Source organism: Phaseolus vulgaris, chromosome 2 (genome assembly GCF_051622355.1).
Source record: "Phaseolus vulgaris cultivar YP4 chromosome 2, ASM5162235v1, whole genome shotgun sequence".
NCBI lineage: Eukaryota > Viridiplantae > Streptophyta > Magnoliopsida > Fabales > Fabaceae > Phaseolus > Phaseolus vulgaris.
Genome location: NC_143499.1, coordinates 112,147 through 174,908, shown reverse-complemented (window position 1 = coordinate 174,908; position 62,762 = coordinate 112,147). Strand labels below are relative to the sequence as shown.

General features: G+C 36.4%; 4 protein-coding genes across 7 annotated transcripts; all 4 read left to right on the top strand.

Annotated features, from left to right (window-relative positions):
* Positions 1–3,836: 3,836 nt before the first annotated feature.
* Positions 3,837–12,555, top strand: LOC137809935 (polycomb group protein VERNALIZATION 2). 3 transcript variants are annotated; one of them, XM_068610996.2, is made up of 15 exons: positions 3,837–4,231; positions 4,397–4,548; positions 4,997–5,052; positions 5,866–5,930; positions 6,191–6,243; positions 6,762–6,815; positions 6,898–6,957; positions 7,601–7,647; positions 7,748–7,869; positions 8,488–8,770; positions 10,114–10,162; positions 11,198–11,281; positions 11,598–11,677; positions 11,838–11,927; positions 12,227–12,555. In XM_068610996.2, the coding sequence occupies exons 2-15, from the start codon at positions 4,423–4,425 to the stop codon at positions 12,345–12,347; spliced, it is 1,290 nt and encodes a 429-aa protein (XP_068467097.1). In that variant the 5' UTR covers positions 3,837–4,231; positions 4,397–4,422; the 3' UTR covers positions 12,348–12,555. The 3 variants fall into 3 exon arrangements, with proteins under 3 accessions (XP_068467097.1, XP_068467096.1, XP_090154104.1); XM_068610995.2 differs by having other exon boundaries at positions 4,022–4,231; positions 5,866–5,954; XM_090297978.1 differs by lacking the exon at positions 7,601–7,647 and having other exon boundaries at positions 4,087–4,231.
* Positions 12,556–17,469: 4,914 nt separating this feature from the next.
* On the top strand, positions 17,470–25,825 carry LOC137809936 (ATP-dependent caseinolytic protease/crotonase family protein). 2 transcript variants are annotated; one of them, XM_090297980.1, is made up of 6 exons: positions 17,470–17,608; positions 23,659–23,695; positions 23,792–24,015; positions 24,181–24,217; positions 24,343–24,554; positions 25,080–25,825. In XM_090297980.1, exons 3-6 carry the CDS (start codon positions 24,007–24,009, stop codon positions 25,713–25,715), a joined length of 894 nt encoding a protein of 297 aa, XP_090154106.1. In that variant the 5' UTR covers positions 17,470–17,608; positions 23,659–23,695; positions 23,792–24,006; the 3' UTR covers positions 25,716–25,825. The 2 variants fall into 2 exon arrangements, with proteins under 2 accessions (XP_090154106.1, XP_090154105.1); XM_090297979.1 differs by lacking the exon at positions 17,470–17,608 and adding an exon at positions 22,101–23,591.
* A 619-nt stretch (positions 25,826–26,444) lies between these two features.
* On the top strand, positions 26,445–29,494 carry LOC137809937 (ubiquitin carboxyl-terminal hydrolase 3). The gene is made up of 9 exons (XM_068610998.2): positions 26,445–26,598; positions 26,811–26,942; positions 27,025–27,063; positions 27,263–27,368; positions 27,454–27,512; positions 27,628–27,702; positions 28,231–28,279; positions 28,416–28,492; positions 29,091–29,494. The coding sequence occupies exons 1-9, from the start codon at positions 26,539–26,541 to the stop codon at positions 29,178–29,180; spliced, it is 687 nt and encodes a 228-aa protein (XP_068467099.2). The 5' UTR covers positions 26,445–26,538; the 3' UTR covers positions 29,181–29,494.
* Positions 29,495–31,280: 1,786 nt separating this feature from the next.
* On the top strand, positions 31,281–35,437 carry LOC137809934 (G-type lectin S-receptor-like serine/threonine-protein kinase LECRK3). Its single transcript, XM_090297975.1, has 2 exons — positions 31,281–32,227; positions 32,321–35,437. Exons 1-2 carry the CDS (start codon positions 31,371–31,373, stop codon positions 33,789–33,791), a joined length of 2,328 nt encoding a protein of 775 aa, XP_090154101.1. The 5' UTR covers positions 31,281–31,370; the 3' UTR covers positions 33,792–35,437.
* The last annotated feature ends 27,325 nt before the right edge of the window (positions 35,438–62,762 follow it).

Genomic DNA, 62,762 nt, shown 5'->3' with positions numbered 1-62,762 from the left:
AGAGAAAGAGAGTCAAACCTGATTTTTAAAAAATAATTGGGAATAATGAGAAAAATTATTATTTTTTTATTCTGAAGGATAATTATGACGGTGGAAAATGACATATTTTGAAAGATAATTGTGGTGGTTAGTTATTTTAAGTGATCACATGGGTAGATAAGTCATTAAATTTTTAAAAAATATTTTTTCAAGAAAAATAATTAAAACAAATAGAAATTAATCAAACATAAATAATATTCTATACAATATCTCATAATTTTGTGATTTTTTTTTTCAAAATGTCAATGCTGTTATTTTTTTCATATTATTCAAAATATTTATCTAAATAGAATGTTTTAGAATTTCGTATCATAAAAAAGTATATTAGAATTGTGTTTCTGGAAAATTCAATTTTTCACATTCATTTTGATTTTTTTTTTTAAATTTAAATGTTAAGAAACATATTTTTTAAGAAGTTATTTTTTGATAAATTTTGTATAAACTATTAAACTAATTAGTTATTATTAACTAAACAATTAATATATTATTATTATTAATAATAATTTTATGAATTTATTTATCTACTCTGTATTTATTATTGACTATATTTTATAATTTGAATCTGTGGATTTTTCTTGTCATCTTAATAAATAATATTTTAATATTCATTTTATATTTCAATTTCAATTATACCAATCCTGAAAAGATATGCTAATAGTTCAATAAATAAATACATATTTGCAACATTAACTTAAATCACTAATCTAAGTTATAACTTAAATTTTTTATTTTATTATCAAACAATTTTCTCGCCATTAAATCACAATGTTGTAAAAGAAAACATTTTTTCAACAATATTTTATACTTTCAAAAAATTAAATTTGTTTAAAAAAAATGAAAATTTATGTGGTTTCCATTAATCGAATTTTGTTGTTGAACACGTATCTGGGCTTTTCGTGGCATTGTTCACACTCACTAACCATATCCCTACACACCTTTTCACACTGTGCTTCTCTGTCCCCATTTGGCACCCATAATGGGGTTCCAGAGTAGCCCCACACGCCACAAATTAAAACATAGTGCGTCTTTATTAGTATCTTTTACAAAAAAATTTGCCCCTTTTCTACACAAGTTTAAAATTTATGTTTTGTATGATATAAAATATGAAATATATGAAACAACAGATCACAACTTATGCTACAACTCATTGTTAGCATACATGTATGTTTCCAATCAGTATGGTAGGTAATAAATTGGCGAGTGGGCACTTCTTCACTCACACTCACCAAGAGCACCGGATCAAGGAGGATTCTTCACTTTATTGTAGGCTAAACACAAAATATTAATAATTTGTATATAATCTAAAATACTATATATATTTTTAAGTAAGAAATTTAGGGAAACTAAAGTTCTCACATATAGTAAAGATGAGTAAAATAAATAATATATAAGTAAAATAATTTATTGCAATGTCGAGTTATAAGATTATGAGATCATGTAATGCACTATCAAGTATTGAAATGGCGAGATCACTTAGTGTATTGTTGAGTATTAAGATAATGAATCTAGTAGAATGTTATCAAGGATCGAGATGAGGATGTCCTATAATGTACTATCCAAAGTGTTTGAGATGTTCATGTCTTTTAGTGTACTACTCGAGTGTTCGAGATGTCGAGATCCAACTCGACATCATGACATCTTGGTAATATACAATAATCATATCGTAATAAGGATAAAAGACTTAATAATGCAATTAACAATAAATACATAATAAACAACCTATAAATAATTAATTAATAGTACTTTGAGCTAGTTAAATCTAACATAGTTATCCATGCAATATAGAGAATAAATGTTTTGTGGATGTTTCGTAATAAATGAAATACTTGTTTTAATTAATTAGGGTTACTCATATTTTCTGGGAAGAGAATACGTGTCCTGATAAGTTGACTAATTTAAAATTTATTCATAGAGTATCATTTCATTGGTATAATAGACTTTTATCTAGTTTGTTCTTAGAATTATTTATGAATAGGTAAAGTCTACATTTATATAGTTTTTGTTAACATATGAGTTTTGGTCTAGTCTTTCCATATATTTTATATATATATATATATTTTTAATAATAATATTTTATTTCATGTGATGACAGATGATTATTAAAACTTGAAGTGTCAACCTAGCTGGATATCAAAATGCATAGTGATAGCTAACATGAAAGTTTTTATATAAAAAAAATAAAATACCATCAATATAAATAAAATAAACACAAAAATAAAAATATTTTTTTTAACTATATACATAATACTCGAACCAATAACTAACTTCAATGTTAGAATATAATTGTAGCTAGTCTAACTGAAAATCCAAAAACCGAAGATACAAATAGAATACCCAGTACCAAAATCCCAAATACTTAAAAGCTTAAAAGAGTGTGCAAAGAAAAATCTGGACACTAGTGGAATTTTACTGAAACACTTATAAACGTTTTAAGATTTTGAGTTTTTCTCATTACCTTAACCTAATATTTCTTTACAAAATAAAAAATATATATTTTCTTAAAACAAAGCCCAACAGACTAATAATTACTTATACAACAAGTTTATAGGTTTGCAGAAAAAGATTTAAATGGTAGTTAGAGTTCTTGTATAGAAACATATAAGCAATAAATAACCTATTTCAAATATGACTATGAATATGTTTTAACAAATTTATCTCCAAAATCTTTTATGAAATAAATAATTTTTTTTAACCAGTTAAATTTAACTTATAAATAAATTAGAAGAAAAAGTTTAGAAAATTTAAATACTTGTTTGTAAATTAGATTATGAACAAGATTTTAATTTACAAATAAAATGATAATAATACTTCCTTTTTAATTCTTTTTCTTAAAAAACTTTATCGAGAACTAGTCTAAACAAACATACTCGAGTTTTGTGTTACTTAAGAGTATATAAAATTATCAGAGTAAAATAAATTATTTATCTTTTGTGAAATTTATAATGTTACATTTGTGTATACGCGTATATTTATATTTGGATCTTTGACATAAACAAATACCACCATACTAAATCAAGAAAACGCGTTTAGATTTAATTTTAAAAATTGTATCATTGAAACTGGTAACACTTAAAATATGATTAATATTAATTTCTTTTTTTATGGACAATGTTACTTATAATATAAACAATGCTTATATAAACAATGTTATATCATTTGTTTCACTGTAAGTAACATTATTTAATTTAAATTTATAAACAAACGTATTGATTGAATATCCAAATCTAATCTTGAGAGTGCATGACGTTTGTTATTAAATTTAAATATATTAAAATAAAATATTTGTAATAAATCTATTTTAAAAAAATTATATATATGTAAATAATAATGTGAATGAAATACATATATATATAATTTCTTTTATTATCTAATTTATATACATTATATTTTTTTACCTCTAAAAAAAATATTTTTTAAAATCAATTATTTTCTGACGGTTTTATTTAAATGAAACTATATTAAAATTATTAATTTGATCCTTAGACTAGGTATAAACATTAAGTTAAAAGAGGCTACCTATATTTTTAAGAAAATATATTGTGCAAAGAAAATATATTTAAAAAATAACAAGCTGCATTTTTGTTCTCTTTTGAAATTAAAGACAATTTGACCTGCTTGTAATAAAGAACACAATCATTCTATTATTATAGTCAATCTAACAGTGAGAATGTATAAAGTATTGGATTCTAACCTCATTATTATTTTTGTATATATAGAGAAAAGCATCATCATTAATAATTTTTCTAAAATTTTAAGTATGATCATAAATGAAGATAATTGTTGAAAGGAAATAAGAAGTGAAAATTGTATGTGTTATGTGGATGAGAGGCAGCAAAAGTGCTTAGATTTTAAGATTGCATCAAGAACAGTGTTTTTCCGCTTGAATCGAAGCAGGCACAGAGTATGAAAGTGTTGAACCTCAAAATAATAAGCTTCTTATCCTTTTGAAATAAATACAACTTTTGTCGTTTTGGGCTTAATCAGACCGTTTCATGAATGGTTTTTTTGGATTGTATAAAAGAAGTTGGGCTAGGAATTCGATGGGCCATTCGTTCCTGTTTTAGAAAGAAGTCTAGCCCTATTATCACCTTGCGCCGTGGACCGTGATAAGCTCCTCCCATCTCCTCCGCCAGATCTCATCATCGCCGCCGCTGAAGTTCTCCTTGGCATTCTGTTTCCGTCTCTTGTTCTCGTAATCTCTTTCTCTCTCTCTCTCTTTATTTCACTGTTGAACTATAGCAGTGATAACCTTTGTTACTGGTTTTGGTGTATTGGTTCGTTTGATTTAAGCGTTTGAGATTACAACGGTGTCTGTGTATCACTAATGTATGCATAAAGTGGATCTCCTCTTGTTCAGGTTGAAGCTCGATAAGGACGGTCAACATGTGCCGACAGAATTCTCTGGTGCACCATTCCGGTGAAGAAGAAATTGCGGCTGACGAGAGTCTTCTGGTTTATTGCAAGCCTGTTGAATTGTACAATATTCTCTACCGCCGCGGTCTTCAAAATGTAAAACAATTAAGGCATTTGTCTTCGCTGTATTGAATTTGTCCTGTGTTTTGATTTTGCCAATTTTTAAGTTGCACTTCGATTTTTCATTATTAGAATGTTCCATCAAGGCCAAAGTCGTTTACTAGCTTGTGCATGCGTGTGTGCCTATGTTTTCTTTTTTTATGTTTGGCTCGTTGGAAACTGCATTTTTCAAGCTACGGTTAAAAGTTTTTTAACAATGTTATGAGCTGGTTTTGCTCGGAATCCAATTGAATATCCTTAGGAGAAACCGATGTACAATTTGTATGATACTTCAGCACATAAAAGAGTCTTATATTTGTTGTTGGACATACCTCCTCCGTATTTGAAAGTTGTTATTGAATTAACTTAGATTCCAACATTTGTTTTCAGAATTTTTTTTTTCAAAGTTTGATTGGTTCTACTTCATAATTGATTTCTCTTGCAGCCTTCCTTTCTTAGCAGATGTTTGCGGTATAAAATAACAGCAAGGCAGAAAAGGAGGTAATTATTCCTTCCTATCACTGTATATATGTATAATTTTATCAAGGGTTTAATATCTTTTCGGTTCCTAAACCTTTTCAAATTTTTTCTTTTAGTGCCTAAACTAATTTTTTAGTTTGGTCCCTATACTTTTCCTCTGTTAATAGTTTTTAGTTACTACTATCAAGTGACTTAAACTCTATGATGGCAGTGTAGTGACTTGTCACGTCTTCAAAGAGTCTAATGAGATAGTCATGTGTATTTTTTTGGTAATTGTGAATGGTTAAAGCTTCCCTATACATTTTGACTATTAGCAAAGCTTGATTTTTTAGGGAAAATTTACAATTATTAGCCTGCACTAAAGGCATGCAGTGCCTGAACTAAAAGAGAATGTGCAACTCTAAGGGTAAGCACTTCCCTAAAGGGTCAGCACCTTGACCTGGAAGAGGCTGGCTCCTACCACTGGCCCTGCTTTTGTTGCCTTTGGCTTCACTAGCAAATGGTTATTACTCTATTGCTGACACAAGTTAATCTTTTAATTGTATTATATTTTTTTCTTTTCTGTGCAAGTCAACTTCAACAGTGTAGGGATTTAAATTTTTAAAGGTACAGGCTTTGTTTTCATTGTTTCGGCTGGTGGATTGGTGTCTAGTTTAATTTTAGCAATATACAGTTGTATCTTTATTAAAATTTACATTTAACAACTGGTTAGTTGTACAAATCTTCCTGAATAACAATTAATGTAATAAGGACTTCATATAAATTATGCTTTATCTCTTAGTTTTGCTGTGTTGGGTGCAATTGAAAATACTATATGTGCTTTCTGTTTTATAGGTTGAGAGCAGGAATTGTTATTTTCAATTATAGGGACCGCTACAACATGCTTCAAAAGACAGAAGGTACAGCATATTATACAACACAAGGTTCAACATTGCATCTTACTCTTGCTGTCCTATCCTTGTATTGTTTTGAGAAGAGCAATCAAACTAGTTGTCAACTTGTCATAATTTTTTTATGGCTAAAAGCTTTTGACTGCAGAATTGCATCTAGCTACAATTTGGAAGAATAAGATTTTTGACAATTCTGCATCTTTGATATATTTTACTTAAAAAAGAATTTTAACATCACTGAGGCATTTCCAATCTCTTTTTGAATACAGTGACTGAAGACTTTTCTTGCCCGTTTTGCTTGATGCAGTGTGGAAGCTTTAAGGTACGAACTGTGAGTTGTACTACATTGTGTTCTTTCCATTTATAATTTAATAATTAGGAGAATTATTGTCCCTCTTCTCTGTTTTAGAAGTTTGGTGAAAACTGTGAAGACCATCATTCTTGAAAAATATATTGAAGTTATTTGATGTAATGATTCTATTCTTTGAATGTTAAATGTAATATTGTTTTGAGGTGGTAAAAAAATTAATATGTACATATTGGTTGGATATACTTGGGGTCTTTAATATTTTTTGCATGTCTAAATGTGCTATTTTTTTCTGGATAACATTTTTCCAATTTAAGTTAAAATCTGCCATGGCAACTTAATGATGCTTTTTTTCCACACTTCTTTTGGCCATATATTATTGTGTTCAAAATTTTACAATAAAATTAAATGAACTTTTCAAAAAGTTTTGCATATTCATAGCTAATATAATTTCCCAGTTTCATAGTTATTGCTCAGTATTTATTTATAGTATTCTCCTTGGCAATTTTATCAATCTCAGTTTATATGTGCAGGGTTTGCGACTTCATCTATGTTCATCACATGATCTATTCAACTTTGAGTTCTGGGTTAGCAGTTGTAACTAAAGTTAGCTTTAACATACTGATCCTTCTGAATGGCTTTGAATTTGTTCTTTTTATAATTTTGTAGGTTACTGAAGATTACCAAGCAGTGAACGTCTCAGTAAAAATTGATATATTGAGATCCGAGGTCAGAACCTTGTTTAAATTTGATTTGTCGTAAATGGTTTATTTTTCTTAGTGATTGTAAATTGTTCACTAGATATTTTGTTGTTCCAATTATCAAAAGCGTCTCATTTGGTGCTATTAGCAACAACAACAAAAAAATGCTCTTTTAGATCTAGCCCAATGATAGAGTTGTTTGTCTCAAATAGAGTAAACTTGACTGAGGCCTTCACTTTCTGATGGATTCATAAAATGATTATCCTATTGAATGTTGTCTCTGTGATGATAGCCAAGAAAAGTGCTGTTGGATTCCTTAGCTTGATTGCAGCTGTTGAGTTTATCTTGGTTATCTTTTGTACTAATGGTGGATGTAAAATTGGTCTCGTATTTGAGTAACATGTATCTTTTGTAACTAATAATCTGACATTAATTAAGGATCTACATCTTATGTTATACTTTTTTCCCTTTGCAAATGGTGGCAGTTGCTCGGTGACCTAGCAGGCTAGCAATAATCTGATTTGCCTGATCTTATTCAACAGAACATTTTCTTGCGTGTTATCATTTTAATAAGATTTAGAGATAATTGTTTTTTGCTAGAATATTTGATTGAATTTTTTTCATTTGAAATGTATTATTTAGTTTCTTTACATTAATGTATCTGCATGCAGAATGTTGCTGATGGAATAATTCCACAATTGCAAACCTTCTTCTTCTGGTTGGTTTTGGATATTTATTTAAAGCAGTCACTAACCAATTCATATAATTGTGAGCAAGATTACGAAATTAAAATTATTCAATAACAAAAAATTGTACAGTTCAAGGCCTCAAAAACGTAGAAGGAAGGACTCTGTTCAAAATGAAAAGCGAAGCAATGTAAAATTCATGGAGTTGGATTCACCAGAAGACATACAGAATGGATTTATGCAAAAAGACAATGGTAGGAATTGTACTTTGATGCCTGCTGTGACTATAATTAGAAAAATATTTTGATATATATGCTATGATTTTTTTTATTTGTGTACAGCACGCAAAAACCACTAAAATGGAGATTTTTCCTTAGAACGTGCTAGAAGAGAAACTTCTTTTTTCTGTGAAAAATTGTAAAAAGAAAAGAAAATTGGAAGATGCAATAAATATTGGTCCTAAACTGTAAAACAGAGAGGACTGTTGTGCACTGTTGGTGGAATTTTACCAAAGAAAATAAATGTGTTAGAGGAAAATTGCCACTTTCTGTTTTGAACAAAAAGTTTTGGGGATTTAAAGTGTGTTTCACTGTTGCTGTTGGGATGACTCCTCGTCCTTTTGTTTGTTTCTGTACTTTTGCTATGTTCTCATTGTTCAGCTCACATGGACACAAATACTCTTGGAAGGCATGACTAAGTTGTTGCCTTATATTATTTAATTTTGAAGCACAAAGTGCTTTGGGTCATGAAAAACTCCTTGAATTTCCCTTTCAAAATTAAAAATTGCAGTTTGATGGATTATTTTTGCTGCAGTATATGGAGGAAATATTTGTTACTTATGTATAAGATTCTTTGGTTCATGTATTCTAAAGTTGTAGATATCCTATGCTGCAAAGGGGAGAATATGTCTAGAACATCTCGTAATGAGAATATACTGCCTATTGGAAGAAGTGACGGAGGGAAATTTGGTCCTGATCATCCCAGCACCATGGACGACCTGGAGCATGTTGAATCCAGTTTCAACATTTCAGGTGTTTCGATTGCCATGCCTCAATCTTCTGGAGACCCTGAATGTAGTAAATCAATATGTAAAAGTGATCCTGCTCTGCCTGCTAAATCAAAGAAACTAAGCGTGGATCGAACAGACTCAAGAAAGTATGTAAATAAAACCTTTCTCATTTTTTAATTTTAAGAATACAAGTTTCAGTTGTAAATGAAGGCATAACTATTTTTTATTTCATTATTATTGTTTTAAGTTATTTCAATTGTTTTTTAGTTGCTATCACGATAAATAAACGTTTCTATGTCAAGTCTGGTGTCATAAGCATGGTTATCAAACTCGCGAGTCAACTCGTTGACTCGTCCGAGTTTACGTGTCCACATGCCCTTACCGAGTTAACTCGGTAGTAGACTCGCTTTTTGAGTAAACTTGGTAGACTCGGAGTAAACTCGGTGAAATCGGAGTGAAATCGTGAGTCTGGTTTGAGTTGGCGAGTGCAACTGTTTTTTTTTTAACCCAAAACGGTGTCGTTCTGAATGGGTAAAATTAAATGAAGTAAACTACTCTTAGGGTTTCGCATTTTGTTTTCGTTTTGGTTTCACTTTGCGTCTTTTGTGGAGTGCGCGGAGGTGGTGCATCTTCTTCTGTGGAGTGCGGCGGTTGTGGCGATCGAGTGGAGTGGTCGGGCGGTGGTGGCAGTTAGGTCGTGGCGGTTCGTGAGGTGGTTGCAGTGGTCCTGGGTTTCAGGTCGACAGGGTCGTTCATCATAAAATGTTAGAGATGGGTAGTGTGAAATTAGGGTTTCATGGTTATGTAGTGTGATTTAGGGGATTAGGGTTATGTTTTTTTATTGGGCTGCAGAATACAAGATGGGCTCCAAAATGGATTTTGTTTTTATTTAATTGAGCTGCAGAATTATGTCTCTTTTTTAATTGGCAAAAGTTGTTGCAATTTTTTTTTTGGGGCAGAAATTGAATTTGGAGGAGCAAGTATATTTGTATGAACTACTTTATTTGAGATTTTGAAATTAATGGAGTTATTAACTATTATTATTATTAACTCTTACGAGTTTACGAGTCGAATCTACGAGTCGAGTTTACGAAGCTCTCACGAGTCTACGTAGACTTGCGAGTTTGACAACCATGGTCATAAGTATAGTTTATGGTAAGAGTGGTAATTTTTTAAACCTCTAGTTGTATTTTTTAAAGCTCTAAGAACAATTCGTAATTGATTTAAAATAATACTACTTGCGTGGATATTTGAGTTATAAAATATCTGTATTGTGTTTCTGTTACCCATGATTCAAATTTGTTAGTGTATTCAGACACATCATTACTGTTTAGGGTTTCTAAATAATTTTTTTTTAACTTTGCATCGCATGCTATTTGATTAATTTGAGAGGAGTGTTATACTCATGACCTTTCTTCCCTATATTTGTCATGAATGTCCCGATTTGAGCATTTAGATTCTGTTTTTTAATTCAAAATTGTTTATCCAGCCGAATGCTTCTGCAGAAGAGACTGTTCTTTCACTCACACAGAGTCCAGGTGATTAGTTATCTTAGATCTCTCAAATTTATTATTTGCATGTGCTGCATAATCTGTTTGATGCATGGATTTTTTATGTATAACTTAATTGCTTGAAGTGAATCACAGGCTTATGTGATTTTTTAATTGTAGAAACCTTTGGTTTTTATTTTAAACAGCTTTCTCTTTCATGCATAAATTTAGTACTAGTCTGCTAATCCTCATTTTATTTATTGCTTGCTGTTGGAAATTTGATTTTAAATAAACCAGAGTACATGGGTGTCGATGTTTATTAATAGTCTATTGTCTTATCTCCTAATTATGAGAGCTCATTTTCTCATATTCTAGAGACACTGATAGAATCTTCTGTTGAAATTGTAGAGATTTTTAGGTAGGGAAGGAGGAAAGGAAAACATGCTAGTAAATAATCGGAAATTGATATGTTTTGATGTATCCTAAATATATAGCCATCTGCCCTCATGTATTATTGAGAAATAAGTCATAAAATATGGAAAGTACTCTTAAAAGATCATGAAGATACTTAAATATTTAATATACAATAAAATTTTATGTTCATGAATTAATTCATTTTAAAACTGCGAAGATTTGTTTGAGGGATTTCCTATACTAATGCTTATTGAAGGTGGTTCTAGCCACAATTTGAATGCCTCATCAATTAGTCAATGGGCTGAGTTCACCAGCTAGGATTTCAAATTTAAATGCGTTACCCAACCGGAACATGATCACGTTTGAATGTGTTGGAATAATTTAACTATGTCAACCTAAAATGACTGGGTTGGTTTGAGCTCGATTGATTTCAAGGGTGACCTCAACCCAAACTGATTGGGTTGGTTTGACACTGATGTATAAACTTGAACAACAGATTGAACTTGATGGCAACTCTGTATTTGAGCCCTTCATCCAGCTTAATAAAATGTAGCATTATTCTATAATAAAGGAAATTGACTTTACTTCTGTTAGTGGACTTTCTCTTTTAATGCATATCATATTTGATTTTTCTAAGCACTGTCTAACTTTTGTGTGTGTTAAATGAAGCCTATGGCACTAGAACAAGTGTTGTCAGACCGTGATAGTGAAGATGAAGTTGATGACGACATTGCAGATCTTGAAGATAGAAGGGTAAGCTTGAGGCCTTTCAATTTTTTTTGTCTCTCAATTTGTCCACTTTTGTCTGTGTCCAAATGATACCTTTGAATTTGTTATTTCTGGGCCTTTTGTTAGAACAGGAACATGATTAAATTTAGTGTATTGCTTCGTTGCCATGTCAAATTTGACTGACTTAATGCTCTTTTCATGTTCTAGAAAATTCCTTGTTCAGTTTGGGCCTCCCTACTCTAGCTGCTCCTCTAAATCTTGTGTATTTACTATTGAATATTTACAGTGCAACAAACTGATATTAATCACGATAATTTATTGTTCAATTGTAATGTTGCAGATGCTTGATGATTTTGTGGATGTTTCCAAAGATGAAAAACAGCTCATGCATCTCTGGAACTCCTTCATGAGAAAGCAAAGGTGTTTAATGATGGCAGCCATATATTAATCTTTCTTTAGTTTTTTTTCCCCCTCATTAGTAACACCAGTTTGCTTGTTAGGTTTTTGCACGATAAAAAAAATCAACATTCTGTATTGTGTGTATGATTCTTGTTGGTTACTCATGTTTTTACTGTGGCAGGGTGCTGGCGGATGGTCATGTTCCGTGGGCCTGTGAGGCATTTTCCAAGCTTCATGGAAAAGAGCTAATCACATCTTCAACTTTATTCTGGTACTTCTATCCTCCATTGATATTTCTCTAATTTCATTTAGTTTTCCTACTAAAAGCAATAACGCCGAATGATTAACGAATTACCTGTCATTAATGTCCTTCATAGCATGGAAGTGACGAGTTTTTGACTGAATTCATCACTTAATTTAATTGTATAAAAAAACACAAGACATATTTTATCTTTCTTAGTGACATCAGATCAACCAGTCGTAGTAGTTTAGTTTGTAAACTTTTGCTTCAAACTTCAACTTATCTGTTTATTGTTTAGTTCTGTTTTTAGAAAATATCCTTTGATGCAGGTGTTGGAGGTTATTCATGATTAAACTTTGGAATCATGGTCTTCTTGATGCCTGCACAATGAACAACTGTAGCATAATATTAGATAGTTACAGAAACGATGGATTGGGTACTAGCAAATAGTAAAGAACGAAAGGAAACTCTGACTCAACTACAAGAATATACAGTCTTCCCTGCCTTGTATTTTGCTTGACTGCAGGTTCCCATTTTCGTCCTTGCATTATTTATTATGATTTTTTTAACTAATATTGGTCTGTACATTGTATCAATATTCCCAGTTTATTGATATTGGAATTTAGTTTATTCTCTATAAAATTACACTTCTGAATCGTATCTTGTCCCAGAAATATAATTTTTAATATAATAATAAAAATGTATAAAGTACCAAAGTTCTAATACATCATATTTAAATTTTAGCTGGATATTTAATTTTTTCTTTGTCAAGAGAAGACACCCGTGCCGGAAATTTGTAAATCACATTCTCATCAATTTTAGCAATTTAAAAATATCAAGATAATAGAAAGTATAATGTTACACGATGTTGTTAAAATCGCTTCGTGCGATCCTGGGGGCGAAGGAGTAACAACGAGGTGACGTGCACGACAGATTTGGAGATTATGAAATCGGAGGATTGTGTTCTGCTTCAATCCGATTGAGCAGTTACGATCCAAGTTAAAATGACCCATTTGTTTGATAAAATACCCAACTGATAACATGGATCCTTTTCTTCTGGGGTTCCATTTGCAAATTAAAACAGAACCAGACAGCTCCTGACAGGGCGTCTCACCATCATCATTCTTGTAGTCTGCCATCGGTGCCTTCATGACCATCGCATCTCGTCATCTTTGCCTCTCGCATCAATGTCTCCAATGCGGTCTTTGTCTTTGTTTCTTTATCTTTACTCTATTAGGTTCTACATTTTCTATTCTTGCTGTTATTTTGGAGTGTTTTGTTATGCTTACTTGTTTTATGTATTGAATTTTACAGTAAATTGTTTTTATTGTAAGTCAAGTTACAATCCTCAAATTTTGTTTTTTTTTTTTTTATCTTTTTGGTCAACGTTGCTTAGAGAGATGTCTCTCCTATAACTTGATAACCTTGTTTTGAAATGAACTCCATAATTTTTAATTAGGTACTCATGTTTCAAAAGCTTCTAATATGATTGTGTTCCTTTAGATTTTTGCGTAATGCATATTTTATACTAGTTAATGCTAATTTATTCATTAATTTCTATACTATTTTATGTTATCACCTACTTTTTGGCCATAATTATGGATATATTAAAGTTCTATAATTTTAGACAAATTTATGGATTCCTACTAGTAGTATTGGTTCAACCTCTCTAGAAACTGAATGTTGATCTAACATCACTTAGATTAATTGTCATAATTTTTATCTCTTTTAAAAATTTTATAATTCTTCATGTTTTTGCAATATCATTCATCATTCTTAGAAGATATTCATATCAAAACAATGAAAAAGATATATAAATGAAGATGCAAGCTAGTATTGCATAATTGGTAAGAGTGTTAAAATTATATGTAATTAGCACTTATTTAAAAAAACAATGTACTTAAAATTTAAAGAAATAGGTATTTTCAGGTTAAATAGGCAATTTTGTGTGATGTATGATGAGTTGATAAATGGATGCTTATGGTTTTACACAAAGGAGAATATACAAGATAAAAATGGAAAGTTAGAATCCTCCAACACTCGCTCAAATTCGTCTAAGCCAGAAGCCTTCCAGAGGATCTCGCTCCAGCTTTGATTTGAAATGTTAATTGCTATCAACATCTAATCGTAATGTTAAGGAGTTTTTATAAATATGTGAGGAATTAATATAAATGACTTTTATATAGACATCAACACTAATCAAAGAATAGAATATTACTATGCTTTTCAAAAATACAAAAGAGTAAGAATGATGCACCTCAATCCCAATTTTCACAATTGAATCAACAATTCTTTACTTTATTTTTATTTAATTTGCATGCAAACTATTGTCAATACCCAATCAAACCTAATTATTGTACATAGTCTTATACTTAGGAAATGTTACTGTTAGAATTTTAAATAATTGTTCAATATTCGTTCTTATGGACAAATTGTTACTTTTGACTTGGTACACTTGCCGTAAAAAAGTGTCACAAACGGACAATGAAGAATAATTGGTGGGGAAGAATAAAGGAGAAGGTATGTTAAGTATAAATATAAAATGGGGTAGTTTAGTCATTTCACAAACACTAGGGTGCGATTGAAATTTATAGGATATAAATTGAACTTTATAGAGGTACAAAATGCAGAGCTTCTAAAAATGGGATGGCAATTACTTCCTCCACCCAATCAATTGCTTCCTGCATCCAACGAAGTTTTTAAAATCCAACTAAGCTATAAACATGCCTACGGATGACAATACCCAAAACACATTATTGTGTTTATGGATGGAATTATCCGGAATCCATATTGGTGCTTATGAATGGATTTATCCAGAACCCAATATTGGTGCCTATGGATAAAAAAATCTAGAAGTCATAGAGCTACTTATGGATGGAAAAATCCAAAAGTCATAACTACCTAATACAAGTACGGATATTAATATAAGGAATTAATTCGCAAAACTTTCGGACGAAACCATTCACAGAACAATAACAAATACCAGATAAAAATATCCACAAGTCAAATATGACTTCCGCACAAAAATATCCGGAAGCCACAAATTATAATTCAACATAAATTTATCCAGAAGACACAAACTACAATTTCAAATAAAATATCCGGAAGCCACTTACCTTGTCTGGTTCCTTCTCTTACGTTCGCTCTTGGGTTCCTCTCAATTCAAGGGTTCTGATACGATGATGGAGCGGGGAAGGGGAATAACATAAAGAAAAGTAGAAAAATAAGTGTTGGGATAGAGATATATCAGAATAAAAACAACTTTTCTAGGATAAAAATAACATAACCATCAACATTCCTACTCTACTAGTCTAGTGGGGTATATAATACCCTTTGAAAAACTATTTGTCCTCATAAACAACTGTGTTGAAAATACTGAAAAGCTATAACAGAAAATTCTAACAGAAAAGGGGATCCAATCCCTACAAAAGACAAAAGAGATCCTTCTAGATATAATCCTTTAACCAAATGGGCCTAGATGTCCTTCTAATGGGCCTTGTGCTTGTGAATCACGTATCAATAGTCAACCCCTGCAGAGCAACCTTGTCCTCAAGGTTTTGGATGGATGAACTTGGCGGAGAAGTTGTGATGGAGGATACGGTGGTATAGGAACTAGGGGTGTGGGAGGTAAAAATTGGTGGTGTGGTTATTGATAGTGGGTGTTGGTGTTTGGGGGGGGGGGGTAAGATTGGGCCCCGCTGGATTTTTGATGGGTTTTTTTTGGGGAAAAAGTGTTGGGCTATTTGATGTGGGGGGTGGTTGGTGGACCACGGTAATTTTTGTGGTTTGGGGGTGGATGTGAGAGGGTGGGAATAAATTGGGAAAGTGTGTTGGGTGTGATGCGGGCTTTTGGGCCACGTTGGGGTGTGGTGTTGGCAAAGGGGATTGAGAGTGGGTTGTAGATTGGCATGGGAAACCCAAAGGGCAAGGTTTGGAATGAGATTGACTTTGTAACGTTGGAATTTGGTGTGTGCCAGCTACTTGTATTGAATGCGACACAGAGTCACGCGAAGTTGTTGCAGGGAGTTGGTGACGTGCCACAGTATGGGTCATTGATGGAGATGAAGTGACGTGCGCTAATGGTGTGGGTAGATGGTTAGGTGCATTTACTTGTGGAAGTAAATGGGTAGGTGAAGGTAGGTGCGGAAGTAAATGGGCACGTGAAGCAGAGGTGGGTGGTTGGTGAAGGGGTTTAATGAGGGTCATTGATGGAGGACACGTGGCTGGTGTAGGTGAGTTCAATGCACTGTTAGGTGAGTTTATGGGTGGAAGTGAAGTTTCACTTAGAGTTATTTTGTGGTTTGTGTTGGACGAGTGAGAAAGGGATGGGCTTCTTTCCGGGCTGTGAGGGTGGTGGGGTAGAGGGGGTTTTGGTCCATGATAAGGTTTGAAGAGAGAAATGTGAAATACTGGGTGAATCTTGGAATCCAGTGGGAGAGAGTTTTGTAATCGAGTATGGGCCATAAAATTTTCGGGTAAGCTAGTGGTGAGGGAAACCAGTGAGGGATGTTTGGCGGTAAGCCTGTCGACGGAGCAGTACTCAATCGCCGTCGGTAAACACGTGATGACGTCGTCCGACGTTTTCTGTTTTGGCCATGCGTTGTTGCGACAAGGCGAAATTGGTCTTCAACTGGTGCAGAATTTGCGTTCGCTCTTGAAGGGTGGTGTCCAGATTGGGTTCCGATGTGGTGCTCGATATATAATCCGGGATGGATGGTGGTGGTCTTCCATAGAGTGCTTGGAACGGGGTTGTTTTTATGGCCGAATGATAAGAAGAATTGTACCAAAACTCGGCTAGGTGCAAGTATTTGTACCAACTTCGCAGATTGTCACTGGTGAAACAGCGGAGGTATATTTCTAAACTTCTTTTGATAACCTCGGTCTGACCGTCGGTTTGAGGATGATAAGATGTACTGTATTTCAATTTTGTTCCTTGTAGGTGAAATAGCTCCTTCCAAAAGTTATTGAGAAAGAGCGGGTCTCGGTCTGATATTATGGATTTCGGAATACCATGTAACTTGCAAATCTCCATAGAAAAACGATTGGCTAGTTGAGAGGCGGTGAAGGACGTGGGGAGGGCTATGAAATGAGCTGATTTTGAAAGTCGATCACAAACCACCCAAATAAATGTATGGTCGAACGATGATGGTAAGTGAGTGATAAAATCAGTTGTTAGTTCATCCCAAATTCTAGTTGGAGGGGGTATGGGTTGTAATAATCCTAGGGGCTTTGTGTTGATGGGTTTATTCTGTTGACAGGGAAGACACTCTCCGATGAACGTTTTTGTGTCCATGTACATACCTGGCCAATAGAAAGAGGCAGTTAAACGAGTTGGAGTGGCTTTGAGACCGGGATGCCCTGCGAATGGGGTTGCATGAAACTCGTGAAGAATGGATGGGCGGAGATTGGTTGTTGATGGAATGTAAAGTCTCTGACCATGGTACAGTAAGTCCTTGTGAAAATTGAAATCTAAGTTGGGAATACCTATCCGTTTGTTTTTTTCTTGCTGTCCAGTTGCTGTCTGATAGTATTTCTTTAATTTTGTGATAATCTATGGTACTGGGGAGGAGATGGCTAAAAAAACTGAGGATGGTGGCCTGGAAAGAAAATTTGCAGCTTGGTTGTGACGTCCGGGTCGATAGAGGATATCAAAATTGTACCCAATAAGTCGTGAAGCCCATTTTTGTTGTTCCGGTGTATGACAAGCACTGGTAAGTAATCCCCTTAAACTTTGTTGGTTTGTGATAATTTGAAAGTGATTTCCAATAAGATAGTGTCTCCATTTCTTAACAGATTCAGTAATTGCTAGCATCTCTTTAACATAAACTGGATTGTTTTGTTTCTTTAGACAAAGCTTCTTACTGAAGAAGGCAATAGGGTGCCTAGCTTGAGATAAAACGGCTCCGATGGCGGAATTGGAAGCGTCCGTTTCCACTATAAAAGGGAGGATGAAGTCAGGGAGGTGCAAGAAGGGGGGTGTAGTTAGGATATTTTTGAACTGTGTAAAGGTTGTGTTGGCATTTTGATTCCATGTAAAAACTTTCAATTTGAGTAAATTCGTGAGTGGATAGGCAAGAGTGGCATAACCGCAGATGAATTTCCGGTAAAACCCCGTAATGGCCAAAAATGCACGCAGCATAGTGAATGATTTGGGCTCGGACCACTGTAGAATAGCTTGAATCTTTTCTGGATCTGGGGAAACCGTTCCCTGTTGAATGATATGGCCCAAATAGGCAACTGTAGGGGCTGCAAAATTGCATTTTGATTCCTTAACAAAAAACTAATGAGTCTGAAGTAATTGGAGAATAATGGTGAGAGGTTGAATGTGGTATGTCATGGATGTACTGTAGATTAAGATGTCATCAAAGAAAACTAGTAGAAAACGCCTTAGGTATGGTTGGAGGAGGTCATTCATTGCAGCTTGAAAGGTAGATGGAGCATTAGATAAGCCAAATGGCATAACTAAAAACTCATAATGACCATCAAAGGTCCAAAAAGCTGTCTTGTGGCAGTCTGTGGGGTGTACACGTATTTGGTGATAGCCAGCTTGTAGGTCAAGCTTAGTGAACACTAGTGCCTCAATTAATTCATCTAAGAGTTCCTCAATCGTAGGAATGAGAAATCTTTTTTTTTATGAGTATGACTGTGGAGGAGAAATGGCTGGTACTTGGGCGGATGATGCCCTCATACAACATTTCTTGAATGAGAGAAGTCATAGTGTGTTTGTGGGTGTGGGGGTAGCGGTAGGGTTTGATATTTATGGGGGTAAAGTTTGGGATCAAGGGAATGTGATTGTTGTAGGGGCAGTGGGGAGGTAAACCGTGAGGAGGTGAGAAAACTGAATGGTATGTGTGGAGGATGTTTTGAATCTTGGGGTGTATATTTTGTGGGGAAGGGTTGGAGCCTGGTAAGGGATCCGGTTGGAAAGTGAGCAAATGAAGTGATGTTATGGCTTTGGTATGTAGGAGGTGACAAATATTGGTGACAGAAGCGTGTGTGTCTAAGAGTTTGTTGGTTCCAACTAGGGTTATGATGGTGCCTTGGTGATGGAAAGACAGTTGTAGTGTAGAGAAATCTGCTTGTAAGGGTCCAAGACAACGTAACCAGTCCATTCCTAGGACTACATCCGCGCCTTCAATTGGAATGAGGTAGATGGAAAAATAATGATTATGTATAGAAACAGGAACTGTTGGGTTGAGATGTGTGCAATGAATTTTCTCGCCGTTTCCAACCATGATGGAAAAAGGTTTAATAGGAAGGGTGCAAAGGTTGAGGTGATGGGCTAGGCGAGGTTGGAGGATATTGTGTGAACTCCCGGTGTCTATTAAAATGGTAACGGGTGTATGATGAATAAATCCCTGAAGTTTGAAGGTGTGGGCCGAAGGGGTTCCAGACAAGGCCTGGAGAGATAGGTTGACTGGATTAGGGTCCTCAGAGTCAGAGATAGTATCGAAGGCAGGGAAGGTGTCTGGGTGTGCTTCTAGTGTAGGTTCTTCAGTAAGTAGCAATAAGAAACGTTTTGTGATACACTTGTGACCAGGGAAATTTTTTTCATCACAGTTGTAGCATAAATCGGCTGCTCTTCGTTCTTGTAACTGGGTGGATGATAATTTTTTTATGGGTAGAGAGGTGGGTGTAGTGGTTTCTATTTGGGTTGGAAAGGGGGACGTGGTGGTGGTAAAAGATGGGGGGATGGTTGATGAGAATCAAATAAAGGAGGCTTTTATTAATGGAGGAAGAGGACATCCACCCTCACATTTGAAGTTCTTCCTTCTAGTCTTCTCAAAATTAAAAGAAGACATAAAATAAAGATGAGGCCCAAGCCCAAGCCCAAGAAGGCCAAAGCCCAAAGAGCCCAAGTCCATCCCATGAGGGGCAAGGCCAAGCTTTGAAATACTCTTGTATAGTTTTAGGAGGTGTGGTTATTAAATAAAGGTGTGTGAAAATGTAAAATAAAGTCACATTGTCCATGTGACTTAGGAGAGTGGTGTAGGTATAGTTTTTGGGAGGTGTCATAGTAGAAAAAGGTCACACCTCCCATGTGACTTGTTTTTGGTGGGAATTTCAAATGAGTTTATTTGAAATTTCCCACCTATTTTTCAGCACCTTAGGCTATAAATAGAGGTGCTTCCTTTGTAAAATTCAGATTTGAATTTTATCTAAAGAAACTATACTCAAAATTGGAGTGAGCATTTGGAGAGCTTTGAGCTTCTTCTCTAGTCTTATCTTGAAGGACCATGGTTTCCTCAAGTGGCGGCTTCCACACTCATCTAGGAGCATCCATTCTTCTAGTGGCGTGATCATCCAACCATTCCTCCATCTTCATGAGCATTCTCTTCTCCTTCCTTTCTTCTTCTTCAATTTGTTCTTATTGCCTTGAGTTTTGAGTTGTTTTTGTTTCGGTTCCTTTAATTTTCCAGCACCTATTTTCTGTTTAGTTTTTAAATTCTGTTCGGTTCTTTTGTTTTGAAGTTCAATTCTGTTCGGTTTGTTCTTTTCCTTCTCCTTTGTTGATTCAATTTGACAATATTTGGTTCATCCAAATGAGTTTGGGATTTGGTACTTGTTTTGGTGAGTTCTTGATCTTAGAACTATGATCCAACTTCTAAGAAAGTGCCTCTACATTTTCCAGCTCAAGGTGATTCCTCAAAGTGTCAAGAATCTTGTTCTATGTGGCTATTGGAATCACATCAATGGTAGTGGAAGGATGGGGTTACGGTAATATTTCCTTGAATCATGGATTTTAGATTCCAAGAGCTTCGCAAGGCCCATGGCTTAGATGATTGAGGTAGGTTGAACAACAAGCTCTCTTCTGATTTCTGGGATCAAACCTGAAATAAAACAATTGAGGATCATCTCAGGTGTGAGGCCCAAGACTCGATTGCACAATCTTTCAAAAGATTTTTGGTACTCAGTGATTGTGCTATTTTGGTGGAGTTTGAACAACTCGGCTTGATGGTTGGCATAGGTTGAGGGACCGAACCGGAGCTCTAAGGCACGACTGAAAGATAGCCAGTCACTTAATTGATGATTTTGGTACATCCATTTAAACCAACTAAGAGCATCTCCACGCATATAGAAAGCGACCATGTGTAAGCGAGATTCCTAAGTGATATTGTAAAATTGGAAAAACTGGTTAGCCTGGAAAAGCCAATCTAGCGAATCAGATCCATCAAAGAAAGATAATTGGATTTTTGGGGGGCGGGGTAGGGTAGGAAGCGTGGTATGTGGCGTAATGGATGGGGGAACAACAGACGTTATTGTGGCAAAGATGGAGGATGTAGTTTGTGAAGTTAGGGGTGGGGGTGAGACAGGGGTTATGTGTGGAATAGAGAAGGTAGTAGTAGAACTGGTTGTTTCTTTGGGGGAAGGTAACGGTGGGGTATAGACGTTAAGATGGTATGGAGGGTGTGATTGACAACCTCTTGTTTGGATTCCCAATCTTTTTGACGAGATTCTATGGTGTGGTTTAAGGCATTATAACGTGTTTCATGATGGTCATGGTTTTGCTGGATTTGGGTTTGGAGATGGGCTAGTTTGTCTAAAATGGTTTGCAGGGTTTCCTCTAAATCTTTGATTGATTTGGGAGCCATGGAGGTAGGCTCAATGAAAGCACCAAATTGATACGACGATGGAGCATGGAAGGGGAAGAACACAAAGAAAACTAGAAAAATAAGTGTTGGGATAGAGATATATCAGAATAAAAACAACTTTTATAGGATAAAAATAACATAACCAACAACATGCTTACTTTACTAGTGTAGTGGGGTATATAATACCCTTTGAAAAACTATTTGTCCTCATAAACAACTGTGTTGAAAATACTGAAAAGCTATAACAGAAAATTCTAACAGAAAAGGGGATCCAATCCCTACAAAAGACAAAAGAGATCCTTCTAGATATAATCCTTTAACCAAATGGGCCTAGATGTCCTTCTAATGGGCCTTGTGCTTGTGAGTCCCGTATCAGGCTCCTTCAGAGGAAAAGTTCGAAGTCCTTGGCCGTGACGACTACTGCTTTGTTGACGAAATCAAACGGGACGAAGGTGGTTGACGGTGTGGGTTCACTGCGAAAACGTAGAGGAAGACTTGGGTGCAAATCTCTCACTTCGGCTGCGGGTTGGGTGCATTGCATTGAGTGCACATCTCTCACTTAACTTAATGTCAAATTCATTAAGGACAATTTAATCTTTTCCTATCCACAATCGGGTGCAGGGAGAATCAAGCCAATAGGATGAGTCGGGTCCAAAACATAAAAGAAGTGGTCCAAAAATATTATATTGGGTAGTTATCTACTGATGCAATCAAGTTTTTTTTTATTAACCCATATCAATAAGGTTTTTTATTAACCCATTATCCACTTTATTTTTTTATTAAAGAAATAATAATTATCAAATTATATGTAATTATTGTATGCAATATTGTACGATATTGTACCAATTATATGCAATTAATTTAATAATGATAAAATCTCATGATTAATATCCTACCTAATTAGATTGTAATTTGGGAGAGAAACTCTCATCATATATTTTCTATACATGAAGTGATGTAATATACCAATAAGAGAATAAGAAACATATATTCTTCTTACCATTTTTTTATCATTTTCTTATATGGTATCAGAGTCATTTCGAGCCTATCCTAGTATTTGTTGGGTTTATCAGGTCACTTAGGTCATTATGGGACCACCTATAACATATATCTCCACGCATAAGTTGGTAGCCTCGGCGTGAGGGTGTGTTGGAAATCCCACATCGACTAGAGATGAGGACATTTCATTGTATATAAGTGAATGCAAACCTCAATCTCATGAGCCGGTTTTATGGGGTTGACCTATTTATACTACAACTTAATGTGCTTATAAGAAATCAAGTCACGACGTATATATCATTTAAACAAATGAATCAAAATGATAGTCTTAAAGAAAAAGTTAAAGTAAAACCATAATAAAAAATTATAATAAAAAGAATAATGGAGAATTATTCTTAATAGATTAAATGAGTCGATTTTTCTTTGATTCACGATTAAAAAAATATAATTTTTTTACCCTAATCTAACTTGAACCTGAATCAGACTTACAAATTTAAATCCATTTTAACACTTCTAAATTTCATATAGAATAATAAAAATATTGTTAAAGGAGTTGATGGTGAATTTAATTTTTTTTTATAAATAATTGGGTAAAAGCAGAAGTTTGGAAGTTGTTATTAAATTTTAAAATCAACCTTTTACTTTGAAATAAACACAAAAGTTTCTTAATTAAATTAGTCGGTACTCAGGTGTGAGAAAACTTTTTTTTTTTCTCTATATTCCATCATTCATCGATTTAGTTGTTAGCACTATTTTTAACTAAAAAAACTATGCTATCAATAAAAAATATTATTCAAATAACGCATTTTACATAAAAAATTATCAAGAGACTCTTCATTAATATTTCCGTAATTAAAGATTCGAAAACATATACTATTTTTAGAACAGGGAAGAAGATGAATAGAATAAAGAGATTCAGCATAATAGTCTGAAAAAAAATGGCGCTGAGTGGCGCCAAAACTTAAAAATTTAACAAATACCGTAAAAATTTTGGAACGAAAAATTGGCATTGCTTGCTATACTTTCTTGTCGTGTATGATCGTAGCTTCATGGACGCATTTTGATGGATTCGATTCCAAGCTTTGAAGGTCTCAATTCCAAGGTATCAACCAAATTTTCCTTCTTTCCCCTATCTCAAACCGTTTCTTCATTTTCTTTCTTCTTTTCAGCTTCCCAGTTCACGGTTCTCGCTTTCATTCCCTTCTGGTTCGTATCAATTACTTCTCAAAACTTATCAATTACCTGTTAATGTTAAAAGGGTATCTCCTTCTGATTTCTGGGTTTTCTGGGTATGCATGTCAGAGCCCCCTGATGTTGGGAATTGGTTCTCTAGCTATGAGTATCAATCTCCCGATCCGGATTCGAATTTCAGTGTTGAAGATTCTGCTTTCTCGGAAAACGAATCTCAGGGAGCCGGTGCAAAAGAAGTAGAAGCAAAGGTTAGAATTCGAGGTCTACGGGCTGATGGGGACAAGGTAGTTAAAGAAGAAGAAGATCTTCATAACGAAGACCAGTGCATGAACAAGGTGAACCTTCTACTCTTTTTTATTTTTTAATTGATGGCAGAAAGAAATCCAGGTTATTCGTATTTATGGTTTTCATTTAGGGCTTTTGAAGTTAGACTTTCAGATGTTAAGCTAAGAGATGGAGATTTTAGAATTTTACATCTGTTTTTTTTTTGTTTCTTACAGAATCTTGGACCATTCAGTTCATGTTCACTCCTTTCTGGTTTGTTCTTTGCCCTGCTTCTTGTAGGATTTCTTTTGTAGAATGTAGCTATGATTTGGTTTGCAGTCGTGCATATTCAATTATTTCAGCTTTGTGTGTGTGCCGTTTTCTATTTTCTGATTCAGAGCCTCCAGACATCAGAAACTGGTTCTCCAGCTATGTTTACGAGTCACCTGAGTCTGATACATGTAGTCTTTTAAGAGACGAAGTTTCTGAAGAAAATCAGCGCGGGAAGACGTTGGATTTTGTAGTCGTGAAAGCAGATGGAAGCAGGTCTGCAAATGGCCACCCGAAAGGATGTGTTGAGCACAATAACTCCTTTGATAAAAACACAAAGGTAAAAGCAAAAGCAGCCTTAATACGGGTGCCCAGCACTCCTTTTTTATTCTATTAAAACCTTTCATTTTTTTAATTACCCTTATATATCACATGTTTACTTGAAGAAATTGCATATGGTTGTGGTTTCTGATATGTGAGACTGAATGAAAGTATGCCAATAAGCATTTGTTCTGAATTGCACTTAGAGTGTTTCACTACTTAATGAATAGATATTGTTTATTTAGTGACAGTTTAAGCACTTCAAGAAAACATATTCTAATACGTAGCTGTTTACCTTGTGCCTATGGAATTGGACTGTGCAATGAAAATTGAACCATTAGTATACATGTGACTCATTCCATTTTTGTTGGATGAAGTCTATATAAATTAGAAGAATTTTAACGACAACTGTAAGAACATGGATATTTTTTTTTGGTAGTGAAATGAAGTTTGGTTAATATATGGCTCTAAATACATGAATGTGAACTGTATTATCCTCCAAGTCACCAATCCTCACTGGTTTTCTTTGCGGTTGAAATCATAGGGTGATCACAGTGCTGAAGTGAAGAAAAATTCAACTACAGTTGACACTTATCCGACAAAGATTTTGCAGCTATGCATGCAAGATGAAACACTGCAACATAATCTTGCTCCAACCAAGCACAAGGGGACATTGGACCTGAATCACAGAAGTCCCGGTTACGATCGAGAGGAACATCTAATGCCACTGGATACTGATAGAAGTGCAACGAGTCCTCCAAAGCTGCTACATAAGAAGGATACCCAAATAACAAAAACAAAAACTGATATCCAACATGATTACAAGCTTGACTTGAGTGCAAGTGCTACTAAAATCTTCTCAACAAGAAGTGCATCCTGTACAAGCAATAAAGAAAATGATGGCTTTGTGACAACAAGGAAGAAGATTTGCAATAGGGCTAATGATGAACCTTCGTGGAAGAAACCTGAAAAAATATTATTAGAGCGGTCAACAAGTACAGTATCGATTCCATTGCAATGTGGTGTTACAAAGAGAAAGGCATTAACAGAATCAACAAATGTTCAACAGTATAATGACATGGGGATAACAGGGAAATGGCAATGCCCACAGAAACGTAAACCTGATGTTGGGCCTGTTATGAAACAACTTAGGCTCGAGCGTTGGGTTCGTAGATTTTGAGACCTGAGAGAACATTTGATTGTGTTATGAATGATTTTCATTCTGTTATCATACTTTACTATTGAATTAAACCATCTTCAATTATAATAGTAAGATAATAAGTTTAATCACATATTTCTTTAACTATTTATTTCTTTTAATATCAGAATAATATTTTCTCAATAGTATAAATTTAATATTTTTATAATAGAATTTATAGTAGAGTGATGATATTTTTTTTGGATATTATGTATATATTAATTATTTTTTGCAATTTTTTATTTATGTTTTAATTGTGATGTTTTAAAATAAAAATAGAAATATTATTTTATTAAAAATATAAAGGAAATGAGTGTTAGTTTATTACATAAATAGGAAAATCAGCGTCCTTTAAATTTTAAAGCTAGAAAAATTGTGAATATTTTTAATACAGCCTCAAGAGATGCAAATGTGATTTGCTCTTATTAGTATAAAACTCTTTCCAGAAGGAATCATATATGTTTTGAAAATTTTATTTTGAAAAATTCATTTCAAAATGTATTTAATATATTCTGAAAAATTTATTACGAAATTTTTTCTTTTTGAAATCCTGAAAATTTCAAAAGTTTATTTTGGAAACTTTTCATGAAAATTAATTTGGAAACCACTTGGTTAATTTTAAAAATTATGGAGGTGCATGCTACCCTTGATCAATTTATTTAATTAGCTAATCTATATATAAAACGAAATGGGCTAAAATCTTATTTTGAGAAAGCTGTGGGCCTTCTGGGCCCACTAAAAACTATAAAAGAAAGGCAGTGTTGTGAAGGTAGTGCAGGTGGAGCAGGAAGAAGAAGCGAAAGCAATGGCTTGTTCTGCTAAAAGGTGGCTTCCGCTCGAAGCAAACCCTGATGTCATGAATCAGGTTCTCTCCATGGATCCTCCCATTGCGTTTTATTATTTGTGCTATTGTTTTTTTTTTTTTTTTTTCGTTTAATGCGATTGGAATAGTAACAACTTTTAATTTTAATCAAGAATCTTTTTCAGGATTTTAGAATTGAATACTTTTGTCTTCTCATTCTTCTTCGAATTAATGACATTCATAGTTAAGCGTATAATGATTTAGGTGATTTGCAGTTCCTTTGGGGGCTTGGGCTTGGAGAGGACGAGGCAGAATGCTGTGATGTTTATGGCTTAGATGAAGAGCTTCTGCAAATGGTTCCAAACCCCGTTCTCGCCGTGCTTTTTCTTTATCCCCTAACCACCCAGGTTTTTGTCCTTTTTCTTCTATTTCAACTCGTCATTTTCCATGTCTGTCACTTATATTCTACCGATTTTGTCAAATTATTAGAGTGAGGAAGAAAGGTTGCAGCAAGAAAATGAAAAAAAGGTTAGTGGATTTCACACTGTTATAATCTTTTCTGCATTTTTCCCTTTTCTCTGAATTGCCTGTTTTGTTTGACAACATGTGTTTTTCGGTCTCATTACTCAGTGAACAGTAGCCTAGTGAAGTTTTATTTTGGTTAGCATATAGCATAATGTCATTGAACATTAGTTAGTGAACTGCCTGCTGTGGTGTTCCGGTGCAGGAATATAGCAGTAGAGTGTACTTTATGAAGCAAACCGTTGGTAATGCTTGTGGGACAATTGGACTGCTTCACGCTCTTGGCAACTTGACTTCTGAAGTCAAGCTCGGTGAGTTGTCACCGGTTAATTCTCGCTCTGTTGAGATTTTTGATATACTGGATCATTATTTACCAGTTAGTATTGCTTTTGCCAGTTGAGGGGTCTTTCTTTGATAACTTCTTTAAATCTACTGCAAGCATGGATCCACAGCAGGTTATTCCTCCTCACCTTACCTTTTTTCCCTCTTAGTATGTTCGCACATGCAAGTTTAGACACTGTTGATCAGCTTAAAAGAAATACCCATTTTACATTTTGTAATTTATATCAGCGTGCCAAATTTCTGGAGGATGACAGAGAAATGGAAGTGGCTCATTCAGTGGCAGCATATGCTGGTGATACAGAGGTAATTTATTGATCGAAGCAACACTGTATTGGGAATTATGTGATATATTTGTGGAACTGGTATAGTTCCATGGTTCAGTTATCATATATTGTAAATTTAATCATATCTATTTGGATTAGTTTTGTTCTTGTTAGCATCTTTAATCTTTGGGTGTCATACATGAAGCATACTTAGTGGCTTTAGATAACATTTATCTTAAATCTTGTCATTATTCTTGTTATTATGTAAGCGTGTATTTGTTTTTGAAAAATGATAAATGTTTGCAAAAGTAAAGCATACTGATGGCCTCTCAACTTCACTGGAATACTAATTTGTTAGTATATGTCAACATGTTTGAGTCAAACCCTACTTCCTTCTCCAATTTATGTACCTTGAAGTTGTATGACTTGCATGCTCACGAGGATTTACTGGGAAAATAGGGTGGAAGAAGGAATTAATATATTTAATTTGACTCTATTTGCCAGGAAATATTTTATTCAGCTTCTCACTTTACCACTGATTTTTCCGTTTCAAATATTTGTAATGCAGGCATCAGACAACGCAGTTGCACATTTCATATGCTTTGCCTGTGTTGATGGTAAATTTTCTATACCATTGATTGTGTATATCACAGTTGTGTTTCTTTTTTCTTTCCATTCTCCTTTCCCCTGCATTTTTTTTTTGCATTTGATCAGGGATTGATTTTTTTCATGATGCTGTAAAAATTCATGCAGATGAGCTTTATGAGCTTGATGGAAGAAAATCGTGGCCAATATCTCATGGTCCATCTTCTCGAAGTACTTTGTTGAGGGTAAATAATATCTTTGCATTTTAAGGCCATCTCATCTTTCTGCTTGTGTACTGGAAATAATCTGTTTGTTTTGTAAATGCAAACAGAGAAAGTGTGTCTTTATCTTGTTGTCAAATGACCAGATTTATATAGTAAAGCAGCTTGGGCAATATTTATAAGCCGAACTTCCAGATTTTAGCATCTGTTTCATAGAGGATGCTTTTAAATCTATTTGGTAAATGATCCGTTTCATAGAGGATGCTTTTGAATCTATTTGGTAAATGACGCTAGTGACCCTGCTTTAATCATCTAAGCAATGAAAATTGTCTTCCCATTCCATTCCACCAGAGGGTGCTACCATTCTCAGTCCCCATTTTGCATGCATTGTGCACCTGCTATAAGACTTTTGCTTCAGGCGAGTGCATTTTTCCTGTCAAATTTGGTGGGATTGTATTTAGTCTTTGATGATGGTTTTTTCAACCCTGTGTATCTTAATCATTTCATCACGTTGATTTGCTGGGTTTGCTGACCTTCATATTATATATATATCTTCCTTTATTACAAAGTGTGTTACCCGATTTACAATTTTAAAATTACTAATATATTCAAATTACGACAGGATGCAGCTAAGGTAATACAGAGCATGATCCAGAAAAATCCGGAGTCCCTCAACTTCAATGTCATGGCCTTGTACAAGAAATCCGGGTAGATATTTTAAGGCTATTGATTTAGGCTTGTTGGGGTTATTATGTTTAGATTTTACTTTACACTACAGATCAATAGGAAGCGAGTTTTTTTTCACAATGAAACAATGTAAATAAAAAATTAAAAGGCAATCCATGATTTGAAGCGTTGTTGAAAACTTCGCATTAAGCAATACTCATTTCTGGATTGCATCTGTAAAGATCGCAGCCACTACCTGGTTGTAGGGATGTCATGGTAGTCTATAGAACAAAATTGCTGCCAGTTCAACTCATTCTTCTGTGAATCTGTATGACATAATAGAAGTGCATGTTTTTAACATTTGTTCTGCCAAGTAAATATGCGTTTAAATTAGACAACATTAAGTTGAAAATTGATTTTTTAAAGTTTAAATCTGTTTAGTAAAGAAACATTGTGAACGAGTAAAAAATAAATCTTTTTACATAATTACATCACATTGAATTAAGATGTTCGGTGAACATTAAATTAATCTTTTTATCAGTTTAGGTTAGGCTCTGGGAGTGCTGGAAATTTATGTGCTGAGATTGCTCTGTGCGTAATATAATTTGAAATATAACATCTTGAACAATATAGATCAATAATTGTATTACAAGGCTTTGGGTTTCACCTTTTTTTTTCTTTCATTTTAACATTTTTACTCAATTTTTCTTTATCAAATCACTTCCACTTTCTTTTTTCTTTCCCCCTATCATTTTTCAAGTAAGAAACACTGTTAAAGAGACGTTGGAATTGGAGACTCGAGTATTGTGCCATGTTTATTACAAATCCTTTGTTAGAAATATGGAAAAAATAAGACATAAAATGTGGAATAAAATAAGTGATACGACGAATTAAAAAATATTTTTACGAATTTAATATGACTTTCTCCATTTTAGCCCCAAATATGTAATAAAATCAGATAAAATTAGTTGGAAACTTGGGATATATTTTGTTTATATTTGAACAAGAAATTAATACATGAAATCGTTGATGGATCCCTTTTGCTTTATTCTTTTCTTCAGCTATCAAAAATATATAATACGTAGCCTGATAAAAATATTTTTATAATTGATATTTAATTTATTAATTTCGTTTTATTTTTCTTTAATCTATTTTATTTAACATTTTTATTCTCCAGCTTTTACGTTAGCATACATTGTTCGTCCAATCACCCCTTTTTCACGTTCGCACTCGTTAAGTTTTATTTGTGGATTTTATTTTAAATCTCATAAATTCATTTAAAGTCTGTAATAGTTGTGAGTATTATTGTGGAAAGCTATTCAGGGTCAATTATAAGATGCTCATCATAGAAAAAAAATACAAGATACTCAATTATTACTAGTATTTTTAATAAAAATTTAAAATTACTACACTGATATTGCTTTACATTGTGTCCTTTAAAAAATAATTTTTGATTTAAATTTTTATAATATTATTTAAAATATGAAATAAATAATGTTAGAACGATCGGTTAAAAACTAGAAATGTAAATTTTAATGACAAGGGTTTAAAATCCTGCAACAAGAGAAGCGACCAAAGTAATACAAAACATTATTCTCAGTTATTGCATCTCTTCCACTAGAGGGTTTGGCATGCAGAGAAAATACAGAGTCCTGCATAGCAAATGACCCAGGAAGCATAACAGAGCCTCTTCCACTCACTCCAGTTTAAAATAACTGATAGTAAGACAACATTCAAGCCTTATACGGGACTCGTTTCAGTTGGTGATAGTTATTAAGAATTTGACTCTAAGTCATTCGACCATATAAAACCAAGATAAGATTTATAACGACTTATTTATACACTCTTTTACTTCGAGACCCCTAATTACTATCTCACACTATATATTTATGGGTGTATGAGTGGTATAAACATAACAAATTCTTTGTTAGGATAGGTTATATCATATTAAAGATAGTTTAAATCTAGTGGATGTGGATGTGTAACCATAGTCAATATACATAAGAATGCTTTTCCACTCCTAAATAAATACTCTCACCTAACAAAGATTTTAAACAACCCCACTTCTTAATACATGAAACTTTTTCCTATATGAAAAGTCATTCCCTTGTAGGGCCCTTCATCACCTTATCCTCGTCTTCCAAGTATTTCCTTCCCAGCTGGAAGAGTGTCTCACGAGGCTGTATTCTTAGAAGTCATTGCAAAATAACTACACACTAACATCTTAATTCAATCCATGGCTTCCTTTACCCTCCTTATACCAACACTTATCTCTCTTCAATTTTATCTTCTTTCCTTAGCTTTTGCAAACGTTAATATTGATTCCACACTTTCCACCGCAGACAATGGTGTGTGGCGTTCACCTTCCGCTCATTTTGCCTTTGGGTTTCGCCCATTCAATAATGATACAGATCCCAAAACCAAGCTCTTCATGGTTGCCATATGGTACGACATGATACCCGACAAGACCGTTGTTTGGAGTGCAAAAACAGACAACAAACTTGCGACAGCACCAACGGGATCACAGGTTCGGATCACATCAGCGGGGCTAACTCTAGCAGGTCCCAAAGGAGATTCCATATGGACATCAAACTTGGAAGGTATAATTGTCTCCGTAGGATCTATGCTTGATACTGGCAACTTTGTTCTACTCAATCAGAACTCTGAAAAGTTGTGGCAAAGTTTTGAGAACCCCACAGACACCTTGTTGCCTAATCAATCTCTCCAACCCGGAGGCACGCTAACTTCTCGATTGACAGACACCAATTACTCAAGTGGAAGGTTCCAACTTTATTTCGAGGATGGTAATGTGTTACTGAGTACTCTTGCATGGCCTTCTCCACTGAAATACAACTCGTATTATGTGCTGGATGCCTCTGGTGCTGCTTCAACATTAGTGTTCAATGAGTCTGGGGATATCTATGCAAAGACCACAAATGGGACTACAATCCAACCTCAAGGTTCGCAATGGAATAGCACGGATCTCGATCCTGAGGTGAATTACTACAGAGCAACGCTTGACTTCAGTGGAGTTTTCACGCAGTATTATCATCCACGGAACAGCACTGCTCAACCAGGGTGGAAAATCATGAGGTATGTTCCTGACAACATTTGCAATGAAATATTTTATCAGTATGGTAGCGGTTCCTGTGGCTATAATAGCTACTGCTCCATGGAAAAAAATAGGCCTACCTGCAAATGTCCTTATGGGTATTCGCTGTTGGATCCAAGTAATCAATTTGGTGGATGCCAACCCAATTTCACCCTCGCTTGTGGAGCCGATGTTCAAACACCGCCAGAGGAACTATATGAAATGCATGCCGCTCGAGATTTTAATTTTCCTTTGGGGGATTATGAAAGGATACAACCTTACTCTAGACAGGACTGCCGGCAATTTTGCTTGCAGGATTGCATGTGTGCTATGGCCATTTCAGGAGGCGACACTTGTTGGCTGAAGAGATTTCCCCTTGGTAACGGTAGACAACAACCAATCAGTGATCAACATTTTGTCTATATCAAAACAAGAGTTATTCGCAACTTTTATCCAGGTGCAAACATGGAACTTCCCCTGTCTCCGGATTCAAAGAAAGAATATAAAGCTAAGTTGTTTCTTTTGGGACCACTTATTGGTTCTCTTGTCCTTAACAGTATTCTCCTAGCTACAGTTGCTTTGTTTTTTCTCATGAAGCCAAAAGTGAAAAGAGTTCCCATAACTTCTTCTAGTCCTTTGGAAACAAATTTGCATTCGTTTACTTATGAAACATTGGAAAAGGCCACATGGAATTTTAAGGAGGAAATAGGCAGAGGTTCTTATGGCATTGTTTACAAAGGGCAACTAGAAGCAGGTTCTTGTCATCTGGTTGCTGTGAAGAGATTGGACAGATTGGCACAAGAACGAGAGAAGGAATTTAGGACTGAATTGAGTTCCATTGGTAGAACCTGTCACAAAAATCTGGTCAGGTTGATTGGATTTTGTGACGAGGGAATGAATAGAATATTGGTGTATGAGTTCATGAGCAATGGTACTCTTGCAGACATCCTGTTTGGACAATCCAACCCCAAATGGAATGTAAGGGTTGGATTTGCTCTGGGGATTGCAAGAGGGTTGGTGTACTTGCACGAAGAGTGTGACACTCCCATTATTCATTGTGATATAAAACCTCAAAATATACTGATAGATGAGTATTTGAATCCAAAGATATCTGACTTTGGGCTGGCCAAGTTGTTGTTGTCTGACCAAAGTAGAACCACCACTATGATCCGAGGAACTCGAGGATATGTGGCTCCTGAATGGTTCAAGAATGTTGCTGTGACGGTTAAAGTGGATGTTTACAGCTTTGGGGTAATGTTGTTGGAAATAATTTGCAGCAGAAGAAGTGTGTTGATGATGGAGTCAGGGGAAGAAGAGAAGGCATTGCTGACAGATTGGGCTTGTGATTGCTTTATGGAAGGGAAAATAGATGTTCTGGTGGAGAACGATGAAGAGGCCTTATCTGACTATGTGAGGCTACAAAAATGGGTAAAAATAGCAATATGGTGCATTCATGAGCAACCTGAAATGAGACCAACAATGGGGATGGTCATGCAAATGCTAGAAGGCTTTGTTGAAGTCCCTAACCCACCATCTCCTTTCTCATACGTTCCATGCCTTAACTAAACAAATTGTAGGGGAAAAGGTGGTCCCATGGCTATTTCTATTCTATGAATCAGGAGAGCATCAGGTTGATATTATGACATCTTGCTCCATTATACAACTTTTTATTAATGATATAATAAAGAATATTTTTGTCATTTCATATAAAATTTAAAATTTTAAGTATAGAAATACGGTTGTATCAATTCCTCCTGTACGATTTTTAAGCACTATACATGCATGTTTATTTTGTATTTTCTTTTGTTTTTATGTACGTCATTCAAGATGTCATAGTCTGAAATATATGGAGGAAGCATTCTTATTCTTAGCACCTAGAGTTTCAGTATTCCCCGAGCCTGTAAATATACCTACTACAAAGAGTCTCATAGTGTGCATTTTGTAAAAAAAATTCAAAATCAAGTTATCAATTAGTTTACAAGATTAACACAATTTATATATATTTTCCATAATATAAGCACTCATCTTCAATCACGATATCTTTGTTAAAATAATATTAAATAAAGAGTAATGATATACACACCACTCATTTTCATCAAACATCCAAATATTATCTATGTTTAACTCTTTTTTTGTTTGTTTATTCTTTTATAACGAGTGGTGGGATTGAGTTGGGTGTATTATAAAACCATTTCTGAAGGTGGAATAAGTCCACTCTGGTCTATACTTAGCTCAAGTAAAAGCTATGAAGTTGGATGGAGGACTATAGGGATATTTGATTCTTCTTCTAGCACTGATTCATTTTGCATGGGATTATCCACATGCAATGGATCAAAGTGCTTCCCACAAAGCTCAAGCAGAAGTCAAGGTTGGCCAACTTCTTCTCTGTAGAAGCTTATACCTTGGGGGGTGTTGACGTCATCTTGGGAATGTCGTGGTTGGAGACTGTTGGAGACGCCACCATTGATTGGCGTCGAAAGATAGAGTGTTTCGAAGATAAAGGTGAGGTCGTTACTCTAAAGGGCAGCACCTCCATGGCTTTTCAATCACACCAGCTCCACAAGGAGTGCTTCATAAAATGGTCGTTGATGAAGATCATATTACCTCGAGGGAGAGAGATCTTTCACTAGATTTATGTGAAGTTTTGACCACGCATGAGGTTGTCTTCCAACCGTACCAAGAGCTTCTGCATGAGCGATCCACCTTGGTTAAGAAGGATGACTCTTGGAGGATGTGCATGGATTTTTTGCCCTAAACAAAGTGATTGTATTGGATAATATTCTCCTCCAGTACCTTTCGGGTGATACCCAGTGGACTCAACTCGTTCTGCAGAATGATTTCTCCTTTGGAAGTTAACCTATCGAGGAAGCCACTTTAGATTCTTCAACAACCATTCGTTCCAAGTTTCCATGTGATATGTTTGTGGAACTGGTATAGTATCATAGTTCAGTCATCGTTTATCCTATCAGTTTGGATTAGTTATGTTCTTGTTGTTAGCATCTTTAATCTTTAGGTGTACATGGTGCATACTTAGTGGCTTTAACATTTATCTTTAATCTTGTTATTATGCAACCTTGTATTTGTTTTGTACAATGGTAAATGTCTGCAAACGTAACGCATACCGATGGCCTCTAAACTTCACAGGGACACTAATTTGCGAGTACATGTCAACATGTTCGAGTAAAACTACTTCCTTCTCAATTTTATCTACCTTAATGTCGTATGACTTGCATACAATGTTCACGAGGATTTTTCTGGGAAAATAGGGTAGAAGAAGTTCCTTTTTAAATGGGAAGAAGGAATTAAAATATTTAATGACTCAATATTTGAAAATTATATCTTATTTAACTTCACATGATCTGACCACTGATTTCTCTGTTTCAAACATTGGTAATGCAGGCATCAAACCATGGATAAGCGGGTTTTTTTATTTATTATTATAGAGCAATTTCACAAGTTATTTACTGTGATTAAAATTTAAAAAAATATTAAAATAGATAATTCGTGTTGTGTTGAAGTGTTACAACTTCAATTGAAATGAAATTTGATTATACACGATTTCTTCCTAATAAAGAGAGTGGTACATTGAGCATGACTTATTCATTTGGTTAATCTTTTAAAATTTTACCTATTTGAGTAATTAATAAGTAAAATTGTAAATGGTAGAATTCCCTACAGAGGCCGCATTTAATATGCTTTGCCTGAGTTGATGGTAAATTTTGTATAGAATTGATTCTGTCTATCACCGTCATTTTATTTCTATTCTCCTTTCTTTTGCATTTAGTTTTTGGTTTTTATCAGGGATTAACTTTTTGCATGATGCTGTAATAACTCATGCAGTTGACAAAGTGTTTGTTTATATTGTTTTCAAATGACCAGATTTCTGTAGCAATAGTTTAATAGATGAAGCTTTTGAATTTATTTGGTAAATGACGGTATAGTGAGTCTGCTTTAACAATGAACCTCTTCCTCTAATTGTCTTCACATTCTTTTCCACCACAGGGTGCTACCATCCTTAGATAAAAATTTAAAAGGCAATATTCCATGGTTTGAAGTTGTGTAGAATACTTTGCACATATTACTAAGCAATACTCATTTCTGGATTGCAACTGATTGTTCTCTGAATCTGTATGACATATAAAAGAAAACCTAAAAAAAATGATGGTTTTTAAAACTAACTTAGGGTGTGGAGAATCTATTATGTTTGGAAAAAAACGCTAGTGTTAGGGAAGTTTTATCTGAATTTGAGTGTTTTGATTACGACGGTAGGTCTGAAGAATGGAGAGTTGAGAAGAAGACTGTTTAGTTCGCGGTGGAAGGGGAATAGATCTTGAAAGGCGGCGAATTAATTCTGATGCAAAGAGTCAGAACGATGCTTTGGAACCGAGGAAAGAGGGTATAATCATAAAGAAAAATGGGACGCGTAAGACTAACAGTTACCTGAAAGGAATTAATCGCAGAACGACTTTCGAAGGGACATGGCCAAATGATCTAATTTGTAGTGGGTCGGTTCAGGCCCAATTGAGACCAAAAAGTTGGGTAGGAGAAACTCTAGGGCTTGGCCCAAATGACGACGTGACGAAACACGCTGGGAACGTGGCGGTCGGTGGCGCGACATGTTTGGTGGGTCTCGGTAGGAATGTAACTAGAGGGACGACGACAATGTAACCAGAGGGGACGACAACGACGTAACCAGAGGGGATGACGACGAGGTGGTGGGAAGCGGTTTGGGAGTCGATTCTTTCGCGAGCTTCCCTGTGATGCCAACAGAAGGGTGTGACGGCGACAAGGGAGCTGCAATAGGCTACGACGCTGCAAGTTCTGGGCAAGTATGTGTGGGGTTCAAGGTGAGACAACAATCACTGCGGAGAAGATGAGCATTTTAGGGTCTATGTGGAAAGGCGAGAAGGCAGTTATCGGCGGGTCTACTGCAGTTTTTTTCCTCCTAGGGTGAAGGTCAGCGGGTCAGATTCCTTCTTTTCCAGTTGCCCAGTGGGGAGGATGTTGGCCAACATTGGTGAAATGGATGGAATTACGTACCCATTAAGAGATGGAAGTGTACCAGTGATTGAGAGGGTATCTAAGTCCGCTTCATCAAGCGAGCTAAGGTTAGAGATCTTCATCTCGAACAGTGCCGTTAGAAATGGTAATAATTTGGTGTGGATGAAAAATGATTACAGAGAAGCCATGAAAATGTGGAACATTGGTAAGGAGATGTGTTTCACTTTCTTAGGGAAGAATAAGTCGTTTTAAACATGCTTCGTTCTTTGGAAGATTGGAACAACAAGAGTAGACTGGTGGAGATTTGTGTTTCTGATGACGAGTCTAATTAGTATGAATATAAGTGGGTTAGGAGAAAACATTAAAATAAAATATTTACGTGATTTGATTCGAAGCGAGGAGGTTGGAATGGTTTGCTTACATGAGACAAAGTGCTCTGAGTTTGGTAAGGAGAGTTGCTACCATTTGTGGGGTTATAACGAAATCGATTGGGTCGAAATCGAAGCCATTAATTATGCAGGAGGAATTATCACCACGTGAGAAGAAATTGTTTCAATTTGACAAGCTCTTTCAAGGGGAGATTTTTTTTCAGTTGTCAAAGGTGTTTGGAAGGTAGGAGTAGGGGTACAAGTTATGATAGTGAACGTGTATAGTTTTGGTTCGTTGAAAGATAGAAAGGAGGTTTGGGAAGAGATATGTGAAATCAGGAAGAGTCAACAGAACAGAGTGTGGTGTGTCATTGGTATCTGATTATAGTAGAGAAATTGCTCGGTTTAACGAATTCATCAAAAAGTTCGAGTTGTCGGATATTTCGATGGTTGGAAGAAAGATTACTTGGTACAAGCTGAAAGGGTCAGTTAAAAGTAGAATAGATAGAATCCTGGTTTCTAGGGAATGGTTGGATGTTTGGCCGAACAATAAACAATTCGTTTTCAACAGGTCAATATTTGATCATTGTGTCCTAGTGCTTAGAGTTTCGTCGATGGATTGGGGGTCAAAACCCTTTAGGAGTTTGGATGTGTGGCAAAGAGATGGAAGGTTTTTAGCTTTCGTTCATAGTAAATGGCAGAATTATGAGGTGTACGACGAAGGATTGCTCGTATTAAAAGAAAAACTAAAAAAGTTAAAACTAGATATGAAAATTTGGAATAGAGAGGTCTTCGGGAATGTTAATCAAACAGGGGAAATTTTACAAAAGAAAATACAAGAGGTAGATGCAAGAGATGATGAGGACAATTTAGATGAGTCTGGGAGGGAGGAGAGGAGAATCCTGTTAGTCGAACAAAGTCAGAATTTCTTCAAACAGGAAGCGATTATGCGTAAAAAAGCATGTACAAAGTGGTTAAAACAAGGAGATCTAAATACTAAATTCTTCCATTCGTTTGTGAAGTGGAGGAGAATGAGAAACGGGATCAACAAGGTAGAAGTGAACGATCAGTGGTGTGATGATAAGGAGAAGGTTAAGGCTAAGGTTAAAGAGTTCTTTAAAGCCATATTTGATGGGATGTCTAAGTCTCAAGTTAAGTTGGACAATGTTCGTTTCAACTCCATTTCTGATGAAGATAATGCGTTGCTGGTCAGAGTTGTTTTTGATGAGGAAGTTAAGGATGTAGTTTGGAGATGTGATAGTTTGAAGAGCCCTGGTTTAGACGGTTTCAATTTTAGCTTCATTAAATTTTGTTGGGAGTGCCTTAAGGATGATTTCGTTTTGGCAGTAAAAGATCTTTTGGTCAATGGAAAGTGGCCTAGGGGGTCAAATGCTTCGTTTATTTGTCTGATCCCTAAGACAAATAATCTGCAACAACTTAGAGATTTCAGACCCATCTCGCTGGTAGGGTGCGTGTATAAAATCATCTCAAAGATTTTGTCTATTAGGGTGAAAAAGGTGATTAATAAAGTCATCGATGCTAGGAAATATGTTTTCTTGAAGGAATGGGGCTTATGGATGGTGTTCTAGTGGCCAATGAAGTCTTAGATGAGATGAAAAGGAAGAAGAAAAGTTGTGTTTTCTTCAAGGTGGACTACGAAAAGGCTTATGACTACGTGAGGTGAGATTTCATTTATTATATGTTAGGCAGACTTGGTTTCTACTAAAAGTGGATCTCCTGAATTAAAGCTTATTTGAAATCAGCATTAATGTTAGTTCTCATAAATGGGAGCCCTACTAAGGAGTTTATTCCAAAAAAGGGCTTGAGACAATGAGACCCTCTTGCACCGTTCTTGTTTCTTATAATGACTGAAGGTTTAACTGGGGTGTCTAGGACCAAAATTGAGAAAGACTTGGTGGATTGGAGATTGACAAAAAATTGATTAAGGTAAACATGCTTCAGTATGCAGACGACACCTTGTTCTTCAGTAAAGCAAGTATTAAAAGCGTGTATCATATAAAGGTCATTCTGAATTATTTTGAGTTGGCTTCTGGTCTTAAGATGAATTTTCTCAAGAGTAGAATTCGCGGGATATGGGTAGATCAGAATGAGATTCTCCATTTCGCGATTATTTTAAATTGCAATGTGATGAAATCTCCTTTCAAATACTTGGGGATGCGTGTAGGGGGTGTCATAAGAGGGGAGTGTTTTGGGATGAAGTGGTTAGTAGAATAAAGAGCAGATTAGGCAAGTGAAAGGGTAGATTCATCTTGATGGCTGAGAGGATCCGTCTGATTAAATTTGTCTTGTCGTCTATCCTACTATTTTATCTCTCTTTGTTCAGATTGCCATCTATTGTGATTAAGAAAATAGTTAGTCTGCAGAGGAATTTTTTGTGGGGATGGGAGTCTGAAGGGAGGAAGATTGCATGGGCTGCTTGGGATAAGGTTTGCTTGTCCAGGGATGCGAACAGTCTTGGCATTATAAATGTTAGGTAGTTCAATATGGGTTTGTTGGGAAAATAGATTTGAAATGGTGGGTTATGGAGGGAGGTTATTGAGTCTAAGTATGGGAGTTGGAGAAGTCTGAAAGATCAGAGGGTCAGGAACAACAAAGCCTCTTTGTGGTGGAGAGATTTGGAAATCAGAGGAGTGGGGAGGGAAGTTTGAAGACTGTTATAATTGGGAGGTTGGAAAAGGGAGAGATATTATGTTATGGGAAGACGACTGGGTCGGATTTGGAGTCTTGAAAAATATATTACCGAGGTTGTTTTCTCTATTTGATAATAAGGAGGGAAAGTTAAGCGACTGCGGAGTTTGGGCAATAATGTTTGACAGTGGAACTTAACTTGGAGAAGAGGGCTTTTTTCTTGGGAAGAATCTCAGGTATGCCAGTTGTTTGAGGTGATATCCTGTAAGAGCCTCGCCTTGGAGACTAAGGACAAATGGGTTTGGAAGGGTTTTGAGTTTGCAGAGTTTTCCATCAAGTCTGCTTATGGTTTATTAAGGGGAGAGGAAGTAAAGGATTTTCGAGGATGTTAAACTTTTTCTGGAGGATTAAGGCTCTTCGTTCAGCTTATGTTTGAAAACAAGATTGCTACCAAGGTCAACCTGGAGAGACGAGGGGTTCAGGTTGAGAGCAATCTTTGTTGTTTGTGTAGGGTGTCAGAGGAGTCGACAAGTCATCTGTTCTTTGGTTGCAAAGTCGCTTGGCTAGCTTGGAATATTGGTTACGCTTGGTTAGGAGTGAGTTCGGTAAATCTTCTCTCACCTGGGTCACATTTCGAACAGTTTAAAATTCTTGATGCGACCACTTCAGTTAATATTGTTTTGGGTAATGTTTGGATTGTGTTGGTAAGCGAGATTTAGTGATGGAGATCAAGCTCAAGAGGACATGGAGGCCAATCAACAAGATCAAGAAGAGGTGGAGGCACAAATGGAGGACGCCCATGGAGGTCAAAGTCCACCTCAAAGGATTACAAGAAGCATGTTCAAAGCTTTGGGAGCTAGAGGACATTTATTTTCTCTTTTTGTAATTTCTTTAGTTGGAGGTGCTTAGAGGGAAACATTAGAAACCTCTTTTGTTTTAGCATCTTTTAGGCTTTAGTTAGGAGCTTTAGGAGGGGGGGTGTATTAGTAGATAGGTGTAGGAGTAAATAAGGAGGTGCCAAAGTGAGAGAAGGGATCACACCTTCCTCATGCTTTGTTTTAGGCGCAAATTCTAGAAGCTTTTTAGGAGGGAGTTTTTGAATTTGTGTAGCTTACTTTTCAGCACCTTAGGCTATAAATAGAGGTGCTCTCTTTGTAAAATTCAGATTGGAATTAATCTAAGAAAACTCTACTCAAATTTTGAGTGACCTTTGGAGAGCTTTTGGAGCCTTCTTCTCTAGTCTTATCTTGATGGATCAATGGAGTCCTCAAGTGGCGGCATCACTCTCATCTAGGAGCATTCCACACTTCTAGTGGCGAGATCATCCATCCTCCTTCCATCTTCATGAGCATTCTCTTCTCCTTCCTTTCTTCTTCTTCAATTGTTCATGTTGCTTTGTGTTCTTGAGTTTTTCAGTTTTGGTTTTTCTATTTTCCAGCACTTTGTTCTGTTTTGTTCTTAATTCTGTTCGGTTCATATGAATTGTTGTTTAATTTTGTTCGGTCATTCCAGTTTTCATTCCTTTGTTGATTCAATTTGACAATATTTGGTTCATCCAAATGAGTTTGGGATTTGGTACTAGTTTTTGGTGAGTTCTTGTCTTAGAACAATGATCCAACTCTAAGAAAAGTGCCTCTATATTTTCCAGCTCAAGGTGATTCCTAAAAATGTCAAGAATCTTGTTCTATGTGGCTATTGGAATCACATCATGTGGTATCATGAGTCTTAGGTTTATTCTTGTTTAATTGTTGAGTTGTGTGCACTTTATTTCAAGAGCTCTTTTAATTTTCTTGCAATTTAAGTTTCTGTTTTAGAATTTTACTTGAGTATTCTTGCTGTTTTTTTCTTTTACACCAAGTGCTTGTGAAAAGGTTTATGGCACTCATTCTTCTTATGAGTATGGTTGCTCTTTTGGAATGGCATTATCCTTCCTAGAGTTTACCTTAAGCTTCCTTTCACTTGTTGTTAAAATTTGTGTTGTGTCTTTTAATTTTGTAATCATGTCAAGTTTTGTCTTAGTCATGTTATTCCATAATTGTCATTACTTCTAGTAGTACTTTTATTGTTTTTGATTGTTTCTTGCTTTAGTGTCATATAATTTTCTGAATTGATGTTGATCCTTTGTGCATTTTCTTTTTAGAATTGAGTTCATACTTGTATTCTAGACCTATACAAGTTCCAATACATCATTTTCTATTATGTCTTTGCTAGTTCATCATCCTGTTTTTTATTCCTATTAGGATTCCTCTGTTTCTGAAAAAGTGCTTACTGTTTTTCCTTATTGCAATTGATTTACTTACTGGAAAATTCTGAAATCCTGGATTTGAGATATTCAAAGTGTTAGAAATGAATAGAAAAAAGAATCATTCAAAAATACGAAGTACACAAAAAATGATAAATAAAATAAAAAAAGTGTACATTTCTGCCGAAAAAAATACGGTAATCTGGCAGCGATTTTGAAAACTTTATTTCTCTCAATTGGCTTACTGTTTTTAATTGATTCCAGTGCCATTATTGAGTTAACATCTTGAAGTTTCTGTGGTTTAAATTTCATAATCCAGTTCGCTCTACATCATTCCAGTTAAATCAGTGAATATCAAGCACAATTTGCATTAAAAAAAAAATTTCCAGTAGCTAAAATTTTTGTTTTCTTCATCTACTCTAGTGCTTTTCCTTAAGTATTCTTTTGTGTGCCTACTTTTCTCATTGAGTTCTTTTTTTTCTTGATTGTCTTTCATTCTTACTCTTTGAGTTTGTCTTACATATAGTATTCCTTTTGCAATTACCTTTCCTTGCTTATACCTTTTCTTGTTTGTCTTTATTGTTTCATTGGTTTTGTGGTGGTTGCTCTTGAGATTGGTGTGCTTGCTTTGACATATTTCATTTGAGGATTCCAAGGCCTCAAGATCAGATTGGTGCAAGAACATTATTTCTTTGAGAGTGATCTCTTTTTTCAGCCTCATTTCACTTAGGCAGTTTCATTGCCAAGCTCACTGTTTTTGCTAATTTTTTTAACTTGTTTGCTGTTTTGTGTGTTTGCTGTTTTTAATTACAAATGGCTGGATTTTCAAGTGATGCATCCTACAAGCAGAATTCTCCTTCCAAAGCTTCAATTCTTGGTGAATTACATGAAGCTCAAAGAACAATTAGACGGTTGGAGGAGAAAATGCAAAAGATGGAGGTCCAACAAGCTAGACCATCTCCTTCTATCCATGATGGACATCATTCTCATAGACCATCTTCAAGAGCTTCTTCAAATGATGTTGGCCGTGAAGATGAGCATAGGAGAAGGAGACCTCCACCCCAAGTCCATGGACAAAGACATCATCACCAAGGGGAAAGAATTCACTACGGCAATGGCTTCTATCATGATGCAAAGTCCAAGCTTCCTTCGGTCAAGTTACCTTGTTTTAATGGTTCTAGTGATCCAAATGTATATTTAGATTGGGAGGCTAAGTGTGAACAAATTTTTGAGATCCATGAGATCCAAGATGAGCATAAGCTCAAGCTAGCCACCCTAGAGTTTAGTGATTATGCCATGAAATGGTGGCATGGAATTGTAAAGGACATTATCTATCACAAGGGTCCTCCCGTGGACTCTTGGAACTCTTTAAAGGATCATATGCGCGCTAGGTTTGTGCCCCCACATTTTAGGAAAGACCTTATGTTGAGACTCCAACGGTTTCAACAAGGCACGCTAAATGTGGATGAATATTATAAGGAGCTTGAGACGCTTGTGCTTAAAATTGAATTAGAAGAAAGTGAAGAAGCCATGGTTGCTAGGTTTGTGAGCGGTCTTAGGAAGGATATTCAAGACATTGTTGAGTTACAAGAGTATTCATCATTGGGCTCTTTAGTTCATCTTGCAATGAAGGTGGAAGCCCAACTTGCTAAGAAAAACTCTTTTAAAAATGCTTCCAATGATGGATACTACTCCAAGTCTTGGAGAAACAAAACTTCTTTTTCTAAACATCCTTCCAAAGATTCTTCTTTCAAACCCAAGGAATCTAAGCCATCAACTTCTAGACCTAAGTCTCCCACTAGAACATCTAATACTAAATGCTTTAAATGTATGGGTTATGGTCATATTGCTGCAAATTGTCCTTCCAAACGAAGTATGTACATGCATGAGGGCATTGTAGTTAGTGAGCATGATTCGGATTCTCCTAAGCATTCATTGCATTCTCATGCATCTAGTGAGGAAGAGAGTGAATGTCCACTTGAAGGGGACTTGTTAGTTGTGAGAAGACTTCTTGGACAAGTTTCACAACCTTTTGATGAAAGTCAAAGGGAAAATATTTTCCATACAAGATGTCTTATTCAAAACAACATTTGTTCCTTGATAGTGGATGGGGGTAGTTGTGCAAATGTGGCTAGTACAAGAGTAGTAGATAAGCTTGGATTGCCTACTATCTCTCATACAAAGCCCTACAAATTACAATGGCTTAGTGAAGTAGGAGAAATAATTGTTAATAAACAAGTCCTCATCCATTTCTCCATTGGAAAATACAAAGATGAGGTATTATGTGATGTTGTGCCCATGGAAGCCACTCATGTTCTTTTGGGAAGGCCTTGGCAATTTGATAGAAAAGTTTTACATGATGGCTTTACCAACAAACTATCTTTTGAATTCCATGGTCACAAGGTTACTTTAAAATCTCTCTCTCCAAGAGAAGTCCATGAGGACCAAGTTATCATGAAGAAAAAGAGGGAGAGTGAAAAAGATAAAAAAGATAAGAGTTCTAAGCCTACACTCCTTGTGTCTAGGCGTGAAATTGAAAGGGAAATAGTGGCTCATCATCCTCTTTTTTTAGCCATCCCTAGAACTCTTAGAGTAGAATCACTTGTTGATAGTTCTCATTGCTTGGAAAATTTGGTAGAAGAGTTCCAAGATGTGTTTCAAGATCCTCCAAATGGACTTCCACCTTTGAGAGGGATTGAGCACCAAATTGATTTGATACCGGGCTCTTCTTTACCAAATCGTCCAGCATATAGGACCAATCCAAGTGAAACCAAGGAAATTCGCCAACAAGTTGAGGCTTTGATTGAGAAAGGGTGGGTGCAAGATAGCATGAGTCCTTGTGCTATGCCTATCATCTTAGTGCCAAAAAAGGATGGCACATGGCGAATGTGTTCGGATTGTAGGGCCATAAATAACATAACCATTAAGTATAGGCATCCCATACCTAGACTAGATGATTTGTTGGATGAATTACATGGTTCTAAAATCTTTTCAAAGATTGATCTTAAAAGCGGCTACAATCAAATCCGTATCAAACCGGGTGATGAATGGAAGACGGCTTTTAAGACCAACTTTGGTTTATATGAGTGGTTAGTTATGCCTTTTGGTTTAACTAATGCACCAAGTACCTTCATGCGCCTCATGCATCATGTTCTTAGACCTTTCATTGGTAAGTTTGTTGTGGTTTACTTTGATGACATTCTCATTTATAGCTTATCTTTGAATGACCATAGGTTGCATGTTAGGCAAGTTTTGGAAACCCTTAGGAAGGAACATTTGTATGCTAACCTTGCTAAATGTATGTTTGCTCTTGATCATATAGAATTCCTAGGGTTTGTTGTGAGTTGTAAAGGGGTCCATGTGGACAAAACAAAGGTGGTGGCCATTCAAAATTGGCCTACACCGATTTCTTTGAATGAGGTCCGAAGTTTTCATGGGCTTGCTTCTTTCTATAGAAGATTTGTCCCAAACTTTGGTACCATTGCCGCACCACTCAATGACATAGTGAAAAAGGATGTGGTCTTTCATTGGGGAGAAGCACAACAAAATGCTTTTGATACTTTGAAAGAAAAATTGACTAATGCTCCCATCTTGGCCCTTCCTAATTTCACTAAGACATTTGAGATTGAGTGTGATGCTTCAAGCATAGGTATTGGGGCTGTTCTCCTTCAAGAGGGCCACCCCATAGCCTATTTTAGTGAGAAATTGAAGGGAAGTCATCTCAACTATTCCACCTATGATAAGGAATTATATGCACTTGTTAGGGCTTTGTTTACTTGGCAACACTATCTTTTTCCCAAAGAGTTTGTGATACACAGTGATCATGAATCTCTTAAATATTTGAAAAGCCAAAACAAACTTAACAAGAGGCATGCTAAGTGGGTGGAATTCATTGAGCAATTTCCTTATGTGATCAAACACAAGCAAGGCAAAATAAATATTGTGGCGGATGCTCTTTCTAGAAGATACACCTTGCTAAATCTTTTAACCTCTCAATATCTTGGTTTTGATCACATTAAGGAACTTTATCATGATGACCTTGATTTTTCTCTCATCTATCAAGAGTGTCTTAAGGGAGGACACAAAGACTTTTTTATTCAAGATAGCTTTCTTTTTAAAGGAAAACGTCTTTGTGTTCCTCAATGCTCTATTAGATTATCTCTTGTTAGAGAAGCTCATGAGGGGGGTTTAATGGGACATTTTGGGGTTGCTAAAACTTTGGATGTGTTGCATGAACATTTCTTTTGGCCACATATGCATAAACATGTTCATAGTTTGTGTGATAAATGCATAGCTTGCCGCAAAGCTAAGTCTAAAATGCATTCCCATGGTCTTTATACTCCTCTTCCTATCCCTTCAATGCCTTGGGTAGATATATCTATGGATTTCATCTTAGGCTTACCCAAGACATCAAAGGGAAAGGACTCCATTTTTGTGGTAGTGGATCGTTTTTCAAAGATGGCTCACTTTATTCCTTGCCACAAAGTGGATGATGCATGCCACATAGCAAACCTCTTCTTCCAAGAAGTGGTTCGCTTGCATGGGATTCCTAGGTCTATAGTGTCTGATAGAGATCCTAAGTTCTTGAGTCACTTTTGGAAGACCTTGTGGGGCAAGCTTGGAACTAAGCTTTTATTTTCTACCACTTGCCACCCACAAACTGATGGTCAAACCGAGGTGGTGAATAGAACTTTGGGACAACTATTGAGATGCTTTATTTCAGGGAATCCTAGAGTGTGGGAGAATTTACTACCCCATGTTGAGTTTGCATATAACCGAGTAGTAAATTCTACCACCTCCCATTCTCCTTTTGAGGTGGTCTATGGGTTTAATCCCCTAACACCTCTTGATCTTCTTCCTATTCCCCTTCTTGGAGATGTCTTGTGCAAAGATGGGGATGAAAAGGCTTCTTTTGTGAAAACTTTGCATAAAGACATCAAAAAGAAAATTGAGAAGAAGGTTGGCAAGTATGCTGAACTTGCCAATAAAAGGAGAAAAGCATTGTTGTTTGATGAGGGCGATTGGGTTTGGCTTCACTTGAGGAAGGATCGTTTTCCTACCCAAAGGAAGTCCAAACTAATGCCTCGAGGGGATGGACCTTTCCAAGTCCTCAAGAGGATTAATGACAATGCTTATGAGTTAGATATGCCTGATACATTCTTAGGTAGTCATACTTTTAATGTCAGCGATCTAACTCCCTTTTCTGTAGGTCTCCAGAATTCGTGGTCGAATTCTCTCCAACTCGGGGAGTATGATGGAGATCAAGCTCAAGAGGACATGGAGGCCAATCAACAAGATCAAGAAGAGGTGGAGGCACAAATGGAGGACGCCCATGGAGGTCAAAGTCCACCTCAAAGGATTACAAGAAGCATGTTCAAAGCTTTGGGAGCTAGATGACATTTATTTTCTCTGTTTGTAATTTCTTTAGTTGGAGGTGCTTAGAGGGAAACATTAGAAACCTCTTTTGTTTTAGCATCTTTTAGGCTTTAGTTAGGAGCTTTAGGAGGGGGGGTGTATTAGTAGATAGGTGTAGGAGTAAATAAGGAGGTGCCAAAGTGAGAGAAGGGATCACACCTTCCTCATGCTTTGTTTTAGGCGCAAATTCTAGAAGCTTTTTAGGAGGGAGTTTTTGAATTTGTGTAGCTTACTTTTCAGCACCTTAGGCTATAAATAGAGGTGCTCTCTTTGTAAAATTCAGATTGGAATTAATCTAAGAAAACTCTACTCAAATTTTGAGTGACCTTTGGAGAGCTTTTGGAGCCTTCTTCTCTAGTCTTATCTTGATGGATCAATGGAGTCCTCAAGTGGCGGCATCACTCTCATCTAGGAGCATTCCACACTTCTAGTGGCGAGATCATCCATCCTCCTTCCATCTTCATGAGCATTCTCTTCTCCTTCCTTTCTTCTTCTTCAATTGTTCATGTTGCTTTGTGTTCTTGAGTTTTTCAGTTTTGGTTTTTCTATTTTCCAGCACTTTGTTCTGTTTTGTTCTTAATTCTGTTCGGTTCATATGAATTGTTGTTTAATTTTGTTCGGTCATTCCAGTTTTCATTCCTTTGTTGATTCAATTTGACAATATTTGGTTCATCCAAATGAGTTTGGGATTTGGTACTAGTTTTTGGTGAGTTCTTGTCTTAGAACAATGATCCAACTCTAAGAAAAGTGCCTCTATATTTTCCAGCTCAAGGTGATTCCTAAAAATGTCAAGAATCTTGTTCTATGTGGCTATTGGAATCACATCATTTAGAGTCATAGAAATAATTGTTTATTCAACAGAGGAGTGATAGACTATTCTGAAGTTTTCTCCTTGGGATAGGTTAAGGTTTGGTCTTGGATCTTTTCAAAGGTATCTTTAGCAAGTTTCTCATTCTCTGATGGGTGCCTAGAACCCTTGGTATGTATGTACTTAATTAATAGTTGCTGATAGGGTGACGAGGTTGGTATTTGAATTTTAAGTCATTTTTAGTTAGTTGTGACAGTGTAAGTAGTTAGGGTTTTCTTGATGTGTATGTCTTGGGACCACGTCCCCTCCACAGTTAGATCTTCTAGCCTAGAGTATTATTGAAAGTTAAAGTTAGCTTCCCTTACCTAAAAGTTCCACTGATGGAAATTGTACTTCAAACAGGGGAACCACTCCAAAATTTAGGAACCTATAGCAAGTTATCCAAATATTACCAAATTATTTTAGTATATGGTAAAACAAGTTGAGAGAAACACTTTTCTCAACTTCCCCCGTCAAGATTGATAACTAAATCATAGAGAAAAATAGAGAATAAGAAAACTTTAGAGTAAACATGAACTTACTCGGTTTGAAAATCTGGTAAAGTAGAAATGTAGTCTGACTCCTATTGCAAGGTGTGATTAGATTTTGAAATAGATGAGTTATGGAGGAGAAAATGAAAAGAGAATGGAGAGGGAGAGAAATGGAGAGAGAGGAAAAATAAAAGAAATGAAAATGGAGACTAGTGCACGACCTTACAATATTAAATAATTTATTTTTTAATTTTATTATATTTAAACAATTTTCTAATATATTTTTGAATAACTACTTTTAAAATTTATTTTAAATAATAAAATAGAAAATAGACATATATATATATATATATAATTTATTTAGATATACAAATTTAACATAAAAAATGGTTATCTTTTACTTCTATCGTATTTAGATATAAATACATATTTTAAAATTTATGATAATGGAGTAAACTTCAAATAAAACTTACATGCGAATTGGATGATAAGATATATCTAGACAAAACAAAATTAAGAGTAATAAATGCTAATAATAAATTATGTTACTAATTCATCATGCCCCTCAATGTTGTGAATGTTTTGCTTGTTATTAATTCCTTTTGCGAAAAAAAAATGTTATTAATTCAAAGCCTCCTTCTATCACTTCATTTTTCAGACAACAAAACAATAGTCAAATATAAAAAAATTACACCCACTCAACAATCCAGTTTAATAATATATATTAAAATTTTAAATTAAAAATAAAACAAATATTATTAGGATTTTATTATTGAGGGATATCTCGTGAGTATTTTTTATTTGATGAATGTTAAATATCATCACCCATATAACAATGCTAAAATAGTCATCAGTTAAATATAAACAATTAAAGTGCGGAAATGGTAGATAACTTTATTATAATAAACTGAATAAAGTTCGTATTCTTCATGAGTTACTCATTTTGACTATTCCAAAAGCCAGTAAATGTATTATTTATTTTTCTCATTTTTAAAGAGTTATATATTAAATTTTTGTGTATCTTTAGGTAGTAAAAATGGTGGATATAATATGTATCCCTAGATCATTATATTTCACATTTAAAATTTCATTCACAATGATATGGTAGAAATAAATAAAAAAGGCTCAAACATGGTGGTGACATATTTAAAACTATAAAATACATCTAGGTTATAAGAATTTCGAAGTTACTTTTGAATTGTTAATTTTAAAGTTATTTTGAATTGAATGCGTAAAAGAGTTGAATTGTATTGTAATAATTTAGAAAATTAAAAGACGACATTGAAATTAGTGAAACTCTTTGGATACAGTTTTCAGGACTTGGTAACCTTACTTACCCTCACCTTCCAAGTATGTTCTGGTACGAAGAGTTTGTGATGAGGTTGAATTCTTACAAGTCATCGACCAAAAAACTACATATTAACATCTCCACTTTTCTAGTTTCCTCGTAATTCAATCAATGACTTCCTTAACCCTCCTTATACCAACACTTATCTATCTTCAGTTTCATCTTCTTTCTTTAGCTTTTGCAAACATTGATATTAGTTCCCAAATTTCCACCGATGACAATGATGTGTGGCGTTCTCCATCGGGTCATTTTGCCTTTGGGTTTCGCTCATTGAATAAGGACACTGATCCCGATAAGAAGCTGTTCATGGTTGCCATATGGTACGACATGATACCCGACAAGACCCTCCAAGAAGGTGTGGTGGTCTTGTAGGTGCAGGAAGAGTAGGGATGTGAGGGAGGTTCGGCTAGTCCTCTTTGTGTTGATGAAGAAGAGAAGGCATTGCTGACAGATTGGGCATGTGATTGCTTTATGGAAGGGAAAATAGATGTTCTGGTGGAGAACGATGAAGAGGCCTTATCTGACTATGTGAGGCTACAAAAATGCATAAATATAGCAATATGGTGCATTCATGAGCAAACTGAAATGAGACCAACAATGGGGTTGGTCATGCAAATGCTAGAAGGCTTTGTAGAAGTCCCTAACCCACCATCTCCTTTTCTCATACGTTCCATGCCTTAACTAAACAAATTGTACTGTGTGATCTTGCGCAGTTGTAAAATTCCGGCCTAATCTCTATCGAAACTTGTGAAATTTCGGTCTAATTTCTACAATTTCATTCTGGGTCCGTATTGCGCTGAAAAAAATTCACACAGACTCTTTCGTATGTTGTTTGAACCCAGGCAAGGAGGCACATCCATAAACGAATCACAAAAAGAAGATACGGGGAAGAAAGGCCAGGACGTTTTGTTTTCGGAAAACCGGTTTTGTTCACTCTCGGTTCGGGACTTACTACGCCTTACTCCTTGAGTATTTTGGTCTGAAATTTTTACCAGACATTCGTCACTGTGTCTATTGAGTTTTGGCTGAGGTTTGAGCCCCAGATTCGTACCACAAGATTAACAATAAATCTTTTATTCGTCACTGCTAGGGCTGAAAGGAAGGTTCGTTTGTGTGTGAAACTGTTTGAATTTTTTCGTGGGTGAACACTCATCCGTTTGACCTGGAATTTGTCGCGTTTGTCCCAAATTCAGTGGAGATTCTTGGGTGGAATTTCAGGAAAAAACTATTCCGGGAGAATTTTTCAGAAATTTTGTGCAAAACCAAGGCTATCCTCTACCGAAACTTGTGAAATTCCGGCCTAATTTCTGCAGTTTCATTCTGAGTCCGTATTGCGCTGAAAAAAATTCACAAGAGCACTTTTGTATGTTGTATGCACCCAGGCAAGGGGGCACGTCCATAAACGAATCACAAAAGGAAGATATGGGGAAGAAAAGCCAGGACGTTTTGTTTTCAGAAAACCGGTTTTATTCACTCTCGGTCTGGGACTTACTACGCCTTACTCCTTTGGTATTTTGGTCTGAAATTTTTACCAGACATTCGTCACTGTATCTATTGAGTTTTGGCTGAGATTTGAACCCCAGATTCGTCCCACAGGATTGGCAATAAATTTTTTATTCGTCACTGCCAGGACTGAGAGGAAGGTTCGTTTGGGTGGAATTTCAGGAGAAAACTATTCTGGGAGAATTTTTCAGAAATTTTGTGCAAAACCAAGGCTATCCTCTACCGAAACTTGTGAAATTCCGGCCTAATTTCTGCAGTTTCATTCGGAGTCCGTATTGCGCTGAAAAAAATTCACACAAGCACTTTCGTATGTTTTTTGCACCTAGGCAAGGAGGTACGTCAATAAACGAATCACAGAAGGAAGATACGGGAAAGAAAAGCCAGAACGTTTTGTTTTCGGAAAACCGGTTTTGTTCACTCTCGGTCTGGGACATACTACGCCTTACTCCTTGGGTATTTTGTTCTGAAATTTTTACCAGACATTCGTCACTGTGTCTATTGAGTTTTTGCTGAGGTTTGAGCCCCAGATTCGTCCCACAGGATTGGCAATACATTTTTTATTCGTCACTGCCAGGGCTGAGAGGAAGGTTCGTTTGGGTGGAGTTTCAGGAGAAAACTATTTTGGGAGAATTTTTCAGAAATTTTGTGCAAAACCAAGGCTATCCTCTACCGAAACTTGTGAAATTCCGGCCTAATTTCTGCAGTTTCATTCTGTGTCCGTATTGTGCTGAAAAAAATTCACACAAGCACTTTTGTATGTTGTATGCACCCAGGCAAGGAGGCACGTCCATAAACGAATCACAGAAGGAAGATACGGGGAAGAAAAGCCAGGACATTTTGTTTTCGGAAAACCGGTGTTGTTCACTCTCGGTCTGGGACTTACTACGCCTTACTCCTTGGGTATTTTGGTCTGAAATTTTTACCAGACATTCGTCACTGTGTCTATTGAGTTTTGGCTGAGGTTTGAGCCCCATATTCGTCCCACAGGATTGGCAATAAATTTTGTATTCGTCACTGCCAGGGCTGAGAGGAATGTTTGTTTGTGTGTGAAACTATTTTATTTTTTTCGTGGGTGAATACTCATCCGTTTGACCTGAAATTTGTCGCGCTTTGTCCCAAATTCAGTGTTGATTCTTGGGTGGAATTTCAGGAAAAAACTATTCCGGGAGAATTTTTTAGAAATTTTGTGCAAAACCAAGTCTATCCTCTAACGAAACTTATGAAATTCTGGACTAATTTCTGCAGTTTTGTTCTGGGTTGGAATTGCGCTGAGAAAAATTCACACAAGCACTTTCGTATGTTGTTTCCACACAGGCAAGGAGGCACGTCCATAAACGAATCACAGAAGGAAGATACGGGGAAGAAAAGCCAGGACATTTTGTTTTCGGAAAACCGGTGTTGTTCACTCTCGGTCTGGGACTTACTACGCCTTACTCCTTGGGTATTTTGGTCTGAAATTTTTACCAGACATTCGTCACTGTGTCTATTGAGTTTTGGCTGAGGTTTGAGCCCCATATTCGTCCCACAGGATTGGCAATAAATTTTGTATTCGTCACTGCCAGGGCTGAGAGGAATGTTTGTTTGTGTGTGAAACTATTTTATTTTTTTCGTGGGTGAATACTCATCCGTTTGACCTGAAATTTGTCGCGCTTTGTCCCAAATTCAGTGTTGATTCTTGGGTGGAATTTCAGGAAAAAACTATTCCGGGAGAATTTTTTAGAAATTTTGTGCAAAACCAAGTCTATCCTCTAACGAAACTTATGAAATTCTGGACTAATTTCTGCAGTTTCGTTCTGGGTTCGAATTGCGCTGAGAAAAATTCACACAAGCACTTTCGTATGTTGTTTCCACACAGGCAAGGAGGCACGTCCATAAACGAATCACAGAAGGAAGATACGGGGAAGAAAAGCCAGGACGTTTTGTTTTCAAAAAACCAGTTTTGTTCACTCTCGGTCTGGGACTTACTACGCCTTACTCCTTGGGTATTTTGGTCTGAAATTTTTACCAGACATTCGTCACTGTGTCTATTGAGTTTTGACTGTGGTTTGAACCCCAGATTCGTCCCACAGGATTGGTAATACATTTTTTATTCGTCACTGCCAGGGCTGAGAGGAAGGTTCGTTTGTGTGTGAAACTGTTTGATTTTTTTCGTGGGTGAATACTCATCCGTTTGACCTAAAATTTGTCGCTTTTTGTCCCAAATTCAGTGGAGATTCTTGGGTGGAATTTCAGGAAAAAACTATTCCGGGAGAATTTTTCAGAAATTTTGTGCAAAACCAAGGCTATCCTCTACCGAAACTTATGAAGTTCCGCCTTAATTTCTGCAGTTGCATTCCGGGTGCGTATTGCGCTGAAAAAAATTCACACAAGCACTTTCGTGTGTTGTTTGCACCCAAGCAAGGAGGCACTTCCATAAACGAATCACAGAAGGAAGATACGGGGAAGAAAATCCAGGACATTTTTTTATCGGAAAACCGGTTTTGTTCACTCTCGGTCTGGGACTTACTACGCCTTACTCCTTGGGTATTTTGGTCTGATATTTTTACCAGACATTCGTCACTGTGTCTATTGAGTTTTGGCTGAGGTTTGAGCCCCAGATTCGTCCCACAAGATTGGCAATACATTTTTTATTCGTCACTGCCAGGGCTGAGAGGAAGGTTCGTTTGTGTGTGAAACTGTTTGATTTTTTTCGTGGGTGAATACTCATCCGTTTGACCTGAAATTTGTCGTGTTTTGTCTCAAATTCAGTGGAGATTCTTGGGTGGAATATCAGGGAAAAACTATTTTGGGAAAAGTTTTCAGAAATTTTGTTCCAAACCAAGGCTATCCTTTACCGAAACTCGTGAAATTCCGTCCTAATTTCTGCAGTTTCATTCTGGGCCCGTTCTGCGCTGAAAAAAATTCACACAAGCACTTTCGTATGTTGTTCGCACCCAGGCAAGGAGGAACGTCCATAAACAGATCACAAAAAAGAAGATACGGGGAAGAAAAGCCAGGACGTTTTGTTTTCAGAAAACCGGTTTTGTTCAGTCTCGGTCGGGGACTTAGTGCACCTTACTCCTTGGGTATTTTGGTCTGAAGTTTTTACCAGATATTCGTCACTGTGTGTATTGAGTTTTGGCTGAGGTTTGAGCCCCAGATTCGTTCCATAAGATTGGCAATAAATTTTTTATTCCTCACTGCCAGAGCTGAAAGGAAGGTTCGCTTGTGTGTGAAACTGTTTGATTCTTTTCGTGGGTGAATACTCATCCGTTTGATCTGATATTTGTCCCTTTTTGTACCAAATTCAGTGGAGATTCTTGGGTGGAATTTCAGGAAAAAACCATTCCGGAAGAATTTTTCAGAAATTTTGTAAAAACCATGGCTATCCTCTACCGAAACTAGTGAAATTCCGGCCTTATTTCTGCAATTTCATTATGGGTCCGTACTGCGCTGAAAAAAATTCACACAAGCACTTTCGTATGTTGTTTGCACCCAGGCAAGGAGGAACGTCCATAAACGGATCACAAAAAGAAGATACGGGGAAGAAAAGCCAGGACGTTTTGTTTTCGGAAAACCCGTTTTGTTCAATCTCGGTCTGGGACTTACTGTGCCTTACTCCTTGGGTATTTTGGTATGAAATTTTTACCAGACACTCGTCACTGTGTCTATTGAGTTTTGGATGAGGTTTGAGCCTCAGATTGACAATAAATTTTTTATTCGTCACTGCCAGGGCTGAGAGGAATGTTCGTTTGTGTGTGAAACTGTTTGATTTTTTTCGTGGGTGAATACTCATCCGTTTGACCTGAAATATGTCGCGTTTTTTCCCAAATTAAGTGGAGATTCTTGGGTGGAATTTCAGGAAAAAACTATTCCGGGAGAATTTTTCAGAAATTTTGTGCAAAACCGTGGCTATCCTCTACCGAAACTTTTGAAATTCTGGCAAAATTTCTGCAGTTTCATTCCGGGTCCGTATTGCGCTGAAAAAAATTCACACAGGCACTTTCGTATGTTGTTTGCACCCAGGCACGTCCGTAAACGAATCCAGAAGGAAAATACAGGGAAGAAAAGCGAGGACGTTTTGTTTTCGGATAATCGATTTTGTTCACTATCGGTCTGGGACTTACTACACCTTACTCCTTAGGTATATTGGTCTGAAATTTTTTACCAGACATTCGTCACTGTGTCTATTGAGTTTTGGCTGAGGTTTAAGCCCCAGATTCATCCCACAGGATTGGCAATAAATTTTTTATTCGTCATTACCAGGGCTGAGAGGAAGGTTCGTTTGTGTGTGAAACTGTTTGATTTTTTTCGTGGGTGAATACTAATCCGTTTGTCCTGAAATTTTTCGCGTTTTGGCCCAAATTCAGTGGAGATTCTTGGGTGGAATTTCAGGAAAAAACTATTCTGGAAGAATTTTTCAGAAATTTTGTGCAAAACCAAGGCTATCCTTTACCGAAACTTGTGAAATACCGGCATAATTTCTGCAATTTCAATCTGGGTTCGTATTGCGCTGAAAAAAATTCACACAAGCACTTTCCTATTTTGTTTGCACCAAGGCAAGGAGGCACGTCCATAAAAGAAACACAAAAGGAAGATACAGGGAAGAAAAGCCAGGACGTTTTGTTTTCGGAAAACCGGTTTTGTTCACTCTCGGTCTGGGACTTACTACGCCTTCCGGAAGAATTTTTCAGAAATTTTGTGCAAAACCAAGGGTATCCTCTACCCAAACATGTGAAATTCCGACCTAATATCTGCAGTTTCATTCCTGGTCCGTATTGCGTTGAAAAATTTCACACAAGCACTTTCGTATGTTGTTTCACCCAGGAAAGGAGGCACGTCCGTAAACGAATCATAGAAGGAAGATACGGGGAAGAAAAGCGAGGACGTTTTGTTTTCGGAAAATCGGTTTTGTTCTCTCTCAGTCTGGGACATACTACGCCTTACTCCTTGGGTATTTTGGTCTGAAGTTTTTACCAGACATTCGTCACCGTGTCTATTGAGTTTTGACTGAGGTTTGAGCCCAAGATTCGTCCCACAGGATTGGCAAAATATTTTTTATTCGTCACTACCAGGGCTGAGAGGAAGGTTTGTTTGTGATTGAAACTGTTTGATTTTTTTCGTGGGTGAATACTCATCCGTTTGGCCTGAAATTTGTCAGGTTTTGGCCCAAATTCAGTGGAGATTCTTGGGTGGAATTTCAGGAAAAAACTATTCCGGGAGAATTTTTCAGAAATTTTGTTCAAAACCAAGACTATCCTCTACCGAAACTTGTGAAATTCCGGCATAATTTCTGCAATTTCATTCCTGGTCCGTATTGCGTTGAAAAATTTCACACAAGCACTTTCGTATGTTGTTTCACCCAGGAAAGGAGGCACGTCCGTAAACGAATCATAGAAGGAAGATACGGGGAAGAAAAGCGAGGACGTTTTTTTTTCGGAAAACCGGTTTTGTTCAGTCTCAGTCTGGGACTTACTACGCCTTACTCCTTGTGTATTTGGGTCTGAAATTTTTACCAGACATTCGTCACTGTGTCTATTAAGTTTTGGCTGAGGTTTGAGCCCCAAATCGTCCCACAAGATTGGCAATAAATTTTTTATTCGTCACTTGAGAGGAAGGTCGTTTGAGTGTGAAACTATTTGATTTTTTTCGTGGGTGAATACTCATCCGTTTGACCTGAAATTTGTCGCATTTTGTCCCAAATTCAGTGGAGATGATTGGGTGGAATTTCACGAAAAAACTACTCTGGGAGAATTTTTCAGAAATTTTGTGCAAAACCAAGGCTATCCTGTAACGAAACTTATGAAATTCCGGCCTAATTTCTGCAGTTTCGTTCTGGGTCCGTATTGCGCTGAAAAAAATTCACACAAGCACTTTCGTATGTTGTTTCCACCCAGGCTAGGAGGCACGTCCATAAACGAATCACAGAAGGAAGATACGGGGAAGAAAAGCCAGGACGTTTTGTTTTCAGAAAACCAGTTTTGTTCACTCTCGGTCTGGGACTTACTACGCCTTACTCCTTGGGTATTTTGGTCTGAAAATTTTACCAAACATTCGTCACTGTGTCTATTGAGTTTTGGCTGAGGTTTAAGCCCCAGATTAATCCCACAGGATTGGTAATAAATTTTTTATTCGTCACTACCAGGGCTGAGAGGAAGGTTCGTTTGTGTGTGAAACTGTTTGATTTTTTTCGTGGGGGAATACTCATCCGTTTGACCTGAAATTTGTCGCGTTTTAGCCCAAATTCAGTGGAGATTCTTGGGTGGAATTTCAGGAAAAAACTATTCCGGGAGAATTTTTCAGAAATTTTGTGCAAAACTAAGGCTATCCTCTACCGAAACTTATGAAATTCCGCCTTAATTTCTGCAGTTGCATTCCGGGTGCGTATGGCGCTGAAAAAAATTCACACAAGCACTTTCGTGTGTTGTTTGCACCCAAGCAAGGAGGCACTTCCATAAACGAATCACAGAAGGAAGATACGGGGAAGAAAAGCCAGGACGTTTTGTTTTCGGAAAACCGGTTTTGTTCACTCACGGTTTGGGACTTACTACGCCTTACTCCTTGGGTATTTTGGTCTGTTATTTTTACCAGACATTCGTCACTGTTTCTATTGAGTTTTGGCTGAGGTTTGAGCCCCAGATTCGTCCCACAGAATTGGCAATACATTTTTTATTCGTCACTTCCAGGGCTGAGAGGAAGGTTCGTTTGTGTGTGAAACTGTTTGATTTTTTTCGTGGGTGAATACTCATCCGTTTGACCTGAAATTTGTCGTGTTTTGTCTCAAATTCAGTGGAGATTCTTGGGTGGAATATCAGGAAAAAACTATTCTGGGAAAATTTTTCAGAAATTTTGTTCCAAACCAAGGCTATCCTTTACCGAAACTTGTGAAATTCCGGCATAATTTCTGCAGTTTCATTCTAGGTTCGTATTGTGCTGAAAAAAAATTCACACAAGCACTTTCCTATTTTGTTTGCACCAAGGCAAGGAGGCACGTCCATAAACGAAACACAGAAGGAAGATACGGGGAAGAAAAGCCAGGACGTTTTGTTTTCGGAAAACCCGTTTTGTTCAATCTCGGTCTGGGACTTACTGTGCCTTACTCCTTGGGTATTTTGGTATGAAATTTTTACCAGACACTCGTCACTGTGTCTATTGAGTTTTGGATGAGGTTTGAGCCTCAGATTGACAATAAATTTTTTATTCGTCACTGCCAGGGCTGAGAGGAATGTTCGTTTGTGTGTGAAACTGTTTGATTTTTTTCGTGGGTGAATACTCATCCGTTTGACCTGAAATATGTCGCGTTTTTTCCCAAATTAAGTGGAGATTCTTGGGTGGAATTTCAGGAAAAAACTATTCCGGGAGAATTTTTCAGAAATTTTGTGCAAAACCGTGGCTATCCTCTACCGAAACTTTTGAAATTCCGGCAAAATTTCTGCAGTTTCATTCCGGGTCCGTATTGCGCTTAAAAAAATTCACACAGGCACTTTCGTATGTTGTTTGCACCCAGGCACGTCCGTAAACGAATCCAGAAGGAAAATACAGGGAAGAAAAGCGAGGACGTTTTGTTTTCGGATAATCGATTTTGTTCACTATCGGTCTGGGACTTACTACACCTTACTCCTTAGGTATATTGGTCTGAAATTTTTTACCAGACATTCGTCACTGTGTCTATTGAGTTTTGGCTGAGGTTTAAGCCCCAGATTCATCCCACAGGATTGGCAATAAATTTTTTATTCGTCATTACCAGGGCTGAGAGGAAGGTTCGTTTGTGTGTGAAACTGTTTGATTTTTTTCGTGGGTGAATACTAATCTGTTTGTCCTGAAATTTTTCGCGTTTTGGCCCAAATTCAGTGGAGATTCTTGGGTGAAATTTCAGGAAGAAACTATTCTGGAAGAATTTTTCAGAAATTTTGTGCAAAACCAAGGCTATCCTTTACCGAAACTTGTGAAATACCGGCATAATTTCTGCAATTTCAATCTGGGTTCGTATTGCGCTGAAAAAAATTCACACAAGCACTTTCCTATATTGTTTGCACCAAGGCAAGGAGGCACGTCCATAAAAGAAACACAAAAGGAAGATACAGGGAAGAAAAGCCAGGACGTTTTGTTTTCGGAAAACCGGTTTTGTTCACTCTCGGTCTGGGACTTACTACGCCTTCCGGAAGAATTTTTCAGAAATTTTGTGCAAAACCAAGGGTATCCTCTACCCAAACATGTGAAATTCCGACCTAATATCTGCAGTTTCATTCCTGGTCCGTATTGCGTTGAAAAATTTCACACAAGCACTTTCGTATGTTGTTTCACCCAGGAAAGGAGGCACGTCCGTAAACGAATCATAGAAGGAAGATACAGGGAAGAAAAGCGAGGACGTTTTGTTTTCGGAAAATCGGTTTTGTTCTCTCTCAGTCTGGGACATACTACGCCTTACTCCTTGGGTATTTTGGTCTGAAGTTTTTACCAGACATTCGTCACCGTGTCTATTGAGTTTTGACTGAGGTTTGAGCCCAAGATTCGTCCCACAGGATTGGCAAAATATTTTTTATTCGTCACTACCAGGGCTGAGAGGAAGGTTTGTTTGTGATTGAAACTGTTTGATTTTTTTCGTGGGTGAATACTCATCCGTTTGGCCTGAAATTTGTCAGGTTTTGGCCCAAATTCAGTGGAGATTCTTGGGTGGAATTTCAGGAAAAAACTATTCCGGGAGAATTTTTCAGAAATTTTGTTCAAAACCAAGACTATCCTCTACCGAAACTTGTGAAATTCCGGCCTAATTTCTGCAGTTTTATTCTGGGTCCGTATTGCGCTGAAAAAAATTCACACAAGCACTTTTGTATGTTGTATGCACCCAGGCAAGGAGGCACGTCCATAAACGAATCACAGATTGAAGATACGGGGAAGAAAAGCCAGGACGTTTTTTTTTCGGAAAACCTGTTTTGTTCAGTCTCGGTCTGGGACTTACTACGCCTTACTCCTTGTGTATTTGGGTCTGAAATTTTTACCAGACATTCGTCACTGTGTCTATTAAGTTTTGGCTGAGGTTTGAGCCCCAAATCGTCCCACAAGATTGGCAATAAATTTTTTATTCGTCACTTGAGAGGAAGGTCGTTTGAGTGTGAAACTATTTGATTTTTTTCGTGGGTGAATACTCATCCGTTTGACCTGAAATTTCGCATTTTGTCCCAAATTCAATGGAGATGATTGGGTGGAATTTCACGAAAAAACTATTCTGGGAGAATTTTTCAGAAATTTTGTGCAAAACCAAGGCTATCCTGTAACGAAACTTATGAAATTCCGGCCTAATTTCTGCAGTTTCGTTCTGGGTCCGTATTGCGCTGAAAAAAATTCACACAAGCACTTTCGTATGTTGTTTCCACCCAGGCTAGGAGGCACGTCCATAAACGAATCACAGAAGGAAGATACGGGGAAGAAAAGCCAGGACGTTTTGTTTTCAGAAAACCAGTTTTGTTCACTCTCGGTCTGGGACTTACTACGCCTTACTCCTTGGGTATTTTGGTCTGAAAATTTTACCAAACATTCGTCACTGTGTCTATTGAGTTTTGGCTGAGGTTTAAGCCCCAGATTAATCCCACAGGATTGGTAATAAATTTTTTATTCGTCACTACCAGGGCTGAGAGGAAGGTTCGTTTGTGTGTGAAACTGTTTGATTTTTTTCGTGGGGGAATACTCATCCGTTTGACCTGAAATTTGTCGCGTTTTAGCCCAAATTCAGTGGAGATTCTTGGGTGGAATTTCAGGAAAAAACTATTCCGGGAGAATTTTTCAGAAATTTTGTGCAAAACTAAGGCTATCCTCTACCGAAACTTATGAAATTCCGCCTTAATTTCTGCAGTTGCATTCCGGGTGCGTATGGCGCTGAAAAAAATTCACACAAGCACTTTCGTGTGTTGTTTGCACCCAAGCAAGGAGGCACTTCCATAAACGAATCACAGAAGGAAGATACGGGGAAGAAAAGCCAGGACGTTTTGTTTTCGGAAAACCGGTTTTGTTCACTCACGGTTTGGGACTTACTACGCCTTACTCCTTGGGTATTTTGGTCTGTTATTTTTACCAGACATTCGTCACTGTTTCTATTGAGTTTTGGCTGAGGTTTGAGCCCCAGATTCGTCCCACAGGATTGGCAATACATTTTTTATTCGTCACTTCCAGGGCTGAGAGGAAGGTTCGTTTGTGTGTGAAACTGTTTGATTTTTTTCGTGGGTGAATACTCATCCGTTTGACCTGAAATTTGTCGTGTTTTGTCTCAAATTCAGTGGAGATTCTTGGGTGGAATATCAGGAAAAAACTATTCTGGGAAAATTTTTCAGAAATTTTGTTCCAAACCAAGGCTATCCTTTACCGAAACTTGTGAAATTCCGGCATAATTTCTGCAGTTTCATTCTAGGTTCGTATTGTGCTGAAAAAAAATTCACACAAGCACTTTCCTATTTTGTTTGCACCAAGGCAAGGAGGCACGTCCATAAACGAAACACAGAAGGAAGATACGGGGAAGAAAAGCCAGGACGTTTTGTTTTCGGAAAACCGGTTTTGTTCACTCTCGGTCTGGGACTTACTACGCCTTACTCCTTGGGTATTTTGGTCTGAAATTTTTACAAGACATTCGACACTGTGTCTTTTAAGTTTTGGCTAAAGTTTGAGCCCAGATTCGTCCCACAAGATTGGCAATAAATTTTTTA

Coding starts and splice junctions, on each gene's coding strand:
- LOC137809935 (XM_068610995.2), top strand. CDS start 4,423: ATGTGCCGACAGAATTCTCTGGTGCACCATTCCGGTGAAGAAGAAATT. Junction 6,244..6,761: donor TGCAGTGTGGAAGCTTTAAG/GTACGAACTGTG, acceptor TTATATGTGCAG/GGTTTGCGACTTCATCTATG. Junction 11,928..12,226: donor ACATCTTCAACTTTATTCTG/GTACTTCTATCC, acceptor CCTTTGATGCAG/GTGTTGGAGGTTATTCATGA.
- LOC137809936 (XM_090297979.1), top strand. CDS start 23,553: ATGGATTCGATTCCAAGCTTTGAAGGTCTCAATTCCAAG. Junction 23,592..23,658: donor TTGAAGGTCTCAATTCCAAG/GTATCAACCAAA, acceptor TCTTCTTTTCAG/CTTCCCAGTTCACGGTTCTC. Junction 24,016..24,180: donor AAGACCAGTGCATGAACAAG/GTGAACCTTCTA, acceptor TGTTTCTTACAG/AATCTTGGACCATTCAGTTC.
- LOC137809937 (XM_068610998.2), top strand. CDS start 26,539: ATGGCTTGTTCTGCTAAAAGGTGGCTTCCGCTCGAAGCAAACCCTGAT. Junction 26,599..26,810: donor ACCCTGATGTCATGAATCAG/GTTCTCTCCATG, acceptor GGTGATTTGCAG/TTCCTTTGGGGGCTTGGGCT. Junction 27,064..27,262: donor AGCAAGAAAATGAAAAAAAG/GTTAGTGGATTT, acceptor GTTCCGGTGCAG/GAATATAGCAGTAGAGTGTA.
- LOC137809934 (XM_090297975.1), top strand. CDS start 31,371: ATGGCTTCCTTTACCCTCCTTATACCAACACTTATCTCTCTTCAATTT. Junction 32,228..32,320: donor CCAGGGTGGAAAATCATGAG/GTATGTTCCTGA, acceptor GGAAAAAAATAG/GCCTACCTGCAAATGTCCTT.